Raw genomic sequence first — 70,985 nt, 5'->3', positions numbered from 1 at the left:
CGAAAAGCTTCACATTACTGTTATTTGGCACAGTCAGTGATGATGAGTTGCCCAAAACGCTGGTTTCAGCAGTTTCAGTGCCAGAAACATGGCTTGAAGGACCCAATTGTATGATGTTGGATCCTACTGTATTGGCCTTTTGTTGATAAGGCACTGGTTTCACATGATTTTGGATGAAATAAATAATGTCATTGTAAAGGGTCTTCATGTGAGTGAGTTCAGATACTAGCATGTAGTTCTTTCTTCGTAGTCTCTGATTATCTTGGGTAAGTGCTGTTAGAATGTGGGTACTGCTGCCTCTCGGAGATGGCGATGGAGACTCCATCCAACCATAGCTGTCTTCTGGTTTCAGAAACAACTGTTGAGGATGTTGTTGGTCGTGGTGGTTTCGATGGGTTTTTCTTCTATGGATCTCTGACAGCAAGTGCTTTGCTCCTTTCCTGAAATTCTCATTTGCAAACTCCCATCTGTCTGCCACTACTTTCTTAAATCCCTGTAAACATATGTTTAAAGATGTTGAGAAAAGATGGATGAGCACTGAAAACACCAGATTATTTAAGCAATCAAAGCTTGAAAAACCATTTCAAAGCAAGTGGAGAGAGAGAGAGAGAGAGAGAGAGAGAGAGAGAGACATAGGTATTAAGCTGCCTGACAAAGCTGGAGAAATTGTTGTGCTTGAAATAGTTAGGGAGAAGATTCTTGGCGAACTCAGTGATTCTCCACACCACGAAGGAGGTTTCATTTTCACCCCAAGACACAATGTGGTCAGTGAGAGGGTCATCAACAAGCTGGTATGTCTTTGTTAGAAATGGTGCCGGAACTGGGTTTTGGGGTTCCACACTCAACACCAACTCTTCACTCCTTTCCATTAGTTCACACTCACACCTAATGGCAGTAAATGATGAGCAAGTTTTAGTTAATTTCTAACCAAGGGGGGGGGGGTTTAAAGCAGTTTCCCCCACTGCTTCTCTCTCTCATTATCACTCTCTAACTTTATGAAACAGAAACATATGACTTTGTCAATAAAATACAAATAACCTTGCTATCCTTTTTGCCTCTCACTGCTATATTACCATTTTAAATTTATTATACATCATCATCTGAGTATTCAAATTCCTGAAATTTATAACTTTAAGGAGCATATGACAATGTCAGCCAAATTTTTTGAGAATTTCAAGATTTACTATAATATGATCCATTAAGACCATTGATCATCCAAATTGTGGTGGTGAATGGAGTGATGCTTCTGGAACATTTTCTTTGATTAGGCCACTCCCAATTTCTTATTTTAGTATTCACTCACCTTTTTTTTTTCAAAATAATTAATTTTTTTAGCTCTTAAAGGTACTTTGTTTGACAAACTTACTACTGATTTTGTTGGAAACTAAAACTGATTATATATATTGGTGAGAGGAATTCCATTTTTTTATAGAAGTTTTCAAAGAGATGATAATTTTTCAATAGATAATTTTTTTTTTAAGAGTCTAAGGCGGTGAGTTTGACAGAACGAAAGCACTTCATCGTATCAAACTAAACAAGATGTATGATCGTTTATTAAGAAGATGAGAGTATCACCGCTCAATAGATTTTGAACCTTAATCTATATATAGCTCAATAATGGAGCGTGATATCACTTGATCCAGTGGTAGATAAAACTCGGACCAAAAGGACCCTCAACTCTCAACAGACTCCTCGAATAAAAAAAGAAGTGGCGTAAATTGGAGAAAGGGGTTTGTAATTTGGGTTTATTCTGCTTTTGGGCACTTGCTTCACCCTCGAATGCTCGTCAAGAGTAAATGTAGTATGATGTGAAAGAGCATGGCTATGGATGGAGTGCCCTTGATAGTTTTTGATGTTTCAAAAGGCAGATGGTCGGCCGGCAAATTTATTATAAAATTATAAATCATTTTCAGAACAGAAAGATCCAACTTAAACTCCAGATTCCAAGATTAATGATGTGATGAAATGGTTTTAATGTTGTTTTGTCCTCCATATCACCAACATTATATTCTTCTCTACAACATTACCTTGGTTGCTAGCTACAGTCTACAGATACACACACCCCATAGAAAAATAAGTTTTTTTAATATTAACACACAACAAATTTAATATACATTTTATATTTATATTTAGTTTTTGAAGAAAGTTGATTAATTTACATAATTAACGTGCAAGAAAAACACATACACAAAAAAATTGTCTTACAAACAGACAAATTTGGATTTATAAAACAGTGTTTCAGAAAGCACTAACTCTTAGATTTATTGGAATTAAAGAGTATTGCAAGTTGGCATCCTTCTACTTAATAAATTCTCTTTCATTTCTGAATACATCAAGTATTAACCATAAATGGCTTAATAGTATCAAACCTAATCCAAGTATTTAAAAGAAACCAATCAAACCCTATCTGGATTTTTTACATTAATTAATTGCACCTTCAACGGATAAAAATCATTAATTAAACCTTTTTGTCATTAGATTTGACAATTGATGTTGGTACGAATGATTGATAAATCATCTAGTTTTGTTTATGTGACAATCCACGAGTATTTCTATACTAATTTGATAAAGGAAGATTATTAAAAATTATTTTAATTATAAAAATTCAAAATTTCTAATAAAAAAAATTGTTATAAAGACTAAGTGAGATTGTAATAAGAAGAAGAGAGACCCAACATAAGAAGATAATACTTCTGTTCTTATAAATCAAGAATTTGTACCTGAAATCTATTTATAAGACTTTAATTATCATAGTTTATAAATGCAATGAATTAATTAAGGGTGCATTTGGACACCACGAAGTAGTTAGATGAAAGTGTAATTATTAGTGTAGTAATTATATCCTCTCGTAATTATAACAAATTCTAATTCTGTAGATGTGTTTGACTGATAGAGTATAATTATATTGTTATTTTTCGTTTCATGCTTGGTCGTATAAATTATAATTACTCTACTACATGATTTTAATTTCTAAAAAAAAATGTAATTATTATAAGATTATCAATAATATTTGAGAAATTTTCTCTAAATATATAATAAAACCTAAAATCAAATCATCTTATATAATTCCTTATCCTAAGAAAGTATTGAACAATGCGACTACTAATAACAAAAAAATAAACATCTTATTCAATTTTATTTGATTACTCTAGTATTTCATATTTGTTGGGTTATTCTCTCTTTCTCTCTGACATTAAACGTATATTCTTTGTTATTATCGATTGGTCTTTGACCAAGTACGAATAATTAATAATAAATTCTATGCAATTTAGTTAACTTTAGTATAAATAATTTATAATATATGCTATGTAATTTAGTTAATTATTTAGCAGGCTAAAATGTATTGAAAATGATCTCTCTTCAATAAATACTCAAATTATTTAAACGAGGTGAGCATAATATCATAAATTATATTTTAAAATAGTACTATTATTATATAAAAATAACTTTGAAAACTTAAATCATGTATGAGCATGTTTGAAAACTCACAGGGTGATCGAATTTGAATATAATTATTGTATTTACTTGCATAATTACTCTTATTATCATCCCCTTAAGAATTAGATCAGTGAGACCCTTTAATTATAGTGTTGCCCAAATATGCCATAAATGCGTAATATGAAATTCAGTTATCAAGTGACTTTCTAAACTCATCCTAAATTTCCCTTAAATTCTATGGGAGTTTTGGGAGTTGGGACGTCATCCACTTTATTATTTGGGGTTGTTGTAGTTGAAAAGAAATTCATTATATGATAGGACTCATGACAATCGCCTTGGATATTGCATTAAAACCATATTAGTAAAACGTTGTGAGATAAATACCTAATTAATGAAAGAAAAAGAGTATACAATCTTCCATTATGATTTGCCTTGTCAAAAACTTTTAATAAGAAAACTTGATGGAACAAAACCTTGATAAGAAAAAAGAGTTGGACTCCCTATATAAGACCCCTTACCTAGCCCAAACTAAGACCCGAGCAAAGAATGCTACATTGAAAGGCCAAACTCATCATTCATCGTCCACTCATCTTTTAGACATATTTGAGGTCATTTAAGGCTTTTCAGACTATTTCTAAACTCCGTTTACAAAACGGATGCAAACGAAGGTAATTTGAGACTCATGTCGAAACAAAACAACTTAATTTAAGTGTACAGAGTAGATTTATTGGTATCTATACTCAATGTATCGACACTTCTACCCTGATATTGATAATTTTTGCATTTTGTTTGAGATGTACTGATACTAATCCTTCATGTCTCAATACCTCGATGCAAGGGAATCAAAATCAAACTTAAAAACACTTCAAAACATATCAATTTATATTCTAATCATTCTCAATATCCTCAATCATTCTTAGACCTTAAAACATATCTAAATATCATTCTAATTAAGCATCATGTATATCATCCATAATCAATCTCCAACCAATGTATTGTAAAAACTGAAAACATTTCCTCTTATACACTATTCTTCTTAGTGCCATTGCACTACTATTTCATTATGTGAACCATATATATGTCTTACAATTATAATAATTAATTAATAATATATATTTTAATTTTTTCCCCATAAGTGACTCATACATATCAATCCCTTAAATATAATTTAAAAGCAAAATAATAAATTTAAAAATAATAAATAGGAAACACCAATTTTTATTTTTCTAAGTATGTTTGATAGATATGTTAAACCAATTTGTGAATCTCTTCAAATTGATCATATAAATCAATCTTTTAAAAGTCATCATTAAATTGTAAAAGGACAAAAAAAAAAGTTAAAATAAGAAAAGCAATAAACATTAGAAAAGATATTAAATGGCAGGCAAAGAAAAAAAAATTTGACAGCTAAAATCAATAAATGCAGCCGTTTCATCTTCTTAAACAAAAAGTAAATTGCCACGTGTCAAAGTTGTAACATTCATGGCATTCTATTTATAGAAAAAGTGGGCCCTTGTTCATGTATTGGTCAAAGCAACCACAGGAAGCATCAAAACGACGGAAATTTCGATGTTTCAAATTCATGCTTACGGGATTCTCCAACACCCAATTAAGGCAATGAAACGTTACCACTATTTTCATCCATCCACTCACCTCCACCACGCCTATGTGTATCTCTTTTTTTCGCTTAATAGCCCCTTTTACTATACCTAATTTCTCATTTTAGTACTTGTACTATTTTTTCTATCAATTTAACCTTTGTATTTTCATTCTGTATACCCGGATACCCGCCTATATATTTTCCGCTAAAAAAAGTTAGATCAGCCAATGACACGCTGCCACGTATAAATTAAAGTGAAAAAATAGTAAAATTTTAACAAAAATCATTAAAAATCCAAAAAAGAGAGAAAAAACCCAAAAAAATCTTCGAAATTAAAAAAAATTATTAAACACATTAGAAAAATCATAATCTAATTTTTGAAAATTATAAAAATATATTTTAAAATGATAAGTATGTGAAAATTTAAAAATTTTGATAAAATTTTACTAATTTTATGATTTTTTTATATTTTAATGAATTTTTATATTTTAAAGGAATTTTGAGTCTTTCTAGTAATTTTTTTTTAAAAAATTGGCCCAATGAGATAGATGTAGTTATATAATACCCTAAAAAAATAGTTTTTCTTTTTTTTTTAAAAAAAAATGAAGAAGAAAAAAGTATTCCTACTCTCGCAGCTCAAGTCAGAAAACTCTCAAAATGCTCAAACAAATTCTATAAACAGGCTTTTATTGAGTGGTCTCTAATCTTTTTTTATTTATTTAAATTTTATGATATTTTTATTTAAGAAACTCATAATTACTTTAAAATATTATAAAATTATTTAAAAGCCCCTAATATTTTTCAAAACATCATAAAATTCTATAAAGATTTCATAAATTTTTAAACTTTATAAAAAAAATCTAGAAAATCCAAATAAACGAAATTTTAAAGTTTCGCATACTTGTAATTTTAAAAATATTTTTTATAATTTTCAAAAATAGATTATATTTTTTTAATTTTTAATGTTTTTCCAATATTTTGGGTTTTTTCATATTTAATATATATTTATGATTTTCTGATTTTTAAAACTTTTATTGACACGTAGTAGCATGTCATTGGCTGATTTAATTTTTTAATGGAAATATATAGATGGGTAACAGGTATACACAATGAAAGTATAAAGACGAAACTGAAAACTAAAATAGAATACAAGGGCTAAACTGAGTACTAAATGATAATTTAACTAGAGTACAGGGGGCAAAAAGGGCATTAAGCCTTTTTTTTTCAACCGAACCCATACGTTTTCTAACACTAAAAACTTTAACCTATAAATTGGGTTGGAATGAATGGAGCACCAATGTGAACAAAGAAAAATCATTTCTTGAAGAGGTTAGATTTTCAATATTCACTTTTTATTCCTTTTAACTTCATTCTTTTGTAATATGATTTCTTATTAACTTTGTTTTATTTTTATTCTGTTTTGATTATTTATGTTTTGGTAATTAAAATAATATAATTAGATAGTAGTACTGTTGATCAAGAGACTAGTTAGTTTATTGCAACATTTTGCTTCCAATTATTTAGGGTATTTTTAGATGGATGGTATAATTACTTCTGGTAAAATTAAAAATAATAGTGATGGTGAAATTAATTCCTGTGAGGTAACAAATTTCATTGCACCAAAGTCATCTCCATTCAAAGGCATACTAAAACTAAAAACAGAGGTTGGTCCACATAATTAAAACTAAAAACAGAAGTTGGTCCACATAATTAAAATCTCTATATCACATGTTTAATTATTAATAATAGAAATTTATTTATTTTTCTTGCTTTTTTCAATACTGATATAGTTTTAAATGGCATTAAAATTTTCAGAGAAAAATGATGTGTTACTGCCGCTTGTTTGTTTTGCTTGCACTCTCAAGTTTTGTGGTCGAAAGTCGACATCTCAAAGGAAATTCATACGAATTATCCAACTTCCATCCTTCCGGCACCAATGCCACCATTGAACCCAAAATATGGGCAGTTTTAGTTGCTGGCTCCAATGGTTTTGTAAATTATAGGCACCAGGTAATACCATTTTAAGTTTTGTATATTCTTTACTAACACAATAATTTGTATACAATAATACATGGAAATATATGGTGCAGGCAGATATATGCCATGCATATCAAATCTTGAAAAATGGTGGACTAGAAGACGAAAATATTATCGTTTTTATGTATGATGATATTGCATTCGACGTAGAAAATTTGAGACCTGGTGTCATTATCAATAAACCAGATGGAGACAATGTTTATAAAGGAGTTCCCAAGGTTTTTCTTTTTCTTCCTTTCTTTTTGTTTCCTTGAAAATTCATTTGTTAATTTCTATGGAATTTATATGATAGGATTACACAGGGGAAGATGTAAATGTGGACAATTTACTTGCTGCAATACTTGGAAACAAAACTGGTGTTAGGGGTGGAAGTGGAAAAGTTGTGGAGAGCGGTCCAAATGATCATATTTTCATATATTATGCTGATCATGGCGGCGCTGGAATACTTGGTTAGTAGCTCTCAAAATAACATTACCCCCCAATCAATTAAGTGTAGTCTAGTTGTTACCATGTCAATACATTATTTGTCTAAACTCTAAAATTAGATTTGATTTAGGTTTAGATTTTCTTAATATCAAAGAATTTTGACCAAAATATTAGGAAAAATATTAAATTTATTTAAAAATTGGATTGAACTTGAGTAATGTATAAAACTTCACCTCTCCAATATGGTAAAATTCTCTCTTTAATCCCTTTAAAATTTAGGAAATTATAAATTTATTTAATGATAAAATTGTATCTTCCTTCCCCTCCAAAAATATATTATTCAATTTTGCCCCCCCCCCTCCCCCCAATATTCTAGCTTAACCCCTTACCAGCTATATATATTGGCCACTATGGATTAGTTTTAACATAAAATTAGTATGGTTCTTGACTCACACTTGGCATTGAGTTAATTATTCTTTTACTAAATTATTGAGTAAAAATTTGAAAGTCGAAATATATTTTAAGTTTCTATACTATCTGTGCATTTAGAATTTAGTATTTATACTTTTATTTTTAAAAATTTAGTTCCTTTACTTTTTGGATCTAAAAGTTTAGGTCCAATTAACACTATTAAAATGCTTTTGTTAAATTCACTAGTGTGACATATTGAATTAAAAATAAATCAGTTGGTAGCCATGTAACAAAAAATAACATTGTAATGGGCTTGAATTTAACAAAGAATTTTAATAGTATTAAAAATTCTTAAAAATTCATGCCAATATTTTAACCAGCATAAAATATTTAGATTAACTAATGACATAGTAAAAATTAAGGTATCAAATTATATGAAAAATTAATGTATAAAAATTAAATTTAAAATTTGAGGATAATATAAGAATCAAAACTGAAATTTGACTAATATTATATTATCTTAAAAAAGAAAAGAATGTCTACAAATACACTTTTTTTGGGGGTTTAAATTTCACTAAAATATTAATCCTAAAAAAAGTATAAAAATATGTCAAACTAGATGGCATAAAAATTTTCAGGGAAACGTGTCTGGTCAATTAAACTTCAGACTTTAACTTAATTTGAATCTTGAAATAGGAAAGAGAAAGCTAATGCTTTCAACTTCAATTTTTTTAATAAACCTTTAAATAAGAGAATAATGCGTTTTAGTGTATTCAAACGTACATCTTCTTACCGTGAACATGTTTATAAATATTTGAGTAATGTTATCAAATCCCAACCAAATTTGTTAATTTTCATAGTCTAAATTTCTCTTTATGATTATAGGAATGCCTTCTGGAGTAGACCTTACTGCCAAAGATTTAATGAATACGTTGAAGAAAAAACATGCAGCGAAAAGCTACAAAAGCATGGTAAATTTGATTAATTTTGACAAATATTATACCCTAATTTACTCATTTATTTAATATGGAAAGGATATGTTTCAGGTTATCTATGTTGAGGCATGTGAATCAGGCAGTATTTTTGAAGGACTATTGCCAAAAAATATGAATATATATGCAATTACAGCAGCAAATGCAAATGAAAGTAGTTGGGGCACTTATTGTCCCGGAGAATTTCCAAGTCCCCCTTCTGATTTGGACACTTGTTTGGGTGATTTATTCAGTATTTCTTGGATGGAAGACAGTGACATTCATGATTTGCGGAAGGAAACTCTGGACCAGCAATATCAGTTGGTAAACCAACTCACCAGATTTATGTATTTACACTCACCAAATACACAACATTAATTTTTGTGATTGCAGGTTAGGAGGAGGACAGCAGTTGATGATATGGTTGGTGCTTCTCATGTGATGCAATATGGGAATAAGACGATTGCAAAGCAATTTGTGTTCAATTATATGGGTGCAAATCCAAAGAATGATTATTATTCACCTTCTTCTTCTGATGACTCCAGTTTAACAACTACTCCCAGTATTGTTAGCCAGCATGATGCTACCCTCCTCCATTTCTGGAATAAGGTTTGCTTTCTTAACCTCACCTCTATTTTATATCATGTAACTTATATTCAGATTCATTTTTCGTAGTTCCGTAACGCTCCGGAAGGCTCTCCCAAAAAGACTGAAGCTCACAAGCAATTGATGGATGAACTTTCCCTAAGGAAACACATTGATGAAAGTGTAAATCAGATAATATCAGTCGTTTTTGGGCAAGAAAAAGTTCCAGAGATGCTCAACACTGTTCAATCTGCAGGGAATCCTCTTGTTCATGATTGGGATTGCTTCAAAATGCTGGTAAGTATAGCAATTTCATAATGAACAAGTGCAGCTGAGAACCATACTGATGCTTGTTTGATAATGTTGCAGGTTAATAGTTTTAAAAGACTGTGTGGAAGCACATCAAGGTATGAAATGAAATACAGTAGAGCTTTTGCAAATATGTGCAATGCTGGGGTTCATATCAACAATGCTACTCAAGCAATAACTCAAGCCTGCTCCACCAGTTCTCCTCCATGAATACCTATATATATATATACATCTTCAAAAATAATTTTTAATTAATTATAATAAATTGAATTTACATTCAGCTCATGATGGATGTTTGATGTACTTCAAATGGTTTTTAGTCCTTAAATGATCAATGCTTGACATAAATATTTGTCTTATTCAGCATTTCTTCTTTCTGTTTCTATATTTAGTTTTGATTAAGTTGCATGAATTATTGTTGCTAGATAAACTGATAATTTTTACAATTTGCACATATTTATTATTAATAACCATCTCTCTTAAATAAATAGTTTTGACAGATTTGAAAATTTATGAAAGATTTAATTTTAAACAACACTTTTAAAAAAAAACATGGGATTTTTATCAAGAAAATGGGGAGTTGTCATTAATTTTTTTTTTAAAAAAACAATATTTTGTTAAAAGAAATTTAATTTGTACGGTTACATTTAGATTTTCCTTATTTAACAGTTAAAAAGGTTTAAATGCACATTTGACCTTTACATTTGGCGCTTACCTTGGTGCTTAATTGCTTATGATTTTCTTTATCCTAATTTAGTATCTACCCTTTTCCTTTTTCACTATTTTGATATTTTCTTGTAATAACGTTAAGTTTGGAATGTGACAATTTGAACAATATTGTTTGAATTGGATCGTATTAGTTAGTTAGGTTGGTTGGATTAGAAACTAATTGAGGGATTGGTTCAAAGAGTGGCTTTGAATCAATTAGATCAGAAAATCAGTATGTACAGATTAAACCGACGGTTAGATCAATTTTGTTAAAAATAATATGCTTTGAATTTTAATAAATATTAATTGACCGATGAATTGGTGACTTCACCAATTCAACCATCGGTTTGACTTAAAAAACATTTACTTTAAAATTGTGATCATGACAACGGTAGCACTGTTATCCGAAAATTTTACAAAATATATAAAAATCTAAAAAAATCTTGATATATATATAATAATAATTATAAAAAATTCAAAATTCAAAAAATATACTAAAGTAAAAATCCTTAAAAATTTGTAAAAAAATTTTAAAAACATCAAAAAAATTTAAAAAAAAATCCATTTCCTTATCAACTTTACCAAAATTTTCTTTCCAACCAATCGCAATTGACGAGAACAGAAAGTGAAAGAAAATTTTATAAAATTGGTGTGTGGTGAGCTAGAAACGGTGGAAATGTAGTTGAAGAAAATTTTCAGCAAGCTTTCTCACTTGGAAAGAGAACTCCAAAGAAAAGAACTTACATGCTATCTGCTAGTGGATTTTGTTAGGCGAGATAATGATTCATTGGTATTCCCTGTGAACAACTTGTGGTCATTATAAAAGGAATGTTCTTCCAGGAGTTTCAAAGGAAAAAAAATTCCTGCAATTTCTTCATTCTTTCTAAATTATTTATTTAATTTTTATAAAATTTTAGGAGAAATTTCTTCTTTTTTTTTTTAAGAATCTCATTTTAAGTTCTGATTATATCTATCTATTCATAACCTCTCATAATTCATAAATTAAAGAATAATACGTTTCAGCGCACTCGCACCTGTAATATCTATATCAATCGAGTTAAGACTCAATCAACCTGTATGCAAATTTTTTAATTATATTTGTATTGGATTGCTGTTGCATATTCAGCTCCTGTTGCAGTTGCTACCGTTGTTTTCTTGATCTATCCAATTGGTCAAGGAAGTTTTTCTAATGGCATGCTCATATGAATCTTTGGCACTTTCAACTTCATTATTGTAATCCAGACTGAACACAATATCCTTTTGCATCCGTTTCACATGTTAGGCGTAGCTAGTGTATTTGGCGGCTCCCTATTCAGTGCTATACATGGTTCCTTGGTAACCTCTAGTTTGATCAAGAAACCATAGAAAATGAACCTGCTAATGAAGATTCCAGATTCAGTCAAGAGGAACTGCTCATGATTATTTTGGCCGATTGATCATCCAATATGCTAGTTTCAATAATTCTCGTTCTTTACATTTCTTCTTAACTGCTTAGCCTATACTAGGTATCTGGTTCACCGCTTTAGGTATTAGCACTATGACTTTCAACCTAAACGATTTCAATTTTAATCAATCCGTAATTAATAATCAAGATGATGTAATTAACACCTGGGCTGATATTATTAACCGTGTTAACCTGATGATATGTTTGTAGTATGAAATCTTAATGCTAATATTATATGCTTATTTGTCAGTAATAAATTGAAAATCCAAGTCGTGGAATATGACAGAAAGGGAAATGTTTTTTCATAGTTATTAGCAAAGAAGAAAGGCAACACTAAGAGGAGCTAGCGATCGTTGATGGAAGTTCCCCAACAGATACAAAAAACATAAAACGGTTTTGGTAGAGGCCGACAAATCCTCTGGACTCTTTGTCTTACAAGCATGTTCATTCCCAACAGTTTCAAAACACACCCCCAATGACTGGTTTCCACACATTTTTGACATCTTTAATCCTAAAATCTCTCATTATCAATCCTCTCTAATTTCTACACCAAATTCCAAGCTGCTGTACATTTCTTTCAACAGTTTTTTTTTTCCTTTCTTTTTTTCCTCACTCTATACATCCTTTCTATAATTTCTTTGTAATAAGGCTTTTGTTGAGCCCCAATCAGAACGAAAATATTGTCCTTCTGGTTAAGGCTACCATCCCCTCTCCCACTTTCATTTGACCCCAATCATGGGGAATTGTTGCTCTTGTGGCAGCTCCGTCGAAGATGCCAATGAAAAGGGAGACACCATCACGGTGGAACAAGCCAAGAGTCCTAGCGGTTCCAAGCAGGACTCATCACCAAGGAATAATACAGCCTCCCCAGCAGACTCCTCCAAGCCATCCAAGTCTTCCCCAATCGGACCCGTCTTAGGCCGCCGAATGGAAGACATTACAGCCACCTACAACATTGGGAAGGAATTGGGTAGGGGACAGTTTGGGGTCACACATTTATGTACTTGCAAGCAAACCAGGGAACAATTCGCTTGCAAGACCATTGCCAAGAGGAAACTTGCTAACAAAGAGGACATCGAGGATGTTAGAAGGGAAGTACAAATCATGCATCATTTGACAGGCCAGGCTAACATTGTGGAACTCAAGGGAGCTTATGAGGATAATCATTCGGTTTATTTGGTTATGGAGTTATGCGCCGGAGGCGAGCTATTCGATCGGATCATTGCTAAGGGCCATTACACCGAGCGTGCTGCTGCTTCTTTGCTTCGAACAATCGTTCAAGTTGTGCACACATGCCATTCCATGGGTGTCATCCACAGGGATCTGAAGCCTGAGAATTTCCTATTGTCGAACAAAGACGAAAATTCCCCCTTGAAGGCAACAGATTTTGGTCTATCAGTCTTTTACAAGCCAGGTTGAGATAATTCCCTCAAACTCGATGCTTTTATATGGCTCAACGATATCTTCATTGCTAGGAATTGATCTTAATTCCTTGGATCTCTTACAGGTGAAGAATTTAGAGATATTGTTGGTAGTGCATATTATATAGCACCTGAAGTCCTAAAGAGGAAATATGGACCTGAAGCTGATATATGGAGTATTGGTGTTATGTTGTATATTCTTCTATCTGGTGTTCCCCCTTTCTGGGCAGGTACATTTGGTTTCTCAGTCCTGGTAAATGCAATCTTGGAGCTCGAAACTAAGATGAGTTTTTTTCCCCTTGATAGAATCCGAAAATGGAATATTCAATGCAGTTCTACGTGGCCATGTTGATTTCTCGACTGCTCCATGGCCTTCAATTTCAGCTCAAGCCAAGGATCTTGTTAAGAAGATGTTAACTGTGGATCCCAAGCAGAGGTTAACAGCAGTCCAGGTTCTAAGTAAGTATATACCTAAGCTTTCAGCTATGGCGGCCAAGTTATTTGCATGATTCTGATTGATTGTATGGCCATGAACAGAACATCCATGGATCAAAGTGGATGGTGAAGCACCTGATACACCTCTTGACAACGCAGTGCTAAGCAGGCTCAAACAATTTAAAGCAATGAATCAGTTCAAGAAAGTTGCTTTAAGGGTATTTAACCCAACATCAAACATCCATCTCATTGAATTAACCCTCTCAAAAACATTAGTTTGTGATGTAATTTTTGGTAAAACGATTAGGTCATTGCGGGCTGTTTATCAGAGGAAGAAATCATGGGATTGAAGGAGATGTTCAAGGGCATGGATACTGACAATAGTGGAACAATTACACTAGAAGAATTGAGGCAAGGTCTCGCTAAGCAAGGAACAAAACTCTCTGAATATGAAGTTAAACAACTAATGGAAGCGGTAAGTCATTTCCAAACATAAATCCCATTTCCTTTATTTATTTTTTATTTTTTATTTTTTTTTGTCAATAAGACAAAATATTTGTTGTTTTTCTTTTTGAAAATAGGCTGATGCAGATGGAAATGGAACTATAGACTACGACGAGTTCATTACGGCCACAATGCATATGAATCGAATGGATCGAGAAGAGCATCTCTACCATGCCTTCCAACACTTTGATAAAGACAATAGCGGGTAATCATAGTTTTATTGCAGCTAATTTCGTTATTTCTGCAATTGCTTTTTTCCAATTCTGGTAACTGTATGTATATGCCTACTTGTTTTATCAGATTCATCACCATTGAAGAACTAGAGCAAGCTCTACGTGAATATGGCATGCATGATGGCAGAGACCTAAAGGAAATCATTTCCGAAGTTGATATTGATAACGTAAGGAAATTTTCTATATATATTATATTCAATTTTCAGTAAAAAAATTAAAATCTTTGAGAAAATTATTTAATACATTAACATCAAAATTTTTAGACTCTACATATAAGATTAAAATATTTCACTCACAATATATCAAATACTAACCAGAAACTCTAATATTAAAAGATTTCAATTTCATGCTCTTTACTTTCACTTGTTTAAACAAGTTTTGTATAAATTAAAAAGAAGAAATAATTTTTACAGGATGGAAAGATCAATTATGACGAATTTGTTGCTATGATGAGAAAAGGAAACCCAAAGAGGCGGCGTGATGATATTTTCCTTTGATTACTTTTTATGATCGAATAACTTGCATCATATGAAGAAGACGCAAATTTTGTACATATATAATCTAGAAAAGATGCAGAGAGGAATTGAGGAGATGGCTAAAATTATTTTAGGAAAAGAAAAGATATGGTTTAGTTGCTTTTCTCTCTTTCTTTTTTTTTCAACATTGTAACTTGCTTACTAGTATGTTTAGGAAAATGGAGGACAAATTTCTGGGAATTTTTTAAATTATGTTTGGCAATATAAGAGATTATAAAATGGGGTGTATATATATCATCGATCGGCTTTTTGAAATCAAAAGTTAACAACTTGATTTTATAATATTTTTTTTTATTTTTTTAATTTCGAAAAATAATTGGACATCGATAAATAATTGTTTTATCAAATGGAGACATTCTGCTAACATCAAATCCACAATTTCTTCTGTTCTATTTGTAATCACCATTAAAGGCTCCACTGTAGTAGTAGTAGTAGAAATATTTATGGCATCCATCGATTTTCCTTTCATTTCTACTTGAAAAACAGATCAATAAGAAAAGATGATAAATCCCTATTTTAAAGGAGAAAAAAGTGGCTTAATTTTGTTAAGCTGCTCAAATTTTGTTGAGAAAAAAACGTTATTTTGGTACTAAAAATTATTAAACAAATTTGGGTAAAAATTAATTTGGCGCCACCCACCACTAATTTCATTTGGCTTAAGTTTTTTTTTTTAAGTTTCCCACTATACACCCCTAATTTTGTAGTTTCATTCATTTTATGTGATTTAATTAATAAAAGTTTTGACTTATATATAAAGTAGTCGATTGAGTTTTAACTCGATTAGTATCGACATTGTTGTTAATACAAAAGAACATGGGTCTGAGTACGTTGAAGCGCATTATTTTCCTATTTATGGGTGTAAGACCCAATTTAGACCCGGGCCTATGCACATACAAAAACCAAAGAATACAATAAAATATTAAATGTCCATTTACAAATAATAAATCCAAAAAGAAAACCCAGCTCAATTACATTAAAATAGCATAGTGACAGAAGGCCCAAATTCAAAAACCCTAAGTTCCCTTCTTCCCCTTGCGTCGCAGCCCCCCACGTTCAGCGCCCCACGTACGTCGGCACGCCCACACACAACCCCTAGCTCGCGCGTCCATGACCCACGATCGTGCACTCTCCCACGGTACCTACAATTTGAGCAAAGAAATAGGCAGAAACGATTTTTGTATTCAGCTATAAAGTTTTTGAATTTCGATTGTAAAGGGGTTGGTTTTTTTTACCTTTTTTTGGAGAGAATATAGGTTCAAAATGTTTCACGCCCTAATTTGCCCTCTGTTTCCTGGGTTTGTCTCTCCTTTATCTCTTTCATTGCTTGCTTCGCCTTCGGCCAGTAGCCCCAATTTCTTGCTTCGCCTTTCGTGCTTAGTTTTGCTGCAAAAATGGAATACTTTTGACTTTAAATCCGTTCCTAAATAGTAGAAGGAAAATACCAGTTCAAACACTCTACTAAACTGCATCAAATTTCGGATCCTCCATTTCTTTAAAAGAATTTTCTCAGTTTCTTTTCTATTCCATTTTGATCTTATTTATTTCCCACCAATTTTTCTCACAAACTTCCGCGTTGCTGTTGCAAGCAGTACCGGAAATTCCCCTCTCTTTTTATCTTTAATCGGTTTCCACAGTTATTTTTCTTCGATTATTTGAATGAAGCTGAGGTAGCTGTTTTAGGAACAAAGGCGATTTGAAACATTTTTGAAAGAAAGGATTGATGGATAGTTATTTGAACCAGAACTTCGATTTGAAATCGAAGCATTCGTCGGATGAAGCATTGGAAAAATGGAGGACAGTTGTTGGTTTCGTGAAGAATCCGAAACGGCGGTTTCGATTCACTGCCAACCTCTCCAAACGTTATGAGGCTGCTGCTATGCGTCGCACTAATCAGGTCCCTTCACTTTTCAATCCACTCTCTCATTTAGAGATTGCTCAAATATCATTTTCAATTTTTCATCATTTTCTAAATGTAGTAAAGATATACTGATTAGTGATTATCATGAGAGAAATGAGCAGAATTTTTTAGTTTTGTTAATTGGCTTTGCGTTTCTAATATGGTAGTAGGATTATGGCAATGTAGAGATTGTTATTATTATGGAAAATTGCAGGAAAAATTGAGAATTGCTGTACTGGTTTCGAAAGCTGCCTTTCAGTTTATATCAGGTGAGACCGTTTGCTGCAAATTCAACTTTGTTCACGTTTTTATTTCGTAAAACGCCTTTGAATATGTATAAATGAATCTTCGTTTTGCAGGTGTACAACCTAGTGACTATGTTGTTCCTGAGCAAGTCATAGCTGCTGGTTTTCAACTTTGTGCTGATGAGTTAGGATCCATTGTGGAAGGCCATGATGTGAAGAAACTAAAGTTTCATGGTGGAGTAAGTGGCATTGCTGAAAAACTCTCCACATCCACCAACACTGGACTAAGTTCTGATGCTGCTTTGTTGAGTAAAAGACAAGAGATTTATGGAATCAATAAGTTTGCTGAGCCTGATGCTAAGGGATTCTGGGTCTTTGTTTGGGAAGCTCTTCAGGATATGACTCTTATGATCCTTGGGGCATGTGCTATTGTGTCGTTGGTCGTTGGGATAGCAATGGAAGGTTGGCCAGCCGGAGCTCATGATGGACTTGGGATTGTTGCAAGTATCTTATTAGTCGTGTTCGTCACGGCAACCAGCGATTATCGCCAATCTTTGCAGTTTAAGGATTTGGACAAGGAGAAAAAGAAAATCACCATTCAGGTAACAAGAAATGATTGTAGGCAGAAATTATCCATATATGATTTGCTTCCTGGTGATATTGTACACCTTAATATTGGTGACCAAGTCCCTGCTGATGGCCTTTTTGTGTCGGGATTTTCCGTGCTAATCGATGAATCAAGTTTAACAGGGGAGAGTGAGCCAGTAGTGGTGAATGATAAAAACCCTTTTATGCTTTCTGGTACTAAGCTTCAAGATGGATCATGCAAGATGTTGGTTACCACTGTTGGGATGAGAACTCAATGGGGCAAATTGATGGCAACCCTCAGTGAAGGGGGAGATGATGAGACCCCACTGCAGGTGAAATTGAATGGAGTAGCAACTATCATTGGGAAGGTAGGCCTGTTTTTTGCTGTAGTGACTTTTGCCGTAATGGTGCAAGGACTGTTAAGGAGTAAACTGCAAGAAGGGACTATCTGGAGTTGGTCTGGCGATGAGGCACTGAAATTGCTGGAGTTCTTTGCTCAAGTTAATTCCTAAGATTCAGGTGTCCTCCCATTGTTATTTTTGCTTCAAATACCAGTTAGGTGCTTCTAACAAAAGGATAAATCCTGTAATTCATACCTCAATTCTCGTTTTGCAGGTGATAGCTCGATCTTCTCCTATGGACAAGCATACTCTGGTAAAGCAATTGCGAACTGATATTCTTTCATGCGCCTGATACTAGTGTTATGATAATGATTCTTTGTTAGATCCTAGTAAAATATTTTGCTCAAGTATATGTACTGTGTGATATTTACCAAAATCAAGATTCAACTAATCTCAATTCTCAATTCCAGGTGGCTAAGGAGAGTGCTGATGTCATCATTCTTGATGACAATTTCTCAACAATTCTGACAGTGGCCAAATGGGGCCGTTCAGTGTACATAAATATTCAGAAATTTGTACAGTTTCAACTGACTGTCAACATTGTTGCCTTAATTGTTAACTTCTCCTCAGCATGTTTGACAGGTAACAACGGAATATGTTTGCCTACTAATATTTTAAACCAATGTTCTAGCTTCTTTGCAAATGATAATCACTTGAACAGGAATATGAAATATGGTTATGTGTTCATGAGTGTAAGTATCAAGGAAACGAAAACTCCGAACAATATAAAATTTCTCATATTTTCTTATGCTGCAGGGAGTGCTCCTCTGACAGCTGTTCAGCTATTGTGGGTGAATATGATCATGGATACTTTAGGAGCACTTGCACTTGCAACCGAGCCGCCAACCGATCGGGTTCTTCAGCATGCCGATCGCTGCTGCTTTGAAGCTGGTCCCAGTATGAAGCCTATATGCCTGGATTTTGTGAAGAACATCAAGGAAGCCTTAATGTCACTCTTCGTGATGTATAGGGAAGAATTCTTACCAGCACCTGGAATTTACATGAGCTTAGCCTCTACACTATTCATAGTGTGAACCATTACCATTGTGCACCCCTAAATATTGTCTAACTTAATTATTATAACAGTTAACATCATCTGAGAAATAAGCAAAAAGTTGTCTCTACCTTCAAGGAGTTATCATCATTAGGAGAAAAAAAGACCAAGATTCCATCCATTATTAACACTAAGGTAGATCTAGACACCAAATAAAAGTGATGCTGTAGAAACCTGTAATCCATCCTTTCTATAATTCCAACGATAGAGCAACAATCATACCCTTCTATTTTCTTCCACCATTTTGATAAATAGTCAAGATGAATGGAAATGCTAAAATACATGAGCGAGAGAAGATTTGCAGGCTACAATCCAACAATATAGGGAGATGCAAGCCTAGAATGAATTACTTTGGGCTCAACTCCGGGAATGCGCCTGATAAGGTTCTTAAGAGATAAAATTTAACCGACGATCAGCGGTATGATGCTTTGAGTAAAATTCCCGATCATCCAACTCAAATGATCGTTTTCTTCAGTTTACCTTCTGTTGCCCGATTGGAATGGGTCAGAAGATTTCTTTCTCACCATTAAATATCAATGTTCAAACTTTTTGATGTTGTAAAACTTTTGAACATATTGATTATGATGTACAATTTCATTTTCATCTAACTTTTTCTTAGTATAAGTTAATTATGTTTATGCAGAATATAATTTTCAAGTTATATATTTAATAATAATTATGTTAATTTATATTTTACAGTATCATATATTATGATTTGAGTAAATTAATATAAGAATATTAATTATTAAGAATTTTATTAAATTATATAGTTTAATTAAAATATATTTAATAATAATTATGTTAATTTATATTTTACAGTATCATATATTATGATTTGAGTAAATTAACATAAGAATATTAATTATTAAGAATTTTATTAAATTATATATTTTAATTAAAATATATTTAATAATAATTATGTTTAAATATGATTAAATTATTTATTATTGATAATAATAATCTTATTATAATTTAAATAACAATAACAATAATCATTTACCAAAACAAATTTATGCTAAGGGTATTCTAGTCATTTTAGTTTTTTCCATTATGCTATTACACCTCTATTCCATTCAACCAAACACAAGATTACTATTACGCCTCTATTCCATTACATTCAACCAAACAGTGAATTAGCTATTACACCTCTAATCCAATACACCTCTAATCCCAATACACCTCTAATCCAATACGCCTCTAATCCAATACAGCGAACCAAACGTGCCCTTAGTTTTTTCCCTTTTTCAGTTTTGCTATTTTTCTTGCTTTATTTTTTTTTCTTTTGTGTGTAAAAAAGGATATAAGAGAAAGAGGAAAACTCACCGGAGTTACATCGCAATTGCTAGGCTGGGTCCGCGCATTTTACCTTAAATGGGTAATTTTCGCGTCCAGTCCTTCCCTTTTGCGCTAGTGTTCGATTGGACCCTTTCCATGCTTTCTTTAATTCTTTTAAATTGTCTCAGGAATTTACGCGGGTGTTCATCTTAGTCCGTGCTGAAAGGGTCCAGTTTGGGGTTTGGTTAATTTGTAGTTTTCGCGTTTTACTTTGGCCCAAAGTTATGTTTAAATGGTTTGCTTTGTTCATAAGTTGTGCCTTTAATTTTGTTTTTCTTCCAGTTAAATTTTTTTATTCATTTTTACTATAAAATAAGAATATATTATTTTAACATATAGTTTTGTTTAACAAAATTGATATATATATATTTGTACATATTATTTTAACAAAATAAGAATATACTGTTTTTTTCATGTGCATATTTATTTGTTTTTTTCTTCCAAAATACTTTCATATATTATTTTGTATTTATATACTTTACTTATATTAAGTTTTCTTTATTTCACGTATATACGTAACTTACACTAAGTTATTTTTACTCTAAGTGTACATTATTGACTTCCTTTTATTTTATGTAAATATTTCCTTTTATTTTATTTTTTTATGTATATATTATTGATTTTATATTATTTTATGCATATTTGATTTCTTCTAAAGACCCTATTTTAAATGGTATATTTTATTTATTTTCATATACTAGTACCTTTGTTTTTTTTTTAATGTATAAATTTTCATTTAAGTATTATTTATTTAGATTGACAAATACCATGCTATGTATTACTTACTCTTTTATATATACATTATGTGTCTTGAAATCTCATTTATATATTATTATTTCATACATTTTTTTTTAATTTTATTATTTTTTGACCTATTCCGAACTGTCATGTATGTTACCTTAAGATTTTTATACATTTGTTTGATTGCATACTAATGATTCCAAATTGCATTTCTTCTATATTATTTATATATTATTTGTTTTAAAACTTGCCACATACTTTTATCACATGTACAAAACTAAGCTTGTATACACGTTATTGCATCATGATCTTTAAATTCCAACTCTTTGCCCAACATCAATCGTTTTTACCCTAAAGTGAACCAAATAAATATATTTTGAGCCGGTATTGCAATTGTTTATTTGAAAACTTCCAAAACAAAGGTGATATTTGATGTTTTTGGGAATTCGATTTTCCGTTTGTCCAAATAAACAAATATCACTTTGAAATTTCATCCGTGTTTTCTAAATTTTATAACAAGGCAATGTTCTATGTTTGGAAATTCGAGAAATCGTGCCCAATCGTGCTGGGTTTTGTTTTTTTCGTTTAGCCAAATAACATGATACCCTTTTAGATTTCATTGCGTGTTTTGAAAATTATGAGGTGATCTCAATTTTTGGAGGCTTAAAATATCGTGTCCTAACGTGTTGGATGTGGTATTTTATTTCTTTAAACGAGTGAATCTTAAAATCCAATTCGAATTGTTTATTTTTTTTTAAGAGGGAATCGTATTTTAATGGTTTTCTTTAAATTTTCAACGATAGGACATTAAACAATCAATTGATACCAATTTTGGGCGTCACGAGGGTGCTAACCCTTCCTCGTATGTAACCGACTCCCGAACCCTTTTTCTCGATTCTTGTAGACCTAAAATTATCGTTTTAATAAATCAAATGTTTTATTAAAATGATCAATCTCTAGGTGACCCGATTACACCTCAAAAAAGATTGGTGACAACTCCAAAATTTGTTTTTAAAGTCGATCCCTTTTTTTTCAAAATTTAAAAATGGTTTCGACATCCCTTTTTATGGGTTGAGAAGAAACTATAAGTAATTCTAGACATTGTGTTAAAAAAAAGATTATAACCTATAATAAGATTATTCAAAAAAAACTACATACAAAATAAATGAGAATTTATTTTTTTAGAAGTTTGTCATTAAACACTTATTTGGTTGGAACAATGTCATTTTATACTCTATTTCTAATATTGTATAAAAAAAATTCAATGTAGAAAGTACTCAGACGAGGAAAGGATGAGCGCTAACCACATCATGTGATGCAAAACCACAAGTAAACAAAACCAAATAAAATTGAAATTGATGAAATAAAGTTGTAAAAAGAAGGTTGAAAACAGCTTAAAAATATATTAAACAGAGGAAGAATGAAATTATTGTGCCAAATTTATTTAATTTTTAAAAATATATATTGATTTTTTTAAAAAAATTAAGCTTTAAAACAAATGAATCTAGATAATCGTATGTTTATGTTCATTTTAGTATATTTTAATTTTTTTTCATTTTTAAAAAAAATTATTTCGTTTATTTTTTGCTGGCATGACACTACCACGTCAGCAACTATAGTTGACACGAAATACCATGTCAATGCCGTTAACGGCCACATCAACGCTGTAATAGTCAACATTAATCAAAGAGCCTATTTGACTAGTTTTATTAGTTCAAGAGCTCAATTAGATGAAATAAGTCGCAAGAACTTAATTGATTTTTTCAAAAAAAAGTTAGGGTCTTTTAAACCATTAAACCATTAAATATACATTTAAATAGTAATAATAATTGTATTGAATAACAATGAATGGAAAAATAATGAAATGAATCCTAACCCTCCAATAAAGATAAGTAATTAATTAAGATTTTGTTTGATTTGATATATTTTATATATTAACAAGGAAAAATTATTTTACGAGTTCTTTCTACTAGATCATTTATAATCCCTACCAATAAAATCAATCCATGCCATTTTTTATTTTCCATATTGGATTAAACCTCCAAATCATCAAAAGAACTTCGAGGCTGGCTTAAACCCCTACATTAAATTGACTAATTTTATTGTTTCGAAAAAAATAACTATAATATCACTATTTTCATATGTCGTTACGTCATCTTAAAATACAATTTCAAATTTTCTTCTTCCAACCCTCATTAATTATATATAATATGAAAAATAAAAATGAAAATGATATGAGGTAAAAACAGTAAACATCATAATAAGAATGACGATAAAATAATTCCAAGTCTATAATTACCATGTTTATTTTATATTGTTGTTGCTAAAATGCTAATCTAATTTAGGCAATATCTTGATTGAAGTTGAGTACATAATTCTTACCACCAGTTTCTAACTGAAAAATGATTTATTTAGTTTTGTTTTCAAATTTAATCCAACTGCTAAGGCAACCTTTGATTCCCATAACATAAATTATTTATTATTTGTGAGATGCTCCCCACCATCTCCAATTCTTTTGCTGGTCACCATGGCTCATCAGACAGAGGTAATTATTTAACTTCCCAACATCTTGTTTACATACCAACAGTTGTGTAATCATCTTCATTTCATCTGCACGCCTAATGTTTTGATATCCATATAAAATATAATCATCTTCATTCAAATTTCTATTCTTTAAGGTTTGATTTCTTTTTCAACATTTTCTAAACTCCTTATCCCTTTCTCTCAATATTTGTACAACTTATAATGCTTGTTTCAATATAACAGTTGTAAATTTCATACATACATATAAACAAATAACTAGATATTTTGAATTTGTCCGAATAGAGTATGAAATATTAAGATGTTTGGGAAGTAGTATTTGAAAATTAAAATGGGGAATGGCAGAACAATGTAGTAGGATGGACGCCAGTCCCTCAATTTGGAGCGTGGGATCAGAAAAATGCAGGAGCCACCGATTATTCAATGATATTCAATCAAGCTCGTGCCAACAGGAAGCAGCACAAGTCTGATGTTAGGCGTAGCCTTGGCAATGACCGTGATCTCGTTGTTTCTTCTTTTCCTAAGCGCCCCCCAGACGACCATTATCCTGTCTCCGTACTATTCTCTCCCTCCATTCCTGCTTTTGCTTCCCCCCCCCTTCCCCCTTCATTTCACATTCCATTCTTTCTCATTTTTCCTTTTCATATTGCAGAAGAAAAAGAAGATTTTGACCTACATTAACTGCTGTATCAAACCTTGATTTGGCTCCGCCCCTCTAATCTCACCTGATATGTACATTTATAGGCATTTTCCGGTGGGGAACAAAGCATATATAGGGCTTCTTTAACCATGATTTTCCATGTACATATATCTTCTTTAGCTTGCAGTGTTGTACAGAGCGCAAGGCTAAAAAAAGATGCCTGCCCAAATGATGTAAAGGTACAACATCTGTATATATATATATGCATGTTTTTGTATGTATGTAATATAATATACACATAGAATGAAGTATATAATTATGATTGTATGCCACTTGATTTCATTCTAAGTTGCGAGGATATTCAAAGCATTCCATTGTTGACTGATAATGTTAAACACAAGAATAAGCATAACCATCAACACAAGGAAAATGGAATGGATCAATAGCATAGCTAAGGCTGGTTGTGATAAAAGCTTCTTTGCAGCCAAAAAGCCAACTCAAGAAGCTACTAGGCGTCTTCTTGAACAAGTTTTCCTCGTAGAAATGCTAATATTAGAGATTGAAAGCATCCCAAGTAACAGTTGGGAAACGCAGATTTCAAGCATCCTATTCAGCATTCCTTGCTGCTCCATTCTTTTATGACTCTAACAATGCAAATTATGTAACAGAAATAATGGAACATTCTTGACTATAAAACAGGGAACGGGAATTAAAGCCGACAGAGCATTTGTTCTTGGATAATCTGGCAAAAATATTACAGTTATAACAACCTCAAAAAGAATTTCATAGCAACACAAATACAAATTCCAACAAAACTTAATAACCGACACGACACTTGCATTATTCCTAGTGTACAATGCAAAATTCCTAGTCTCTGAATTTCAAACAAGCCCTCGATACAGGTGAACCATCATACCATATGCAGGTCTTAATGATTATATGGTTAAACATATAATATTTCATTTTTTGTTGGGAAAACTCAATACCACATCAGTCATCAACCTCTGCTCTAATCTCTCTTTGCAGCTCTTCGTTGTAGTCTTCAAAACTACCAGGGAAAGTGTTCACAGTCCCATTATCTACTACCCAAATTTGACTCTTCTCTTCATCCTCGCAGACACGTGATATGAGCCTTGAGTCATGACTTACCAGGACTACTCCACCAGTAAACTCATCAAGCGCATCAGCTAGTGCATCTATGCTTTGCATGTCCAAATGGTTTGTGGGCTCATCCAACAGCAATATGTGAGGTTTTGACATGGAAATTGAAGTAAAGACAACTCGAGCTTTCTGTCCTCCAGATAATTTTGCAATTGGAGTGAGGTGATTATGGCTGGGAAGTCCAAATTTCCCAAGTTTTGCACGAACAGCCTCCTGCTTGCTAAGTCCTTCTTGATCTGGATGAAGACGAAGCAGATACTGCACTGGCGTCTCCTCCATAATTAGTATCAACAAAATGTTGTGAATACCTCCCAATCCTCAATTTCTGACTCCTCCGTACTTCACCTTCTGTTGGAACTAGATCACCAGCAATCAGGTTCAAGAGAGTAGATTTACCAGCTCCATTAGGCCCAACAATGGCAACCCGAGTCCCCATATCAATACCCACATCAACATCTGAGAGCCTGAAATCCTCCCGGTTAGGGTAACTAAAGCTTACATTTATTATCTGCAAAAGGGGTGGAGTTAGTTCAGTAGGCTCAGGGAAGTGGAATTCCACACTGTAATCTCTCCACTTCTTCGGGGCCTCAGCTGGAGTTTCATCCTCATCAATCTTGCCCTTGCCCTTTCCCTTGCTCTTCGCTGCTTCTTTTGCTGCTGCAAACTTCGCTCGATATTTTACCTTCTCCTGTTGAACTCGATTCCCTGACCTTTTTGCAGCTTTTACCTGCTTTTCATAAATTTCAAACTTCTTATTCATCTCTTTACGGCGCTGTTCATACCCTGATTCAAAATCATCAAAATTTCCACGGTAGAACTGGAGCTTGAAATCATGAAGATGAATAATATCAGTGCAAACAGTATTAAGAAAATCTCGATCATGAGAAACAACCACCAATGTCTTTTTCCAGCGAAATAAATATTCCTCTAACCAAAGAACAGCTCTAAGGTCAAGGTGGTTAGTTGGTTCATCCAGTAACAGAAGTGTTGGTTGCACAAAGAGTGCCCTAGCTAGAGATATTCTCATCCTCCAGCCACCGCTAAAAGACTGAGTAGGACGACCTTGCATTTGTTTGGTGAAACCCAACCCTGCAAGAATCTTTGATGCCTGTGCTTCAGCAGCGTCTGAACCCAAGATCTGCAACTTATCATACAGTTCTGCAAGCCTTTCTCCTGCATCATCCCCATTAAGATCACCATCATCCTCTCCTCCATTACCAGAAGACGAATTTTGTAAGGCAGTAACTTCTTCTCGAAGCCTAAGTAGCTCTTCATTAGCAGAAACAACAGCCTGAAGGGCAGTTCTATCATCACCAACAACCTCCTGTTCAACCAAAAGCACATCAATATTTTTCGGAACTGGAATCTTTCTCCATGCAAGAAGCTTTAACAAGGTAGACTTGCCCATCCCATTTGGTCCAACTAAACCATATCTTTTACCATGTGATATCTTAACTGAGGCATTCTTTAGAAGCTCTTTCCCACGAGCTGATACAGAAAAATTGTCTATAGTTATGTCTTTGACATTAGCATCTGCTTCATCCTCACCATCAAGGACAGAAGCTCGACTACCAATAACCACCGTGAAAGCATCATGATCATCTCTAAGGGCCTCCAGTTTCGCCTGTTCAGCAGCTTGTGCAGCAAGCATTTCCTTCTTTTCACGCTTCTTCTGTTCCTTTTCACTTATAGAGGTTTCAAGAGGCCTCAAGCCCTGCCTTTGGTGTCTATTGGACTGTGTTTGCTCTTCCTCAGAGGCATACTCCTCCTGCTCCTCCTCCTCATCTGAGGGTGGGAGATCAATGCCATCAGTATAAGATGAAACCTTTGGGCCTTTCACCTTGGGTTTTGCAGAAGAGGAAACCCCCTTCTTTGGTTTATCAGGTTTCTGGTCCATGCTAGCAAGCATAGCTCAAACAGAGAGTTTCTCTTTTTTCACATCTTTGCTGCCTCCCTTAACTTTTGCAGTAGCACCACTCTCCTCTTGCTTTTTCTTGCCCATCACAACAATTACTCTGCTCAAATCAACATGAACAGAAAAGATTTATCAAATAAGCTCAATCTTATTGTTGCTTTGCTATTGTTTTTATAACTTCTTTTACTATTTTCTTTTTGGTACCAGAGAAGTTATTAGAAAGAAAAAGCTATTAATCGAAACTGAAATGAAACTTCGTTAAAAAATTAAATAAGTAAATAAACCCAGCACCATTGCCTAATGTATGTTTGTTGGACTGCTTTGCTCTTTCTTTCTACTTCACTGCTAAATGTTACAAGAACAAAAACATGGACATGTCATTCAAATACTACAATCTTAACGTTATTATTTACTATTGTGTTGCTAAAAGAATCACAGGCCCTAACAAAGTAATAGTAACCTTTTTATTTGATTCTAAAGGTCAACTAAACCCCCCCCCCAAACCCTTAAGCCTATATTCTTAAATTCCAATTACCATCAACAATTGCAGAATCTCCTAATTAGCTTCTTTGAAGAATATTTGAACATGATATTCCATAGTCAGAATACATACATCAACAGCTTAAATCAAAGTATTAGAACATATCATGCTTAAAGATAATAATTAGATTTATCTAAAATCAAGCCCGATTTAACAAGTACTAAGTAAACCTATTTCAAGTTTTTTTTTTCTGGGCAGCCAAACAACATATAGATTCAATGATCAGATAACCTAAATTTATCTAATCAACAATTTTTTTTTAAAATAGTTAAAGTTTAAAATCATGGATAAAAATCCGATAGATAAACAGGTATGACAAGAGAAAACAAAGCAGGGACTTTTATAGTAACGCACCTATTAGCTGAATCAAAGAAGCAAAAACAGAAGAGAAAGCCGAAGTGAATCCTCAAAATCTAGAGAGAAAATATCGAATAAAAACAAATAAAGTGAAGTGAAGAGATGAGATGAAATACTCAAAAACAGAGAAAAGGGAAAAAAAAAATTTGGTGGATATTGCTCTCAGTGGGAGAGCTCGTGGGGTGAAACAGAGCGGCGACCACCTTTATGTTTATAGCTCCACAAAAATCTCCCAACTTGTATCGAGATTCGAGATTCTAAAACTTCGACTTCACTTACCATCTTTTTCTTTTTTTAGTTTTCAGTTTATTTACTTACGAAAAATAGCTACTCTTTCCATATTTTATTATTTATGTACCAACCTCGAGTTTATATTGGAATTTTTAATCATAAATTAAAAATAAAAAATCGTAATTATTTTAAGTAATAAGATATTTAACTTCAAGTCACTCGAAAATTTGATTTTTTTTTAAATTAAGCTCTTTTTATTTTAAGGTTAAAGTTTTTACAAAAAAATACTTTCAATATTTTTTTATATTTATTTCATGTAAAATAAGATGGTCAACATAAAAAATTTTTCGGCCATCGTAAAATTACCCTCTTATTCCCATAACACCTCATACCTGACCCGAATATCAGGTCAAAGCACCAAAATGTTACCTTTTCTACTACATTCTTCATTTATTAAATATTTTCTTATAAACTTTCATAACTCTTCAATTTAGTCTCTTTTTGTCATAAAAGTTCAATATTCACTAATTAATCATATCAAATCAATTTTCTTTATTGTTACACTTTAATCACATAATTTATTTCAATTTATTATTTCACGTATCAAATTTCTATGTATTTCACTTCTATTTCATCCACATATTTTCTCAAGTTTAACAATTTAGTTCTCATCATCATAAAAATTCTACATTTTTCTACATTTTCACATTTACAATACTTTATGCATATTTTATCATCTCATAACCCATTCATTAAATTTTTATCATAATTTCCTTATTCATATATTAAATTGTTTCACACTTAAATTTTTTTACATCTTTCAATTTAATTTCTATTGTCATGTAATTTATTTTCCACCATAATAGGCACTTTAATAAAATAATTCATTATAATATCTTATTTTACATAACAAATTTTCATGCATATCACTTCTCTTGTTTCAATTATAAATTTTACAAACTTTACAAATTAATCCTTAACATCATGAAGATTCATTATTTATTATAATTTCACCTTAACATCACCTTGTAATCAATCCACTACTTATCATAAATCTCAAATGTATATTTGTTTCATTAAATAAAATTTATGAAATATTTTTGAGAAATATATCAAACAGCAGAAAATATTTTATACAAATCTATCTAAATATTAGAGAATATTAGTATTTCTAAGAAAGTAGCTTATTTTTCAGAAGTCATTTTCCAAAAACCATTTTGAGTGAAATAAATGGAACCTTAAACTCAAGTAATTTGAAAATAAAAATATTTTGTATGCACTCTTAAATCAAACAATAAAACAATAGTTGAGCTCAAACTAGATTAAGACTAGAATGATGTTTTGTAATTTGTATTGGTTGTTTGATTTTGATTTTAAAATATATAAATATTATTTTAGATATTAAAAATATTATTTAATTGCATTCAAGCGTAACCAAATTCAATAAATTGTATATTCATATGGTGCTTTTATATTTTTAGGTAACATGTAAATTGAAATAGCATTATATTTATTTGATAGTAAAACAGACAATTAACTGTTCAATTATTTTCAAATTAAAAAGTTTAAATAGAAAACGGTATAATTAAAAATTATTACTTTTTTTTTTAGATACACAAAATTCTAACATGTCCAAACTCCAAAATTACGGAGACCAGATTTTCCTATTCAGTGACGTCCCTTAATTGCTTGTTCATTTATTTCCTTTGTTTTTTTTTAATATAAATATTCAAAAATGTCGTTAACGTTAAGAAAAATGAAAAAAAAAAAAAAGAATTCTAAAGATCAACGACAAGAATCCTAAAACCAAACCATTCAAAAAGTAAATAAATAAAAATTTCTATGTTTAAAAGATTTTTTACGAAGACAGTCCTAATGGGATCACATTAATCATTCCAGAATTTTGTTGTAAATTTCTTTTTCTTTTTCCTTTTTTTTTTAAAAAATTTTCAACTCAACTTGTATACAAGTATGCACACACACCAAACATTTTACAACAAGGAGCCTACAAATACAAATGCAACATTCCTGTTCCCGTAATTCATACATTTGGAGGGTCAGGCTTTGCTCTGGTTTTACTTGATATGATAATGTTATTGATTTTATTTTGCTCTTCAAGAAATGCCAATTGGTGATAACTATGGATTTCACATTCTAGTTGGAGGGTGAGGGCAGGGCCGCGGTTGAACCAGATGGTGTCCAAGCATAAATAAGCAACCCTGTAACAAGGATGATTGCTCCTGCTACAAAACCAGTTGGAAGTGACGATGCAACACCGAGATACGGCAGCGGCAACGTGAACACATAGACTGAAATAGGCACTGCATTTATATAAACCGATAGCGTATTATTAATCATGTTTTCCTGGAAAAGAAAAGCTCCTACTTGGAGTGGCATGCTGGGACTTGTGTACTGTTAGGCAAATCAGATTTTATGAAACTATCTTCTAGCACTTCAACACTATCGAATCGATTGGGGCAGTATGTATGCGTGCATGCATGCATGCATGTTATGTTGAGAAGATAAAGAAGAAAAGACGAAGACATACCCGAAAAAGTGGATGCAAGCGAAGAAACCACAGCAGAAGAAATCTTGAGAAGATGTAGCAATGATATGTTAAAACCCATGTTCACAATAACAAACAGCAAGGGCAGTAGTGGTGCACCATCACATCCTGTGGTCACAGAAATTTCAAACTAACTAAATCAATCACTTGCTCCATTCAAGACAGAATCTAGTCACACCATAGGACTTCATGTAAAAACTGAATGGTTAATCTCAATAGCAAGCCAACTATATAAGCAACAAATAGAACTTCCATCAATTCTTTTTTTCTTATGTATGAGCAACAATATCCCCCTTTCGAAATTTGAGCTCATAAGAGCAACCCAAGCCCTCCACTAGTGCAAGAATCTAGTAAAATTTTCGAAAAATGTCTAAATTTCTTGCATGACGTATTAGATACGCAGTTTCTTTGCAGATTCATGGAAATTATTCCTTCTAACATTAGAAACGCAAATCATTGCTGACACTACCCAGAACAGAATCAGTCAACCGATACAACAGATAGTAGATAATGAAACAATTAATGCTTACTGCTAGATAAAGTGCCACCAATGTTCAAGAAGCAAGCTGCACCATCTTTAAGATAGTTTGGAAGCTGGCTAAATGGGATGCCCCAAAGTTTTGATAAAAAGGGTAGAAGCAGGCAAATGAACAATGCCTGCACTAAACATGTTACAATCACATCAAAATCCAGCCAAGATCCATAATAAAAAAAGAACATTAAAGAGCAGACTGCAAACAAAAATTGCCGCAGAACCTAACACTATACGATACACAGTACTTACTTGAAATGCAGATCCATAGGAATTTACAACAAATAGATCTATTGAACCACCCTGCAACAAATACAAGAAAATGATCTTTAATACAATGCAGAAACTCACAGAAATACCTCTCGACTTTATAAGTTCATTTTGACCAACAAGAGATGGGAAACTTTCCAACAGTAAACATCGTACTTTTAATCGCTGTGCAGCATCCAAAAAGATCACTTCCTACAAATGATTAACATATCACCTCTTAGAAGAAAGCATTATAGTAGAACCTGGAAATGGTTAGATATTTCGGTTTCAGTAAGAAAGCCAACAACCTTCAGAACAGTATCAGCCGCTTGAAATAAAAAGGAAACTATCATCAATAAACTCCAAAACATGCCAGCTTCCTTCAGTGAATGACCACTGCTGGATCCGCTGCAGAAGTAAACACAGGCAACAAGTCAAATTCTCAATGTCCAGTAGAGGAACAACCATTATGAGAAAATTGTTGGGTTACACATTATAAAAAAGGAAGCTACTATGTCTCAAATCACCATGACTGAAACTAATAAAACTTATATTTGTAATATTTGAACTTAATATAAATTATGCTGCAACTAAAATGCATTTTGCCTTCAAAATTAGTAGATTCATACGAAAGATGACACTAAACTAATATAAATTAGTTGAGATGCTAAAAGAAAGACCAATTACCAAGTTTAGATGGCCTTATGAATGGGGGAAGAGGCAATCAATAGTGACACTACCAGGAAAATTATTAATGCATATTTCCATTGTACTACGTGTTTCTGATCCTTTTCTGTTTTTGCTGTTATTATTTTTTAAATATCCTACTGATTTCCTATTTCTGTTGATTCCATTTTTTAAATCTCCTACAAAGTTTAGGAGATTAAATTAGAGTTGTTATATATATGTTTTTAAAAGGATGCTTATGATTCAATAAATGCAGACAGTTTCTGATTTTCTCCTACTGCATTATTCATTCATTTCTACTTATCTACATGGTATCAAAGTATTGCTAGAACTCTAGTGAGTCTGACCCTGTTTTCCTTTTCACTCTTTTCTCTGTCATCACCAATTCCTCTACCTACTACATGGCTGCCACTAACCTGACCACTGTTGTTAACTTTAATGGCACAGCCGTTGCCTCTTCCACCATCCAAGTGATTCAATTTAACCCAACTACCCATTAAATTGCAAGGTAGTATTATCCTCACTACCTGGAAAGCTCAGCTTGTTGTGCTACTCGGTCATCTTGACAGCAAAAGGCCAGCTTCATCAATATTGAAACTCACAACCCCAACAAACATGTTAAGTTTCTTCAAGACCAGTTGATTTAACAAGCCACCCAACCGTTGCAGATTGTCAAAGCCAGTTTTAACCTCTCCAGAGTCAAGTCAACTGCAAAATATCTACAAAAGGTTCAATCATTTGCTGATGCTTTCAAAGTTGTTGGTTCTCCTGTAGCTGAAGAAGCATATTGGCCCTGAATATCATGAGATTTCCATTGCACAAGCTCACTAATCACGAGCTTTTCCTCAGACATCAAGATCTTCACAAACCATCTTCTCTCATTATTGCTGCCACCGCACAAAAAAAAAAAACACCCCTCTTCTAGCCAATCAATCAGAACAACCGACAACTCACACTTAACCAAAACCGATGCTCCTCAATGCCTTGATCCACCAGCTCCAACAACCAACAAAACTGGCAGTCTTATTGTCCCAACACCTCATTCACTGCCAACTTTGCAACCAGAGAAGTCATATTGCAAGCTAAGTCTCTCAGGATCCATAACCATTTAGCAATAAAAGCCAATGTTGCCTCCGATCTTCAATTGGATGCCAACACATGGAACTTGGGCTCAGGCACCAACACCTCACAACCTTCAGGAGCGTACTAGCCATGACAAAATATCAAGGGGAGATGGTAAAACAATTCCCATTACTTACACAGATTCTACTAAGTTAAATGCATCAAGTAATGTTTTCAGGCTATTTAACAGTCTTGTTGTGCCTGCTGGAAAGCAAAATCTTATTTTGTTTCTAGATTTTGCCAAGATAACTCAACTTCTATTGAATTCTTTCTTTTACATTTTCATGTGAAGGACCTGCAAACATGGATTCCACTAGGGTGCAACCAGAATAAAAAAATACTCCACATCATCGCATACTGCCAATTTCACCACTACCAAAGTACCTGTTTATGTTTGGCATCATCATCTAGGACATCCTCATTTCCAAGCTCTCAATTTTATTTTGAAGAAGATTTCTCTCCTTTTTGTTCGCGAACACAAATTTACTTACTACATTCAAGTTGTTCCAATAAAATTCATCGATTTCTTTCTTATAAACTAACTCAGTCCAGTGATGCTCCCCTAAAAACATTGTTTAGTGACTTAGGAGGACCTTCATTTTTCATTTTTATTGATAAAAAAGCTATATTATTGGAACTTTATAGACCAATGTACCAAATATATTTGGTTGTTTACACTTCAAAACCAAAGTGAAATCAAATCCATCTTTCAGAAATTCACTCCACCAATGGAAAAGGTTTTCAACACATAATTTCTATCTACATTGATGGAAGGGGTGAATATAAAAGCTTTGAGTCAGATCTTCAACCAAACAGCACCAAGCATCTGATATCTCCCCCATATACCCCTTAACAAGTTTCTCTAACAAAAAGACATCATAAGCACATTATAGAAACAGCTAAAACTCTTTTACATGAAGCATCATCCTTTTGGTCATTTGCATGTCACCGTATTGTATATCTCATTAATTGTCTTACAACTACTTTAAAAAATCATCTTTCCAAAAACATTTTGGTGAAATGTCCAATTACCACTCACTTCGAACATTTGGTCATCTATGTTATCCTTGGCTCAAGCCTTACACAAATCATAAACGTAAGTCCAAACCCACTAAATGTGTCTATTTAGGCTTCTCTACAACCCACTACTCTCATCTAAGTTCTGACCTGGTCCAATCCAAATTATATATTTCAAAAGATGTTAAATTTTGAGCATATTTTCCCATTCAAAAATCTTCTTTTTTTTCCTAATTTAAAAAAAGTTAACAAATATCATAGGGGAAATTCGCCACTAATCTTCTATCAAGTTTTCATCTACTCCGCCAACCATCTCAAGTCTCCCTCCCCTATACCAGTGCATCCAGAACCTCAACAATCAGCAATGCCATTTGGCAATTCCCACAATACAAACACAAGATAAGCCATCAAGTATTCTTCAATTCACTACAACTTCCACCTTTTCACCAACAAAATCCCTCACCTCTAGTACATCAAACTCACGCCCACTTCACAACCCACCAATGTCAACCAATACTCTTTCTACCTTTAGGTGTGAACCACCCCACGTCCAAACATCATCATCGGACCCACACCTTCATCCTATTACCCCACCACTTGACCCTCTCCCTCCTCCAACCAGCCCTTCTCAACCTTTTGCTCTTCCTCACACATATGACAAGTCCTAAAACCAAATTTTCAAACCTTGTATGTCTTTTGACTATCTAACTCAAGTTTCTTCAAACAACCACCTCCAAGCAAGCAAATAAATACCCAAAGTGGAGAGATGCAATGAAATCAAACTTTGATGCTTCAATTCAGAACCAAACTTGGGAATTAGTACCCCGAGACATAATTGATTCCAAATGGCTCTGCAGGATTAAGAAGAAAGCTGATGGAAATACTAATCATTAAAAGGCTCAACTGGTTGCCAAAAGCTTTACCCAAAGCCCTGGCATAGATTTTCATGATACCTTTAGCTCATTCATTAAACCAACCATTGTACAAATTGTCTCACCATTATTGTTCATGTTATAATAAACATCGACAATGGCGATAGAAGGATCGCAAAGCAATAAGAAAAGAAAAATAATAACACATAGATTTTACTTAGAAACCCTTCTGGGGAAAAAACACGGGCAGAGAGGAGAAATTTACCAAGGTTGAAAAACGAATGATTATAAGAGGACCCCTTATTTTAGAAGATTCACCAACCATATGTTAACAACACTTGCTTCAAGTATGCCTAGACAAAAAGTATTTATGGCTCAACCACAAGGTTGATCATTTTGAAGATAAACAAACTCAACTTCCTAGGCCCTCTTTCACTTGCCATCTCTAAAAATTAGGTGTTGTCGCACATCACCTAACATCAAGGGATTGTACCAACTGTGCTTACGTGGCACCTCTTTTACTATTTTTGCTGTTATTTTTTTTAAATGTTCTACTGGTTTTTTTTTTTTTGCGCTGATGCTTTAAAAACCTCCTACTCTTTAGGAAACTCGATTAGAGTTGTTATATTCATGTATTTAAAAGGATGCTTATGATTCAATAAATGCACGTAAAGCTTCTGATTTTCTCCTTTCGCATTATTCATTCCTTTTTACTTCTCTACAAAAATGTCATATTAAATGTTTCTTTTTCTGACATTTTAATCATAATCAGTTTAGTTTTCTTGTAAAATGATATAAGAAGACTATTCACTCTGATTGATTAAAACCTTCAGGAAAAAGTCACTAATCAGTAATGAATGATTCAATTTACGATTGGAAACAGTGTCATTTTTCATAGCTATTATGGTTGTACTGCAAGCTAAAACAGAGACCCGCAACTTCCAAAGTGACCATAAAAGAAGACAACTAAGAATGATCATATGTCTAAATTTTCACTCCTACTCCTAAAACATTTTCATTGTTTTATTTTAATCATCTTACAAGAGTTTTGAAGACCAAGTCTTCAAAAACCAATCTCTCTCCATGAAGCTAGGCCAGGACCATGCTACTTTTTATGAGATTAACTGTAATTAAATCCAATAGAAACAGCATTATTGGTCAGGTTTAAATAACTCAATCAAATCCTCTTTCCAAGAGATTTTAGCTCTAATTCAGTTTTAGGGCCTCTATAAACCAGGTAGCTTAGGAGGCAACTAGAAGTTGCACCAAGAGAATTTGTAATGTATCATACAATAGAAATCACAACCATTGTAAGTTACCTTGCTACGGATATGATTACACCAACAGCCACAAGAAAGCATCCAAGTAGTTGGTTTATTCTATATCTCCTTCCAAGAAAGATAATGGAGAGGAGAATTTGCCACACGAGAAATGTCTGTAGAAGTCATAGACCAAAGTAATTAATTCAGTGCTTATACATTAAAATGGTTGGTGTCACAAGCTCTAATGAGCTAGATAAGAATCACTAAATAAAAATCTTTAACATGAAATAATCAAATTATTAGTTTATTACACCAAAATCAACTATTTCTTTAGTTGAACATAAAATGAAAACATGCTATATTCATTCAAAGCATTTCTGGCCAATAACTTTGAGCAGATTTTGAATTGTGTGATAGTTGAACTCATCCAGTTGCATTCTGTATAAAATCCTCAAAGTAAAATTTGGAGCCTAAAACTCATTACAACTCAACCCTAATAGAAAAGGCAATCAGCAGATTATTCAGTTTTTTTACATGTGTAAATCTATTTGGTTGTTTTCAAATACTATTTCTCTGAAAAAGCTTTCCATTTACTATCTTGCCTTGTTTTGTCATGAAGGCATAGAGGTAGAATCAGCCTTTAAATCAAGAACTTTGGCTATGGCAATTTATACGAGAAAGAAGAAGAAAAAAAATGGCCAAATACAGACACTATGGCAGTTATATTTAATGTTGAGCAGTAGCAATAAATGTTTCTCACCTGAGATAAAATTGGAATAGAAGCCCCAGATAGAATTGCTGTACAAAGTTGGAGAAAAATGTCAAAAGAAAAAAAATAGTATACAAAAGTTCAATATAATACTCCTATCATTTACTCCAACAAATTCATGCATACTGACTAGAAGCAAGAAACAGAAACATTTATACAATATTAAGAAACTAGCATCAAGTAATTAAAAGTTTTTGAAACTCTAATAGCTTCTAACAGCTACATTAGTACAGAGCCATCTCCGCCAAGAGGTAAAAAGATCCCAACGGAAAAGAGGCCTAATAATGAATATTAACAAAAAGATCCCACGGTTGGAGGCTCATTTTTCTGAATGGAAAGAGAATTCATTTTACACGAACAAACATACTTCAAAATCACCATGCAAAGATGCCCTAGAAATATCAGTGTGTTAGGAGACAACATTAAAAGGCATCTGAGTATGATGAGCTAACCTCCAGCTGCCATTCCAGTTGCAGCACCAAGAGCCTCCAAAAGGCCGACAGCAAGAAATGGAGCTTTTGGCATGGAAAGCATCTCATCTGTAACTATGCCAGCATGATACCGGAGATACAATACAGAAAAGTATACAAGCACATACCTGGACAAACCAAGAGTGAGAGAGGTATTAGGCTGGAACAAAATTCCCAACTAACAAGTATCTGTGCACTCTTGAGTTAATGGAATCAACCAGTAACAAAATTCAGCAGCTTTAATTCATCTAGCATATGAAGAACAAGAAACTTTTGAGAAATGTACATTTATAGCCCCAAAGAGACTGTTAAAATTTCATGGGAATAAAACCCTTCAAACTTAAAAAGGAGAGGTTTTTGAGAAAATAGAAGTTTTAGACAGGGATTCAAAACTACTCAAGGTCCATACATTCAGAGAAATTGAGTTCTCGATACATTCAAAGTCAGACTGCCTTTTTTCTAGTAAGGTATCAGATTCTTTGACAGTTAATACAAGAACAAGTGCTTCATATTAGTACCAGTATATTTTTAAACATTAGAACTCTTTTCAGAATAAGCATTTATTTAATTCATTATTCAAAAGTTATTTACCAAATTAATTAAATTCTAAACTGTGCAAGATCTTCAATTTAATATTTAATTTAGGATTACATAAATAATAAGATATATTGACAGATAATTTGAAATTTTAAAAACTTTGCCGTAGTATCTTCTGTTTAGTAGCTATATTTCTTTATATAGATTATTTTTCTTCCTTTAATGCCTAAAATATTTATTTACATTAAAACTAATTTTTTTTCTCTTTTCTTTTCTATTTAAAGAAAAAGTAATATTTTAAATATAAAATACTTCTAAACGTTAACATTTTTATGTGTTACCATATAAATTATTTAATAAATGCCTTTAAAGTTAAAAAAAAATCTTTTATCAGAATCAGAATTATTATTTATAAGTATGATAAATATTTTTATTAATAATTAAATTTAGTTAACCAAAAATTTTAATAAGATCAAAATTCTTATATATAAATGCAAGAAATCTTTATAAATAATTAAAATGTACCATAATTAAATTTTGATATTTAAAACTAAATAATTTATCTATTTTCTGTTTTTCTTTTTTATTAAATGAACAAGTGATATTTTTAATATAAAATAATTCTATATAAATTTAACCTTTTATGTGTAATTATATAAATTATTTAATAAAGGTCCTTTATAAATATGATAAATATTTTTATTAAATAAATTCAGCTAACCAAAAAATTTAATAAGATCAAAATTCCTATATATAAATGTGACAAATCTTTATAAATAATAAAAATATATTTAAAAATACAAATTTAGTAATATAATAAGCAATAAAAGATATATTGGTTAGTTCAAAAGCTTATCCAAACTAATGCTTTTATGTATGTTATAGATTATATAAATTCTAATGTAGTTGCATTTGCAAATCTGCAAATTTAAAATCTATAAATTATATAATATAATAGTGATATAAAATTATGTGCAGTTTTAATATCTTAGAAGTTTTTTCTTTTAAATTTTAATATCTAAATGAGTATGAACAATGATACCATCCTTCTAAAAGGTGATAATGGGACCCATGAAATACAAGATCAACTTGAATAAATTTAATATCAGTGATATAAGATCTACATCCAATTGTTTTTTTCCCACACATACATAAAAGTTATTTTATGAGTAATTAGAAACAAAATCTTTTAACATTAATATATGTTTTCATTGAAAAAAGAAGAATTACTTAGAATTTTTTACAGAAGTTAAGAAAAGGGTAATTGTTCTACCTGAACAAAGAGTGACGGCTACATTTATTAAAAAGTAACAAAATAGAATATGCTATGAGAAATCCAAAAGCAAAATAAAAAAGCTACTCAAGACGAGGCCGAGTGTCTAAACATAAAGCTAAAGCCACCACCTTGACCCACCACAACTTCAATAAATCCCGCTGATGATATCATTTCAACCCTTTTTCTATAATGGAAATCAAAGAGTGATCGATTATCTCCACAATATTTTTTTTTGACTAATTATGATACCTTCTATGATCTATGGGTTCTGTTTCATTCGAGCCCACCACTTGATTTTCTTGCCAATTCCATTTTGTTGTTGTTCTCATTTTTATTAATTATTTTTATCCCTTAACTTCAATATTTATAAACAAGAAGATTAAGAATAAGAAACTTTGAATAATGCACAAAAGATGCTACAAAGAGCATATATAATAAAATAGGATTCTTACAAATTCACTGGTTGTCTTCTGAAATTCACATATTTAAATATAGATGGTATTAATTTCACATGACCGAAGCCTTTCGAGCTTAGAAAACCAGCCAAAGATAGTAAGAGTTACCACATTTTCCTTGCGAACAAACCAAAGCCGTGCACAAGTGGGTCAATCATGCAACTTGTATAGTCTTGCATATAATTTAGATTCTAAGCTAAATCCATCATTGTTCTCAAAAAGAATATTCCTTAATCAATTTAAGTGGGTATAAAAGGCCACATCTAAATGATTTACCAAGAGTCTGTAAGTCAATAATGATGGTCGCTGAAAAAAAACCCTAGATTATAATTTGACAGTATGCCTCAAGTCTTCTCAAAAATATATATATGCGCGTAGAATTTATTATCTTTTATCAAAGTGCGGGTTAGGGGTTGAGACCTGATCTATTATTTTTTTTATCCCTAATTTTCAGCTAGTTACTACTATTCAAATGTGTAGGATTTATAGTTGAATGTGCCTGGCAAGTCCCTCAATTATAGAGAACAGATCAAACTAGTCCCTATACTATTAAAAATAATCAAATAAAGCTAAACTTTAACAGAGTTGAAATTTAATATCATTTACTATTTTTTCTTAGGTGGATTATCATTTACTATTTAATAAAGTTATATTTTGTTGAGAGTTAAAATGCAAATAAATAATAATAATTTTCAGAAAATGTTAATTCTATTATGATTTGATCTTATTTAATTCCTTTTATTAGTACAAAAAATAAATTAATAAATTTAATAATAGAGAAATTAATTCATTCAATCCTAATAAAAAGAGATTGCAACTACTTTCACCTATATAAATTTATACCCAACATGAGTAGTATCTTGCTCTTTTTATTCTTTGTCATATATCTTTTGATGGGATGGCAACATTTTTTGCTTGGGGTGAAAACTAAACATTGGGACCAAAGAGAAAACAGTGGACGTTGAAAAGTAGATGAATCGGGAACAATGACTTGGGCACGGCACGCTTTACTAGACGACATTTCCATTATGGCTTTCGGCCGCTTCCCATCGAGCAGAAACCCAAAGCAACCTAGTTTTGCCTATAAAATATTCGTTATGATATTTTATTTTCAGGTCTCTATTAGGTTCCTTCCTGACGCCTATATGAATCAAAATAAATAAACAAATTGATCCTATCTTAAATAAAAAAAAATGAAGGAAAGATACAAAAATATTTATATTAAATTCAATTCTAAAAAGAATGGCTGAAAAAATATAAATAGATGCTTAAAAATTACTATATTTTCGAAAAGTAATTTTCAGTGTGCTGTTGTCAAGCGGGCACTAAAAAAAGGAAAAACAGAACACAGAAAAGGAAAAAAAACGTTTTTTACAGGATAATATTGAGCATTAGAAAACCATAACAAGGCTTGGCCCCTAGGCTGCGAGGAAAGGGAAAATTAAATATGTACTAAAAAAATGAGGTTAAAAATTTTATCACGGTGGAATCTGGAAATAGCGAAAAAAAGCTCTGATAGTAGTAAAATTTTAAAAATAAATTATTAACAAGGAAGAATAATTATAAAAATAAAACAAAATGCGAATCAATAATGAGATGTTTCTGGGTACCCGAATGTGGCGAGTTGAGCCAGAAAGAAAGGGTAATGCTTGAGAGGAACCAAAGCCAGCTTATACAGCACCCGATTCCCTACTCCCAATACCACCGTCACCCCCGCTGCAACCACCACCTCCACCGTCCGATTTCTCTCTCTCCTCTCTACCTCGGTCGTCCGGTCCCCCAACGAATACGAGCATGGGCCTGGGCCTGGTCCCCCTCCTGCCTTCTTCGTGCTATCTCCGCCCTCCGCTCTTCCAACCGGCCCCACTGCCTCCACCCTCCAATACTTTCTCGATCTCAGAGCGATTCCTAACGGCCGTTGGATATTGTGAGGCAACAGAGGGAAGGCAGGAATCTCAATCGTTGGTTTAAACTTCTGGTGATGAACCGGAACGTGGGGTATAGTTGAACCGACCGTTAAACGGCGAACAAAGGAAGTCATTCGACTAATTTTTTTGTAAAGCAAAAAAATTAATGTTGAAAATACTACTATACAATAAAGATTTTAGTGAGTTTTTGGAAATACTAGTTTGGTGAGATTTTGAGAGCTCTTTTTTTTGGTTCGAGGAGCTCTATACTTTAGTGTTGACACGGAGAGAGAGAGAGGGCGAAATGGGATGTAAAGTATTTATAGCAGGTATGACAATGACCTTTCGTTGTCCAAATTAAAATTTTCTTCTTCTTACTTTTTTTTATTAATTTTCTATTATAAAATTATGATCTGGTTAAAACTTTAATTGAATTGGTATTAGAAGATAAGAATAAATATGAAAATATTTTTTCGATCCTACTTTTAGCCTCTCTTTTTTTAAATAAAAATATAAAAACCACGCTAATTAAATTGCTGAACTAAAATTTTATTTTAATATTTTTTATACATTTTTATTTTAATATACATTATTTATTATTTTCTATAATAACTTATTTTTAGTTAAATCGAAATAATAATTTTAGAACTATAAATTCAAAGTTAAAATAATTATTTTATTATTATTGTTAATATCTACAGCATGAAAATATGTTTGTGTGAAAATTTTATTAAGAAATTTTATCTTTTGAATGGTCAATTTGATAAAAATATCTAAATCGCGTAAAGTGAAAAATTGGAGTTCTATAAAATAAAAGAATCTGATGGCTATGAAATTAAATAGAGGAAGTCCTTATATTGTAATTAGACCATTATTAAGGTGAGTGGACGTACATAGTTTATATGAATTTTAAATGTTTAAGTAAAGGTTAGTAAAATTATAAAATAAATTAAGTTAAAATAATAAAAACATGGTGTCATCTTCACCATTTAGTTTTCGCCACCGAAACTAGGGCTAAGAAAAACACCATTGTTGTGTTCTTCATTCGGCCAAGCTTGTATAGCTAATTATGGTACGGTTTTTGTCCTGTTTTTAATGATTTTTATGTTTTTGAGATCGTTGCAGTTAGGTTTAGCTAGCTCAGGGACTATTTTGCAAAACTGTTAAAGATTTTGAATGTTGCCATTAATAAATAAGCATGTGTTTTGAAGTTTCTTGATAGATTATGAATGCTTGTTGATAAATATACAAGTTTTATTAAGTTATTTTTAGTGAAAATGCAAATTAGGGGTTAAATTGTAAAATGTGTAAATGTAGTGGTTAAAATGTGAAATAAGTGAGAAATATGGGCTGCTGGAACTTATATGTAATTCAGCTAGTATGGGTTAGTATTGAATTACATTAACTTGTGTTTTAATGAAATAAGGACTAAATTGTAAAAGATGTGAAATACTAGGGACAATTATGTAAAAATGCCTTAAAGTGAGTTTTAGACTAAATTGAATAGAGAGATGATTAAACAAGTTGATTTTGATTAAATTTAGAATAGTTGACTCGTTTCGCCGTTTTAGCATCCGAGGTAAGTTCATATGTTAAAAGCATTGTTATAATTATGTTTTAAATGCTTTGATATTGCATAAATTGTGAATACGAGACTACAGACACATTCGACAATGATTCGACGATGATTCGGCATTTGAAATCCCGGTTGAACCTTGAGAATAGATATGGATACTAGTGACATGTCATTAGGGAATTATTGTGATTATGTGATTCGGGTACTAGTCTTATATGTCCTACCGGTGGCTGAGTATACCGACATGTGTTGTGAATACTGACAGCTTGTGTAAGTAGCACCGTGTAGCACGTCTTGACCCATAGCTTGTGTGAGCAGGCTCGTTGATAGCTCTAGTGTGAGCAGTATATGTGATACGATATTTAGTTGGCTTCGGGCCATGATATTGGCACGTTGGTGCGAGTTTCCTGAGTATCTGATAACAAAAGACGTGGTTGTGTATGAGATTGATACGAGATGATATAGGTATGTACATGAACCGTATAAGCTTAAATCGAAGAAGTTGCGATGTTCATATATAAGTTATGATTGAAAATGTGAAAGATTTGTTAGTTAAATGAACTATATGTTGATATGTTCAATTTGATGATTTGTATATCTATGTTAAGATTAAGTATAATTCATATGAGCTTACTAAGCTATATAGCTTACTTTGTTTAATATTAAGTATAATTTATACTAGCTTACTAAGCTATATAGCTTACTTTGTTTAATTTTCTATGTTTTATAGTGACTTTAAAGCTAGCTCGTATTCGGGGATCATTGGAGACTTTGTCACACTATCCTACTATCACTTTGGTACTTTTAAGCTTATGTTTTGGTCATATGGCATGTATAAGATTATGGTCAATTTGGTTACGAGTTGATAATGATTTAGGCCATTTGAATTGGCTTGTGAATGATCTAAGTTTAGTTTGTATATATAGCCATGAGTAATAGCTTTTTTGGGGTCATTTTAGGTGATTGAATCATGTATATATATATATTTATATGGCTTGTATGATGTTTTGAATGTGGGATATGTGATGCTTGTGGATAATTAGTATTATGGATAGCAAATGGTTGAAATATGAATATCGGTATGCTAATGAGTCTAGGCATTAATGCACATTTGAGTTTGGTATGATTTTAGATGGCATATTGTGTATTGATATGTTTTGTATTGGTTGGTTTTGGAAATGGTATAAATGATGTTTGATTAAGAGTAGTTGAATGCTTATATGTTCCATGTTTTATGCCAATTTGATTTGTTATAGGTTTATGCAAGTTGGGTGGCAAAATAGTTTGGTAAATAGCCTATTTTTGTCCATACGGGCAGAGATATGGGCATGTGTCTCAGCCATGTGTGACACAGGGTTATGTTACACGGCCGTGTGTGACACACGGTTACCCCTAGTGTTGAAATTAAAATCAAGTCAATATGCTCCACACGACCTCACACACGGGCGTGTAACTTGGCCGTGTCGTATAAGTCAGTATACCCTACAGGTTTGGCACACAGGTGTGTATGGCCATTTTTAAGGCACACGAGCTAGCCACATGAGCGTGTGTGTTGGCCGTGTGACCCAAGTCAGAGAGTTACACGGGGTTGGATAAGGGCTGAGAGACGGCCATGTGCTCCAATTTCAAATGTCCACACGGCCTGTGACACGGACTGTCTGTTGGCCGTGTGAGACACACGGACTGTCTGTTGGCCGTGTGAGACACACGGCCATGACACACGGGTGTGTGTCCCCTGTTTTGAGATAAATTTTATAAGTGTTTTAAGAATTTCCAAAGTTATCTACTTTGCCCCGAACCACTCTCAATGCATGTTTACCTGAACCACTCTCAATGCATGTTTAAGGCCTCGTAGGCTTGTATTAGGGACAATTTGATTGAGATTGAACGATGTTTGCATGAAATGTGAAAATGTATGCAAAGTGAATGTTTAATTGTTTTATAAGTCGGGTAATGCTTTGTAACCCTATTCCGGCTTTGAATATGGGTGAAGGGTGTTACAATTTCCATTAGTTATATATTTATATTATATCTAAAGTAGTTGAACGAGTTGATTTCACAAGTCAACATGACACCAACATAATTAAGTGTAGCAACGACATATCATAATTGGCGTAATATATTATGTGCCAACACATCATACGATATTAGTAATATCACAAATTTACTTTACATAAAAGATATATTTATCTCATGTACTCTCATTGGGTAAGCAAATATAAACCCAAACGAATGATAATTCATAGCGATAGTAAATGTAATATCCTGAATTAGGGCCTAATCGGAATAGTAGTTTTGAGACCACAAATCCAAAATAGAAATAATTATTTTATTATCATTTTAAGGTCTATGGCATGGTTTCATGATTGTGTGAAAATTTCGTTTAGAAATTTTATCGATAGAGGGTCCAATTTGATATTTAGGACTAAATTGCAAAAGTTGTAAAATGTGTGTTCTAGTTCACAAAGGTACTAAGTACTTGTGAGTAATGGGTTTTTAAAGTGGAGGTCCTTGGATAGTAATTAGACCATTATACTAGTTTGGACAAAAATACCTAAAGGAAGATAAAACACCATAGTTTTTAATTAATGGCATTTTGGTCATTTAGTTATTAAAATGAATTAAAAACAAAATTAAAGGCCAATTTTTGTCCATCTTCAACCTCTTGGCCGAATTTCACATGAGGAAGACATAGCTAGGGTTTTTCAAGCTTCCAAGCTCGATTATCAAGAGAAATAAGATTCGAGTCATGATCGAGGGAAAAATAAAGTTTATGAGGAATAGGCTCGATTTCTAACATTTTGTACCGAGGTAAGTTCAGGTGTAAATGTAGTAACATAATTTTCATTTTAAGTAATTTAATGTTATTTATATGATATGATGATTATTATCATGAAATATTATGCTTTGTGGATTATTATTTAGTAATATGCAAATTATGTGAGCTACTTGATAAATATGAAATGCTATCAAGTATCGGTTTCCGACATTCCGTGGAAGACAGCACAGATGTGTGATTGAGAAAAACCCGTTTGAACCTTGGGAATAGATTAGGATACAAGTGACACGTCACTAGGATATTTGAGTTCTGAGCTCGTTGAGTTGAGTTCGAGTTCGTGAGATGTATCTAAGCATCCGAACTCATTAAGTTGAGTCTGAGTTCACTTATGAATACGAGCGTCCGAGCTCGTTGAGTTGAGTCCGAGTTCGCTTATGGGTGGGTTACATGGTAGCTTGGCTACATAATTTTCGCAGGCTATTGAGTTTGTCTAGCTGCGGGTATGGCACTTATGTGCATGCAATCCGTGTATCCAAATTATATTCCGATGTGTCCAACGGGTGAATCTTAAGTGAATAAGGAGAATACTTAAGACGAAGGTGACATGTTGGTAAGTGTGGTGAATGAGAAAATTTGGATAGGTATGCGCTTAAACCCTCGGGTCGAGAACTTGGTATGATGAAATCGTGGTAAGATAGTAAATGCAAATGTAACATGAATGTCTTGGTGATATTTATACAAATGATGTTTTATGTTGGATTGCATGATTATGTTACTTGCTATTTACATGTGAACTTACTAAGAATTTATGCTTACTCCCTCCTTTCGATTCTTTGTAGTTTTGACAAGCCAGCTCGGAAATTGAGAACGGTCAGAGGCTCGCTCACACTATCCTTGGACCATTTTGGTATAGTGGCTTGTATATTTTGAGAATGGCATGTATAGTATTATAATTATTTTGTATATATAATCTTATGATATGACTATTGGGTGGTAAGGAAATGCTTGGTAATGATTAGCCATTGGAATGGCTAATCAATATCATATTTGGTGTTATGTATACTTAATGTGCTATCTAATCCATGGAAATTCATAAAAAATGTGAAATTTGCTATAAAACAATATCATACAACAGCAATGACGTGAGTTTAAAAAATCACTAAAAATAGTAAAGACAGAACTAGATGATGAATAAAATATGAAATTGAAGCTTATTGAGTCTATTTTTCATTTAAAAAATCACTAAAAATAGTAGAGACAGAACTAGATGATGAATAAAATATGAAATTGAAGCTTATTGAGTCTATTTTTCATATGAAAGAAACAAAATAGGTAAATGAGTTGTATTTTATGAGAAATTTGAGTTTTGGTGGAACAGGGTCAGAGCGATTTCTGAATCCCCTATTCTGACTTTATAAATTCACTAAAAATTGTACAAAAATAATTAGGAGTCATTCTTTATATATATAGATTCCTTATTGAGCCTAATTTTAAGAGAAACAAACAATATAGTCATTTGAATTCTGTACAGAGAGAAAAGTGATTCGTAGTGAATAGAGGTTAGAGCAGTTGAACACTGAAATAGGGGAAATTTTAACTAATAAACTGTACTAATTGGCCTGACCAAAAATTCTGGAAAAAAAATTAGTAAATAGATATATGAGTCTAGTTTCAGGAAAAATTTACGGATTTTAATTTTGAGTTTCTTAACTCGAGATATGATTTTTTTAGCAACTGTGACGCAGATGGGCAGTTTATTACGAAAGGTGAAATAAATTGTTTAAAATTGTTTAAGTGATAATTTAAGTCTGTTAATGCCTCGTGCTCGACTCCGGCGACGGTCTCGGGTAAGGAGGTGTTACAGTAAAACTTATCAGGTTTTTCAATTTTCTTTTTTTTTCCTTCTTTCTTAAGGCACGAGTAATCTCCTTACATTCTAAATCATATGCTTGAAGCAATCTGCACATTCAGATCTAGTCATAAAGAAGACACAAAATTAGGTATTCTCAAAATTTGATAGGTGTCAAATCCACAAAAAATAAAATTCTACACTTAAACTGAATATAAATGAGCTATATAGGAAGTAGGATCGATCCCATAGAAGTTGATCTATCTGAATATTTATTTTGTTTTTAACCAAAACATGTCATAGGCAATTTTCGTGTCACGACTCGTGTCAACCTATACAAAACAGAAGGAGAAATTAAATCTAGATATAAATAAACAATAGAATTTAAATAAAAACATAATCGAAACAAACAAATCTAAGTTAAATATTAACAAAATGAAAACCTCTAGCCTCAGGTGCGATTTTGACTTTGGTTTCAAATTGTTCTAAGAAAATAAAAAATTTCCCTCAATTGATAAATCAGTTATAGTGATCGATGAACAACCTTAAACCAGTAGTCCTTTCGTATGTAAATTAACCATAGGAATAGCATGACAACAAACCATTACCAAGTGAACAACCTTAAAATCAACTTCCATGATTTAATTTTTCGATACCTTTGTGAACTAGAAGGACCCAATTCAAATCAACAACCTCAATTGTGCCAAAATAATCTTAGATTCTAAATATCGTATACACCAACTTGAGTTCCTGTATCAAAATTTTCATGCAATTCATATATCAACTCGTTTTCGACACATTAGACAATTGTATAAAATATTAAAATATGTCAATTAAGCACACAATAAATAGGAAAATGAATAAACTGAATAAAAAATATACAAAAATAATAAAAAAGTATAATTATTTATTTTATTTAAAATTTACATAGTAAATATAATTCAACAATATTTATGAGATTTTCTTCGAATATGAGGGGATAAATGGATAACTCTTAAAATCATAAAGGTAAACATATTTTACATAAATTAAGAGGGTAAATGTTAAAAACAATAAATTTATTATCTATTTTAAGTTTACACTAATGGTATAGTTAAAGTACAAACACAAATTCGTTTGTAGTGTAATTAATCAAAATATAAATCTTTTAGTCATTTGTCAAAAGTTATATCATTTGATTTTTGAAAAAAGTTAATATTATTCGCATAGTTATACAATTAGATGAATAATTATTATTTTATTTATTTATTCAAAAATACTATTATTGAAAGATGTCTCTATAAAAAGACATGAAAATTCCTATAAATAGGAATAAGATTTCATTTATAAATCACACCAATAAATTCTAAAATTATTTCTTTCCTTCCACCATTTTCTAATATTATTAGATTATTTTATAAAGTACTACTATAGAAATTTTTTGTAGAAATTGAGTTTCTTGTTATATATTACTTGGTGGTTAGTGGATTATTCTCGTCAATGCAAAACACAAATAGTCATTGACTTCATTGTATCCTCGAAATTAATTTACTTGAAACTCTTTTGCACAAAAAAAATAATTGAAAGGGAATATAAAAGTACATAAAACGTTACTAAAATAAAAGAAACCCAACAACTTTTTATAAAAGAAAATGGCTATTACAAAAGTTGATAACATATTGGTCTGATAATCCGAATTTTGAAGTTTTAGCTTAAAGTTTTTTTTAATATTTATTCTAGTTGAAGATTAATTTTGTTTTAATTATTAGTAAAATAATGTTACATCTAAAATTGTAAGATGAGGTGAATATGCACACATGTTAATTTTGGATTTGTTTGAGTTTTCTCTCTACTTGATTTTATTTTATTAATTTAATTTTTTATTTTAATAATAAAATAGACGAATTAGATCTAGCTTAAGATTTTTATATCAAATAAATTCATATTGTGAGGAAGAGCTCCGAATTCAAAATTCATTTATTTTGTACTACGTATGTTCGTTTATTTTTTTAATCAATTTCACTTGAATTTAATGAAATTTTATCACTTCTATTGGGAATTATCCATATTTATGGAAAATCAAATATATGGGTATCAAATAATAGAAAGTCAAAGATATGGGTATCAAATATTGGAAAGTCAAAGATATGAGTATCAAATATTGGAAAGTCAAAGATATGGGTATCGAGATATTGGCATAATAAAATCTGAGATATTTGCAATATATGGTCCTTAATTGTAAAGTGACTTTGCAAGTTGATCCCTGAACCTCAACTATAAATAGGCATAACCATCTCTCATTTTGTATCTCAAACTTGCCATTCTCTACTTAAGGCATTGTTTTCTCTCTCTCTCTTTGTAAATTCTCACTTGTATTTTGGAGTGAAATATATTTGGTAGTGCCCGAGGACGTAGGCAAAATTTGCTGAACCTCGTTAAATTCTTGTGTTCTTTATTGTATTATTCTGCATGAATTGTGTGTGTGATTGTAGTGATTTATTGTGATATTAAATTACGATTGAGGGATATTCTGCCTAGGAAAGACCTGGTACTTAAGCGATACTTGCGATCCACCTCTCTTTCCTGGGAATTGAACTTAGTGTGATTTTTTAGTACAATAATTTTACTCTTTTACACGCTTCCGCACAACAATTGGTATCAGAGCTAGATTCGTACTTGGGGAATACGATCGTTCACGGCACTGTTCACGTACTGTAGTTGGGATTGAGGAGAAAAAAATGGAAAAGTCATCGTCAAAGACTACTGTGACCAATGCGAAATTTGAAGTAGAGAAATTTGATGGTACCAATAATTTTGGTATGTGGCAATGTGAGATCCTAGATGTCTTATGTCAGCAAGAGCTGGATATAGCCCTTGAAGAAAAACCTGACAAGATGGATGATAAGGAGTGGGCCAAGATCAATAGACAGGCATGTGGAACAATTCGCCTATGTTTGGCCAAAGAGCAGAAGTACTCTGTCATGAGGGAGACATCAGCGAAGAAGTTGTGGGATACACTGGAAGAAAAGTTTCTAACAAAAAGTCTTGAAAATAGGCTTTATATGAAAAAGAAACTTTATCGATTCACGTATGCACCCGGTATGTCGATGAATGACCATGTGAACTCATTCAATAAAATTTTAGCAGACTTGCTAAATTTGGATGAGAAATTTGAAGATGAAGACAAGGCATTACTGTTGTTGAATTCCCTTCCTGATGAATATGATCATCTTACCACCACATTGCTTCATGGGAAGGACACGATCACATTTGATGCAGTCTGTAGTGCGTTGTATAGATCTGAGACTCGAAAGAAAGATAAAAGAGATCACAGAGATACAACCGCAAAAGTCTTAACAGTAAGAGGTCGTTCACACAGCAGCAAATCTGGTAGAAGGGGAAAGTCCAAAGGGAGACCCGCCAAAGATGAATGTGCCTTTTGCCGTGAAAAAGGGCATTGGAAAAAGAATTGTCCTAAGCTACAAAAGGGCAAGGCTATTTCTAATGTATGTGTAGCGGAGCATGATGAGGAGTCAGACTTTAGCTTGGTTGGCATGACAATGGCATGTCAAACGGATGAGTGGATTTTGGATTCAGGATGTACTTACCATATGTGTCCTAATAAGGACTAGTTTTCTAGTCTTAAAGAGCTAGAAGGTGGAATTGTTCTTATGGGAAATGATAGTGCTTGTAAGACAATGGGAGTGGGTACAGTCCAATTGAAGAATCACGACGGCTCAATCCAAGTCTTGACAGATGTTCGCTACGTACCTAGCCTGAAGAAAAATCTCATCTCATTAGGTGCCCTAGAATCTAAAGGGCTCACAATCACTTTGAGAGATGGATTACTAAAAGTAGTAGCTGGGCAACTGACGGTGATGAAAGGCACAAGAAGAAATAACTTGTATTTTTTAAATGGAAGTACAGTTATTGGATCAACATCAACAGTTTCTACAAAAGATGTAGATTCAGAGGCTACCAGATTATGGCATATGCGATTGGGACATGCTGGTGAAAAAGCTTTGCAGACATTGGTGAAGCAAGGCTTATTGAAAGGTGCAAATTCTTGCAAAATGGAATTCTGTGAACATTGTGTTCTGGGCAAGCAGAAGAGGGTAAAATTTGGTCCAGCAATTCACAATACGAAAGGAATTTTGGACTACGTTCACAGTGATGTGTGGGGACCTACCAAAGTAGCTTCTTTGGGAGGTATGCACTATTTTGTTACTTTTGTTGATGATTATTCAAGAAAAGTATGGGTGTATCTAATGAAAAGAAAAAGTGAAGTTTTTGATGCATTTCTGAAATGGAAGAAGATGGTGGAGACTTAGACTGGTCGAAAGGTCAAACGACTTCGATCAGATAATGGTACTGAGTACAAAAACGATCCATTTCTACAAGTATGCCAAGATGAGGGCATTGTGCGACACTTCACTGTTCGGGATACACCACAGCAAAATGGGGTGGCAGAACGAATGAATCGAACTATACTGGAGAAAGTTCGATGTATGTTGTCCAATGCTAGATTGGGCAAAGAATTTTGGGCTGAGGCAGTTACATATGCGTGCCATCTAATTAACCGTTTGCCATCAGCTGCAATAAATGGAAAAACTACTATGGAGATGTGGACTGGTAAATCTGCTACTGATTATGATTCTTTGCATGTATTTGGTTCCACTGCATATTATCATGTAAAAGAATCTAAGTTAGACCCAAGAGCAAAGAAAGCATTATTCTTGGGTATAACTGATGGAGTAAAAGGATATCGTCTCTGGTGTCCTGATACAAGGAAGATTGTTTTCAGTAGAGATGTGACTTTTGATGAATCAACCATGTTGAAGTACAAGGATTCACAAAAGGATGAAAAACCAGTAGTACTTTGCAGCAGGTGGAGCTTGAAAATGTTAACGATAATCCAGCTAATATTGAAGGGACAAATGATGAAGAGGTTCCTACCTAAGAATCTCTACAGCAACAAGATTCAATTGCATATAGAAGGCCAAGAAGAGAGATTCGTAAGCCTGCTCGCTTTGATGATATAGTGGCTTATGCACTTCCAATTACAGATGATGATGTTCCTTCTACTTACACAGAAGTAATAAGTAACCCTGATGGTGTAAAGTGGAAGCAAGAAATGAATGAAGAAATGCAGTCTCTTCATAAAAATAAGACCTGGGAGTTGGTGACACTACCCAAGGGAAAGAAGGCAATTGGATGCAAATGGGTATATGCAAAGAAGGAAGGATTTCCTGATAAAAATAAAATTCGATACAAGGCTAGATTAGTAGCAAAGGGTTACGCTCAGAAAGAAGGAATAGACTACAATGAAGTGTTTTCTCCAGTTGTGAAGCATTTGTCTATTCGGATTTTGCTAGCCTTGGTTGCGCAATATGATCTTGAACTAGTTTAGCTTGATGTGAAGACCGCGTTTTTACACGGTGATTTGGAAGAGGAAATCTATATGACTCAGCCAGATGGATTCAAGGTTGCTGGAAAAGAAAATTGGGTTTGCAAATTGACAAAGTCGCTTTATGGATTGAAGCAATCTCCGAGGCAGTGGTACAAGCGATTTGATCAGTTCATGAAAGGGCAAAGGTACACAAGAAGTAAATTTGATCATTGCGTGTATTTTCAGAAGCTACAAGAAGGAACTTTCATATACTTGCTCTTATATGTTGATGGTATGCTAATAGCATCTAAGAGCAAAGTTGAGATTGAAAGATTGAAGACTCAACTCAATCTCGAGTTTGAGATGAAAGATCTAGGAGAAGCTAAAAAGATTCTCGGCATGGAAATATGGAGAGATAGAGCTCATGATAGAGTTAGCTTGTCTCAGAAGCAGTATTTGAAAAAGGTACTACAGCAGTTTGGCATGAACGAGCAGACAAAACCTGTAAGCACCCCGTTGGCTTCTCATTTCAAGCTTTTTGCACAACTATCTCCTTCGACAAATATGGAACGAGAATACATGTTGCAAGTTCCGTATTCTAATGCAGTGGGTAGCTTGATGTATGCAATGGTGTGTACAAGACCCGACATTTCACAAGCAGTTAGTATAGTGAGCAGGTATATGCATAATCCTGGAAAAGGACATTGGTAAGCTGTGAAATGGATTCTACGGTATATTCATAAGACCATGGATATTTGATTACTGTTCAAGCAGGATACTACACTTGGTAAAGGTGTTGTTGGGTACGTTGATTCTGATTATGCCGGTGATTTGGACAAACGAAGATCAACCACTGGTTATGTGTTTACTCTTGCTGGAGGACCAATAAGTTGGAAGTCTACACTGCAGTCTACAGTTGCGTTGTCAACCACAGAAGCTGAATACATGGCTGTAACAGAGGCTGTAAAGGAAGCTATTTGGTTACAAGGTATGGTTAAAACCTTGGGATTGGTTCAGGAGCATATTAATGTGTATTGTGATAGTCAAAGTGCTATTCATTTAGCAAAGAGTCAAGTCTATCATGCACGTACAAAGCATATCGATGTACGTTTCCACTTTGTGCGGGAAATTATTGATGGGGGAAAATTCACCTTCAGAAGATTAAGACTGCAGATAATCCCGCAGATATGATGACCAAGGTGGTAACAACAATCAAGTTCGAACATTGTTTGAACTTGATCAATATTCTGCATGTTTAACAATTGAAGAAGGCACTATCAAGTGTTGTTGACAAAGGCAGAGAGAATTGTGTGAAGATAAGATTACTCGAATCAAATCTTCAAGGTGGAGATTATTAGGAATTATCCATATTTATGGAAAATCAAAGATATGGGTATCAAATAATAGAAAGTCAAAGATATGGGTATCAAATATTGGAAAGTCAAAGATATGGGTATCAAATATTGGAAAGTCAAAGATATGGGTATCGAGATATTGGCATAATAAAATCTGAGATATTTGCAATATATGGTCCCTAATTGTAAAGTGACTTTGTAAGTTGATCCCTGAACCTCAACTATAAATAGGCATAACCATCTCTCATTCTGTATCTCAAACTTGCCATTCTCTACTTAAGGCATTGTTTTCTCTCTCTCTCTTTGTAAATTCTCACTTGTATTTTGGAGTGAAATATATTTGGTAGTGCCCGAGGACGTAGGCAAAATTTGCTGAACCTCGTTAAATTCTTGTGTTCTTTATTGTATTATTCTGCATGAATTGTGTGTGTGATTGTAGTGATTTATTGTGCTATTAAATTACGATTGAGGGATATTCTGGCTAGGAAAGACCTGGTACTTAAGCGATCCTTACGATCCACCTCTCTTTCCTGGGAATTGAACTTAGTGTGATTTTTTAGTACAATAATTTTACTCTTTTACACGCTTCCGCACAATAACTTCCAAACACAATGCTCACAAGTTCCACCTATTTTTAAGTGTAAAATCATAAGCCGATCTTCTCACCAATAGCCTAAGAGATTCCATGTGAGCACACTCCCCGATCCAACGATCACTTTATCAGGTTTCAACCTCTCATTTGCTACCATTTCTCGAAAACAAAAGGACCCACAACCCCATTCCAATTGTTCATTAAAGTTGCAACATCACAGACCAAGAAACAACATCCCTCAAAGGCATTGTCTTAAGAAAAGCACTGTGAATAACCAATTAATTTCAGGTAACAATGTTTCACTCAGGAATTTCATCGAATAATTTACTTGCATCATCAAAATAATAGACAACACATTGTTAAAAGTTTTGACAACACATAAAAAGCAGAAAAATGGAAGGAAAAAACAAAATTTGATTCATTGATTTCATTCTCTTGCCATTCATACAGAAAAAAGAATAAGTTGTAGTTAACAACTACTTCCTGTAAATTCAGCAACATGTTCATTGATCTTTTGGTGTTCTTTTTTTGTCGACCTCCATCTTTTAGCTTAAAATAAGCTTATCCAAGAATCCAATATGATTAACGTTATTTTAGTAAAAAACCAATATGGTTAACGTTATTTTAGTAAAAAACCTATCATGCTGGTATTTAAAATTGAAATTCCTAAGTTGGTATTTTTTATTGATTCTTAATAACACCATTAATTTTAAAAATTTCAACCTATCATACTGCACCACGAGTCTTCAATAATCATTATTTTATTTTAAATAATACAAAAATTATTTTTCTTTAATTAATAAAAAATTTACTTTTTCATATCATCTTCTCCTCTGAAACAAAACGCTTTGTTTGATATCCTAATCCTAGTGTTGCTGTCGTAAGCCGCCGCACTCCGGCATGACTTCTCCATCCAGACAGTAACACGAGTCCCCTCTGCTCGTTTTGTTTTCTTATCTGATGGCTTGAAATGCGAGTTGATTGATTTCTTCCTCTTTTTTTATCTCTTAACCACGAAACCTTTGGTGTTCCAGTTCTAATTTGTTTTTACGAATAATTTTTTTAATTTAAATAAAAATGTTTTTTATTTTTAGACACGTGGCGTAATATAATAGGTTGAAAATTTAGAATTTAATGTGTTAACTGGGTAAGAAAACACTAACTTGAATTTTAGATATCAATTAGATAAAAAAAATTTTTAGAACAGCAGCAGCACTAGAAATCCAACGGTGTCGTTTGGTTTGCCGCCTGAGTCTTAAGATTTGGTCAATAAATAATAATAAAAAAGAAAATAAAAGAAAAGACATTGAAATATTGAAATTGTAACCTATTCATCCTCAGTTAGACCAAAAACCAGACTAGCCTACCTTCCCCTCTCTCTTTCTGCGACCAATTCTTCTTTTATCTCTCTTTAATTCGTTTCCCCATGCTGTAATTCTTGGCTTCTACTCGGATTTTATCCTCTTCAGCTGAGGTTAGTTCTTTTTTTCTTCTTTTTTTTTTTAAATTTCGTTTTGATTTTGATTTATTTTTCTGGTGACAGTGAGGGATTGATTGGTGTAATTATTGTTATCATCTTTTGCTACCTTCGGATCTGGTGCTGTTTCTTTTTGTTCTCTTATTTTTGTTGGTTATGATTTATGAACTCCAATCTTTTTATGTGTATTTATTGTTTTCTATTAAATAAGTGAAAGAAAAATTGAAAGTGTAAATGTAAATCGATATAGGGAACTTTTTCTTTTCGTTTCTTTGCTTTCTTATCTCTGATTTTCTTTACAAAATTTTAGAGAGAAAAAAGGTAAATAATAAATATACGTTCGGAATTGATTTGAGTTCGTAAGAGAGAGGGATTGAATTTTATTCTGTTTTCTCTATGAGCAATTGGGAATTTTATTATTTGGAAGACTATGCTTTTTTAGGGTTTTTTTTAAATGAAAAAAAATTCCTTCCTTTATTTAATTGTTCTTTATTGATTATAAAGTGTTTGGGGCTGTTAACTTTTTGCAAGAAAAAGGTATTCTGGATTTGGCATTTTTATTGGCTAAGAGAAATACTAGTTTTAGGATTTTATGGCTGGAGTGATTGCCAGTTCTTTCTTATCTTTCCATAGAATTTGAAAGGGTTTTCAAGTATTGTTTGATTTATCTTAAGAGGATGAGCAGCATATGGTTTTGGATTAACTGTGCTTTTTAGAGCATTGTTATGTTCTGCGAGAGTCCACTACATAGTATTTGATGATTTTGGCAATCTTGATCGTGGGTATTCAATTAGTTTATTCTTTTAGCAAGTTTTATTTTTTATTTTTTTGAGATGCGCACTGGTGCACTGTAAATGCCTTCTTGATTAGTAATTTGAACTATGTCCATCTGGTAATCTGGCTATAAAGTTTCTCCAAATTTGTAGAAGTTTGTTGTTATTAACATAGAAAGTGATTTACTGTTTGGATTTTTAGATTCTTTTCGTCCAATCCCTTAATCCAACTTAGTGTAGTTTATTGAATCTGTATTAGCCAATGGTTTGTAGCTAATGATGTGTGCATTCTGCAGATTTCATTTTGACAGGGTATTTTAAATGAATGATGATAGTGCAGATGGATAAAATGTCGACAGCTCCTTCATCCAGGGAGGGTGCACAGTGTCTTTATAAGAAGGTATCTTCTTTTGTTTAGAAAATGAGGTTCCGTTTGAGTTTCTTACCGATGGAAGTTAATATTTGGTAGTCCATGCAGAATATAGAGCTGGAAAATAATCGTAGGAAATCTGCTCAGGCACGAGTACCCTCAGATCCAAATACCTGGCAGCAGATGCGTGAGAACTATGAGGCAATAATTCTCGAGGACCATGCATTTTCTGAGCAGAACAATATTGAATATGCTTTGTGGCAATTACATTACAAACGGATTGAGGAACTAAGAGCACATTATAGTGCTGCCCTAACTTCTGCCAGGTCAACCACATCTCAGGGCGTGAAAGTTCCCCCACAGTCTGACAGGCTTACAAAAATAAGATTGCAGTTTAAGACTTTCCTTTCAGAGGCAACAGGATTTTATCATGAATTGATTTTGAAAATCAGAGCAAAGTATGGACTTCCATTTGGGTATTTCTCTGATGATTCAGAAAGCCTAATTGTTATGGACAAAGATGGGAAGAAATCTGCTGAGATAAAAATGGGTTTGGTGTCTTGTCACCGTTGTTTGATATACTTGGGAGACCTAGCACGGTACAAAGGATTATATGGAGATGGAGACTCTAAAACACGTGAGTATGCAGCTGCTTCAAGTTACTACTTGCAAGCTGTGTCAGTTTGGCCCTTAAGTGGGAATCCACATCATCAGGTTTTTCTTTATTTTCCTTTCCCTGTTGATTGAGTATCCTTAACTTTTATGCCTTAGTAATCTTTTTTACTGACTTGTATTTCTCCTGTTCAACAATATCCTGATTCTTTATGTGGGAAACTATCTCCTTATTTCAGCTAGCCATATTGGCATCCTACTCGGGAGACGAGGTGGTGGCTGTTTATCGATATTTTCGGAGTCTGGCATTGGATAACCCCTTTTCAACTGCTAGGGATAACTTGATTGTGGCTTTTGAGAAGGTATAAGTGCAAATCTTAATTTTTATTTTGGCATTTAAGTTCGTTCATTCTGTGCGATGGAGTGGTGTGTGTTGTACTAGCTAACGAAGAATGCTTGGTTGAACATTTTTATGTGTGCACTGTCTTAAGAAGCAGTGATTGATGGGTTTTTGATATGTAGATAATTACAAACTATTAACTTTGTCTTTTTTATATTTGCAAAGTTCCCGGTTGTTACCATAAAAGGTGGTACCTTCCAGCCTAATGGGAAGAGAATATATATTGATCCATCCCTTCTAGATCACAAATGGGGTACTGTGGGTTGCACATGCTTAATATTGTCAAATTTTTTGACAGAAGATATTGTGTTTTTTCTTGCTAAACTTATTTAATAAGTATAGCAAAAGCTAATATGACACAATGTCAAACTCCTACCCGGTTTTTTCATTATGGAGTTGTGGGAGTTGGGGTGGCTTTTTACAGTTTTGAAAGGCATTTTCCTTTTTTTTTTGAGCATGCATCCAGTTTTTGACATGTTAGATGGTTTAAACTTTTATATGCAAGTATTGGAAATGGTATTGAATGTATTCATTTTTGTTTTATCAGAACCGTCATAGTTACTCACAGCTTACTGGAGATGCTAAAACTTCCTTGGTCAAGGAGCCTGCAGTGTCGTTATCGGGAAAAGGTAGAAGGAAAGCGGAAGCAAAACCTACATCGAAAGAATCCAACATGGAATCAAGGCCTCCTAAGGAGAAAGAATCTGGTGCCCAGGATAATTTGAAGTCCTTCTGCATTCGATTTGTGCGTCTAAATGGTATTCTTTTTACACACACAAGGTATATTTTCTCTGAAATGTTTCAATTTTGTTATTGACCAAGTATTTTTTTTTTGGGTTTTTGTCCTTATTGAAGCTTCCTTTGTGCAGTCTGGAGACTTTTGCAGATGTTCTTAAATTGGTTAGCCATGATTTATGCGAACTTCTGTCTTCGGGACCAGAAGAGAAATTGAGTTTTGGCACAGGTGCTACTGAGAATGCACTTTTCCTTGTTAGGTTGGTTTCAGTTCTCATATTTACTGTTCACAATCTGAAGAGGGAGAGTGAAGCTCAAACATATGCTGAAATTGTACAGCGTGCTGCGTTGCTTCAGAATGCATTGACAGCCATTTTTGAGTTGATGGGATATCTGGTAGAGAGATGTTTGCAGCTCAAGGATGTTTCTTCTAGCTACACCTTACCAGCTATTCTGGTTTTGGTAGAGTGGCTGGCTTGCTGCCCGGATGTTGCAACAGCTGACGGTGATGTTGATGAGAAACAGTCAATTACTAGATCACTCTTCTGGAAACATTGCATATCATTTCTAAATAAGATCCTGACAATTGGGCCAATGTGCATCGACGATGATGAAGATGAGACCTTTTTCAATATGAGCAGGTATGAAGAAGGAGAAACTGAAAACCTTCTTGCATTGTGGGAGGACTTTGAGTTGCGAGGGTTCTTGCCTCTTGTTACAGCACATAACATTTTGGACTTCTCAAGGAAACGTTCCTTTATAAGCGATGGTGATAAGGAAAAGAAAGCCCGTGTCAAGAGAATTTTAGCTGCTGGGAGGGCTCTTGCTAGTGTCATTAGGATTGATCAGAAAACTGTTTGTTTTGATTCAAAAGCCAAGAAATTTCTTGTTGGTGTTGAGCCTTGTGAAGGTGTCACATTTGGGTCTTCTACCCTGCTGGCAGCAAATGGCGTGGAACATGAAACCCCCTCTGAGAAGATTAATATTGGAAATATGCTGCCAATCGCACCTGGAATTGTTGCGGAAGATTATGATGATGAAGTGATTGTTTTCCAGCCTTCTGTGAGTGAAAAGAGAATTGAGGTGATCAATTCTAACAGGCCTCCTCCTGAGACTTTGAAGCTTGATCTAAGTAGTTGTGGAGGTGATCGCAATTTCTATGGCAGTACCGTGTCTGCTTCTCTTGATAGTCTTCACCAGCATAATAAATCTGATGCTAGTCCTCCACTGCCTGCATCTGTTGGTAGCATTCACTCTCAGCAGTTACAGCCTGTTCAGATGCATGCATCTAGGTGGTCAGTGAAGGAAGCTACTTCACTGTCTAATAGTTTGAGGGCTTTGACAATGTTGGAAAATGGGCATTTAAGAAAACATGAGATGCAAGATAATCTAGGCCTTCGTCATCCTGCTGCTTACTCTTTTGCTATCCAACAACCTATCAATGCTAGTGCTGGCGGTATGTACTACAGTCAGACAAAAGTGCCAGAAACTGTGATCCCATCTGGAATTGATACAATTGTGTCGTCTAGAGTTGCTGCTGATGCTTTGGCTTCTAAAACTACCTCAGCTTCACAAGTTGGGATGCATAATAATCCAGTTAATGGTGCTGTTAGGCATCTTGGCCCCCCACCAGGTTTTGGCCCTGTTCCTCCAAAGCCACCAAGTGAAGAAACCCCTGTGATGGATGATTATAGTTGGTTGGATGGATATCGGTTGGCATCATCATTGAAAGGCTCTGGGCTTGATAGTTCTCTCAATTATGCGTCTCATGCAGATTCCCTGTATGTCAATAATAGCAGCAGTGGCTTGACTGGAACAATAAGCTTTCCTTTCCCTGGAAAACAGGTCTCACCGGTGCAATTTCAAATGGAAAAGCAGAATAGCTGGCAGGATTACAATACCCTTGATCATAAAAAATTTCAACATGAACAGAAGCTGCAGCAACATCAATTCATGAATGGAAACCAGCAGCAGTTTACCTCACTGCCTGAGCAGTTTCAAGGACAATCAATGTGGACAGGACGTTATTTTGTGTGAGATCAATATCCAAGTATACATGGTAGCTTTGCTTTATTGCTGGTTCTGTTTCCTAATTTGGAGTTGATTATAATAGTTGTTAAAGTTCTTTTTACGTAACTTGTTCACCAACTTGCTTTTTCGTCTTGAGGTTTTTGGGAATGATTCCTATGAATTTACTGCATCCATTTGCTGCCGAAGTGAACTCCAACTTTGAAGCATTGTGGGCTTATTTGTTGCTGCGTAGCTGTCCTTGGCTTCTACTTCTAGTGGGCACTTGCTGCTCAACAGGTGAGATTGCCCCAATTAATTTTCTTAGTTCATTTTCCACTTGCTTTCTTTTCTTTTATTTTGTATGCACTTGGTGATTTTATTTGTTAGAAATTTCCAAATACTTGGTGCTTTCTTTAGTTCACTTTTCTCTCTTTTTGTGTTTTGTGCGTATGCACCTAGTGATTTTTTGCTGGATCAATTCTTGGTAACACTAATGCTTAAAATTCATTCTGTACTTCGTACCAGACAAAATGTTTCCACAGGTCTGATTCTGTTGGTTTGAATTTGATGCACATGTTGATGCTTGTTGTGTCACGTGATGCGTATTTTTCTGTTTACTTCGACAGAATTGTCTCTTAAAGTTATTTTTGCAGGTTTTGCATGATGTGTGGAGAAAGAATGAGGAAACCATCTTCAAGATGTGGAACTTTGAAGGAGCTAGTGTCTTAAGTGGTCACTTTGGGATGGAGATAGAACGTGTTAATAAGATCGATCTGTTGGTTTTGGGGCTCTTGCTGGGGGATTTGATAGAATAAACTTGGTTAACTATCCTATTAACTTTCCAATGGTTCAAAGTCAACAGCAAGCAGGCAGTTGTAATATATGTATTCGCTGTGAAGCTTGGCCAATCCTCTCCTAGGTATGTAGGATCTGCATATCGGTGGGTTTGAGCAGTTGGGTTGGGATTATGGTGGTTGCAGAATGTGTGGGTGAGAATCGAGTGATGTGTATGTTGTTTGATATGGGATTCGAATACTTGTTTATGTTTTCAGGGATGGATGATGATAAGTGTCTTTTGTTTAAGTTGGGGTGGGTTCACTCCAAACATTTTCTGTTATGAAATAAAAAGAATGCATGATTTTCTCTTTTGTTTGTGCCTGCCAACCTGCCTTTCTTCGCTTCCCCTTCGTAGTTATTTGTGTCTGTATGTGTATATATGATGAATTTGAGTTTCGATAAAGTTATTTTGAGATGGTAAAAGTTTAACATGATCCGTTCTTTAATCAAGCAAGGCCATGATATATATATGTGTGTGTGTGTGTGTGTGTGTGTGTATAAAATGAAATGAAGTCCCCTGAACAAGAAATAGAGTTAGGATTGAAAGAATCTAAAGAACTAAAGAAATCAAGAACAAACAGATGAGTTCTTAGTATGTAGAATATGAGATTTGGTATAATCCTGACAGACTGCTATTGTCAAACTAAATAACTGGTACACAAGGCAAGCCCACGCACCTAATTCTTTCAACAAATGATTGAACTAGATGATCTCTGTATTCTGCTGTTGTGTGGGGAACAGTTGTAATACATGCTTTCGTTGACTCAGGTGAAGGCACCCATTTTTCCTGGAAACTTCAGCCCCAAAAAATAACTGAAATCTCCAATATCTTTCAGGAAAAATTCCTGATGTAACTGCGGAACAATACGATTAATCAGCTCACTATTATCATCTGTGATTATGGCATCATTGACGTATACTAAGAGCAAAACACAAGCCTGTTGATCCCTTGGAAAGAACAGAGACAGCTTTGACACAGAGCTTTCAAAATTGAGAACATTACCATATAGTTTCAAAGCTTATCAAACCAAGCCCTAAGGGCTTGTCTAAGGCCATAGAGAGCCTTTTTCTAACTCGATACTGAACGTTGACCAGTGGAATCAAATGTCTCAAAACCAGGTTGCTAAAATCATAAACACTTTAGCCAAATCCCAATTTAGAAAAAGCATTTGTGATGAACTGCTAGAGCAAGAACAGTTCGAATAGTGCTAGCTTTGACCACTAGGCTGAAGGTCTATTGAAAGCCATTGATCCGCCAGATCCTTCACTTCGGAAATCCATTTCATCCTACTAACTTCCTATTAGGAGACCAGGTTTGATTTTCATGCACAGCCTTTCTACACTTTGGATCAAGCATAAGCTCGAATTTCAGGCTCAAATGTACCAACTTTGCTCCTTGTGACCATAGGTTGGACATTGCAAACATCAAGTGAAACATGAGTTGAGGGATTAGCCACTTCAGGTACATGTACTTGTGTACAGGACTGCTCAAAGGGCAGTATAGAACACTGCTCAAGGGAATATTAGTAGGTAGCATCTCTGGTGAGAAATGTTTAGAGGACTCCTTGAGAGATGTGACCGGTGGAAGCTGTATAGAAATCACTGGAATTTTGAAGACTGATTTCTGACGACCTTGAGTAAGTTGCTGAAAAGGAAATACACTTTCATCAAATTTCACGTGTCTTGCAATATAGATTCTCCCATGGGAGTCCATGCACCTATAGCCTTGATGCTGATCACTGTAACCACCAATAAAGGTACAATGGGTGGAATGAAATGCAAGTTTATTCCTATTATTACGAGTTAATAGAGGATAACAAAGGCAGCCAAACACTCGGAGAAAACCATAATTAGGGGATTTCTTGTACAACATCTCAAATGGTGAGACATCAGAGAGTACCTTTGTAGGAAGTTCATTGATGAGACGAACAACAGTGTAGAACACATCATTCCAGTGAGAGAAAGGGAGAGATGCTTAAGCAAACAAGTGAGACCAATTTCTGCAATATCTCTATGCAACAATTCCATTTTGTTGAGAGGTATGAGGACAAGTGATACGATGTTGGATCCCACAAACTCTGAGAAGAGAACCAAACGAGCAGAACTCACCATCCCCATCAGTCTGCAGCGCCTTACTACGAGACCCAAGACTTAGCTCAGCTTTGCTTTTGAAAAATAAGAAAAGCAGACAGAGCATCGGACTTCTTCTTCAAGAAATATATCCAGGTATGCCTTAAGTATGCATCAATGAAGGCAATATAATATTGATAACCATACGAATAATAAGTTGCTAGTCCCCAAAGATCGGGCTCAACTAACTCGAGAGGAGCTTCAATCTTGGTTGTAGAAGAAAAAAAAATGGAATCTGACTTTTTCCAAGCTGACAAGCAGCACAGAAATATGTACTTTCATTCATAGTAACAGAAACATTACAATTTTGAAGAACTTTGCTCACAACATTACTACGATGCCATAGTACATAGGCTGAGGATTGGCTAGTAATTATTACAAGGAGTAGTATGTACAACGGTAGAAAAAGCCGCCGTAGAAGAACCGCAAAGAACACCAAGAGAAAAATGACAATGTTGCAACTCATAAAGACCATTTTTCTCAACTCCACTAAGCAAAATTGTTAGAAGTTGGCCAACCATGCAGCAGTTCTCTCTCATGTCGAAGTGGCGAAAGGCTAGAAGTCTCCACAAGTGGTCAAGTGCGAGCTGACCCGCGAAATGGCAAAATGCGAGAAGTCTCCACAAGTGGCTGTTGAAAGGTGGCCAACCATGCTACTGTTGGTATTTTGATGATTGCATGCAGCTTGTGTGCACGCTGTATTAACAAGTTTTTTGTCTTAGTTGCATTGTAATGTTGTTTAGTTGAAAATAAACCAGTTTGTTGACAGCTTGATGTCTTTAGCTAGTAAATGACTTGTTCAGTTAACTTGTTTTAGTGTACAAGTAATATTTTAGTAGTTTTAATGCTGTATAGTGGGAGTAGTTGAGCATTTGGAGAAGCGACTATAGATGTATTGCTTTTGTAGTTGAATATGTGAGCAGACTGTAGAGAGCAGATTGTTTCATGCTTCCTTGCTGCACGTTTGTCAGTAAGCTGATATTTTTCATGCTTCTTTGTTGCACGTTTGTTAGCAAGCTAATATTTTTCATGTTTCCTTGCTACCCGTTTGTGAGCAAGCTAATGTTCAAGAATAGAGAGCGAATCAGTTTTTTGCTATTCTCAATTGTTGGTTTTGAATTGATTGCTAATTTTTTAATCGATTTTTTCTTTTGATTTTCATCTTTCTTTCTTTGCTTAAAACGCCAACAAAAATTTACAGCGTTGGAATGTAAGACAATGAGTTCGGTAAAATTCAAAACACACATTATTGTCCTTTGTAAACTAAGATACGAATAATAAGTTTTTGGTAATGTTGGTGCATGGGGATAAAAATAACTTATGAGAAATTAATGAAGGCTTCAAGGTGTGAATCAATACCACTTTCTTTGAGGTTCTATTCGCCCCCACCTATATTATGGTGTGTAATCGAGCTTTTACATTTAACAAAGTTGACACCACCCAGGTAAATCATCTGATTGTTGACTGGTAGTCACAATAGAAACAATGTTCTCATATTCTAGTGGTAAGCCATATAGAATGGTTGACTGTTGTACATCGCCTGAAATTACTTGCTCACAGCTAGACAACGTGTCATAGATATGTCCAAATTCAGCAATACATTTTCGCATAGGCTTACCAAGTTTCTTTGTGTTATACAACAAGAACTCAAACTTCATCCTTTTGGTATGAGACTGACTCCAAAAGATTTGATTGAGAGCACTCCAAATACCAAAGGGAGTACTTTGACCAATCAAATGAATGTGCCAAGAGGGACTTACATAGTACACATACAGGAGTCCCTGACTCGTCTGTAACCATTTGTGAGGGTATGAGAATAGTCCCATCTACAAAAACTTGCAATCTATGCGTTTTGAGAATGAGAAAGACATATTTCCACGCCAAAGTAGCTGTGCGATCTTCTCTGTGGAAAGCAAACACTATGGCTGGCCGCGGATTTACCTCTTGATCATTAGGACTTGTGTCAGAATCCATAGTTGAATAAAAAGTTTTAATACGCTATTCAAGAACCCAGATGTAAAAAAGGATTGATTGGTTAAGAAGTCACTGTGTACAACACCTCCGGTTGCTAACCGTGGTGGCTCTATTACCATGAAAGATCTCCTCCAAGATGAGAGAAAAGAAAAAAAAAAGAACTAACGAAAGCAAATGAAGACTATCAATTTAGACTATTGAAATAGATACTGCAGGTGCAACTTAGATATCCCAACACTCCGAAGTGGCAAAGGCTAAAAAACAGAGAAGCATTGCCATGCTTCATTCATCAACCAAAAAGGTTTTCAACACCAACCCCAATGATTGATTTACAGTCCGAAAAACTTCACAAGAAAAAATTCGATAAATCAACATCATACTTAACATGAAAGAAGGCATTTCATGATTATAAATATAAGTGTAAAAAAATGATATATCCCTCCTTTAACTTGTAAACATACCCTTTTCTCTATGTATACTGCTGTCTCAGCTACCTCTGTATTTCATGTCCATAACTCTAGTTGGAAAGCAGATTGATACCAGCGTCAAAATGGATGCGCAGATTAGTAAGATCAGATCTCAGCCACGATTTAGTGTATCCCAATTGGGAATATTCTCTGTAGCTTCGTTCACCATCTTCACAAGTCTCACCTGCAGATATTGCAAAGATCACATTAGAAACTGTTTGCAACTAGAAAGGTTTATGTTGAGAAACTATTTAATTTTCCGAGTTTATTTAAATAGGCATCAAGACTCGGGGAAACAGTCTGGATAGGATGATTGACTGATTTTTCTATTATGGTTTGAGGCAATAGCAGAATATTAGTGCCAAGCTGCTACTCAGTAGTACTTCCAGCATCGAATATCACCAACTTTATGTCACAAATCAGCAACAACATTGAGTTGATAACTAAATTTAATAATGAAAAAACGGAACTGAAATAAGAAATCATAATTTCCCAAATAATGCTTCAATCTTTTAGCATCTGCAACATAATTTGAATGAAGTACCAAACAACAATGACAGTTTGATTAACTAGAAATGAGTGAGACAATGATTACTGCCATTAGCTAGCTCCGGCTAATGAGCATGGTAAAAAATGAAAAACTTGCTCTAGGGTATGGTTTGAGCTGTTTTAGTCAATGATCAGTCTATCAACTTATATATTTACCACATGACCCACATTTATATTTTCCCAAATGGATGAACTTACCACACTTTCAGGAACACCTGGAGGGGGCAAAGAGAGGTTCCTTGGAGGAGGCCCACTAAGGTACGATCTCTTATCGAAACGCCATTCTCCAATCTTTCCATACGTTAATTCTCCCTGTAATGCCAACTCAGAGTGAAGAACTTGTAGGCAAAACTTCATCTTAAAGTGGCAAACAACTTGAAGATTACATATAGAATTCAGAAACAATAAAGAGAGACAGCTTTTCCTGTATGGTTGTTGTACCTTCAAATTGTAGTCACATCCGTAAGTATAATGGATTATAAACTTCTTCCCTACTTCCGTATCCCATGGTGGCTGAAAACAAAACAGAGATGGAAGTTGAACTTCAAATTGTTGCTAAAGGTCATTGAGAGAGAAAGAAAAGGTTCATAGGGTAGTATTAAAACCTGGAGCATGAAGTCTTTATGAAGTATGTGGTGCACGTCATGCAGTGCAGATGCCACAGCATATGCATACCTAAGTTTCAATTGAATGATCACCCATGTCAAAATGCTATATCAGCCAAAAGAACAAAATTAAAACAAAATGTAACAAAAAAAGAAGAGTTTCTCACATTTCTAGCACCCATCCAAATGCTTTGTCAGTCACTGGGTCATCTTTCATCCTCAAAGAAATATTCATCCATGTAGGTGCAATTTTCTCCAGCACAGACTATTATAAACCAATAAATTATGCTTTAAATTTGTATAAATATTAATGCAAAAAAAAAAGAAAAAAGAGAAAAATCTGAAATGTGATTTATGCTCCAAAAAAATGTGCCACACAAGCTATATGACAATCATAATGATATACCGTTCTAATAATCACTGGAGAATTGCCAATTGGATCGATATTCTTCACAGGACCCTTCTCCTCAGGATAATACTTCCTAATAACATGCTCGTGGTCAGACGGCTTAATGTAAAAGAAAGGAAACCCTGCTGGATGTTTTCCACGAGCCAAGTTAGGCAAAGGATTTACAAATACATGGTCAGGTTCAGCCATTAGAATGTATCTGCATCAGTCATAAAATGCAGTAACTTTTCAGATAATGAAAAGGAAGAACATAAAACAAGAATGGTCTTATCGGTTAAATGAAAACTCACTCTTCGTCAATCATTGCTTTTTCCAGCCATTGCACAAAAGCCCATGGTCTATTTAAGACAATGTAACCCTGAAGACGACATTGAGACAAAACAAGAACAATTTAGTCAAAGCAAGGAGGTGACTTTAGTTCAGTTTGTGTTGCTAGAGCATTCACTGTAAAAGTATCATTCAAGTGAAAAACAATATGAACACCTACAACTCCTAATGAGCCGTTTTCAATAAGCTATATCTATAGATTTGATAATATATATGGCACATCCATCAGTTTAGTTGTTTGTTCACTGAATTAGATGTTCAAATATACAAGGGGGAAATGAAGAACTGAAATACTAAACCCAAGACTGACCCGATCTAAACCCTGTGGAAGAGGATCAACAACAAAAGTTGGAATCTCCTCCATCAAATTGTCGGGCTTCCCTGAATGCAAAATTCGAGTGAATTTTCCCATATCTGATCCAGGCATCTCTTTTACCTTCTTATACCAATAATACATAATTCGACACTGCCATTGGCTATACGGAGCATCCGTTGCCGTGAGAGCAACGTGGTACTTTTTAGAACCCCCACCTTCCATCAAATTCCCAGGCATTTGTATAAAAGGATTGGACAAATCCCATTGCTCTGAAGTAGATGTCTTATAGTGTATTATCATAGTCAACAAATTATATGTTGCAAAGAAGAATCCAAGGACTAAAAGTACCAAAAAGAGCGGCGAAACGCGCTTCATCTTTCACTACACAATACAAAACCCAGCCCTTCTCACAGCCGCAACGCCTAATTCAATTTATGCTATTTCGAACAACATCTGGAGAGAAAATTCACAATAATCTACCAAACCGTGCAAATTGGATGCTGACAGTACAGAATTGCTGCAAGTAAGAATACCCTTCACTGCAAAATCCCAGAAAATTGATCATAAATCCCTCAGAAATCCAAAGAAAGAATCTGCATAAGTCCATCACAAGCAACATGACAGTAAAGTATGAGTCAATGCTGCATCTAAACGGCAGTGTTGAAAGCAGAAGAATGCAAAACCATGATAGTTCAATCTAGAAACAGAAGAAGGCAAATCTGGGTATCACTTAGAATTCACAAGTCGCAAAGATCAGATCTGATATTCTGAGTTTTTCTCTCTTTTTCTTTTTTAAATAAAGCAGCCGTAAAAACCCAAGAAATTAAAAAAAAAATGGAAAGAGAAAATGAGAGATGAATGAAGTAGAAGTACCTGAAGGCATAGGAGAGATTTGGGGTTTAGTTTCTTCTATTCAACGGCAATGGTGGAAAACGCGGAAGTTTTGGCAAGATGGAAAGGGTGGATTGCTTCTAAGCAATAGTATAATTAAAAAATGGGGGCCTACTTGGTGGACAACTGATGTGGTTTATGTTTTAAGATGGTAAGAT

The 70,985-nt window shown here is 33.7% G+C and overlaps 7 protein-coding genes and 1 pseudogene across 13 annotated transcripts in view; 4 read left to right on the top strand and 4 right to left on the bottom strand.

The window, feature by feature from the left end:
- Positions 1–869, bottom strand: part of LOC107890304 (heat stress transcription factor B-4b-like) — a 916-nt gene extending 47 nt beyond the window's left edge. Inside the window, 2 exon segments of the mRNA NM_001326768.1 lie at positions 1–493; positions 633–869. The exon segment at positions 1–493 is cut by the window's left edge and continues 47 nt beyond it. Of these exon segments, the coding sequence (NP_001313697.1) occupies positions 1–493; positions 633–869 (730 nt within the window).
- Positions 870–6,286: 5,417 nt separating this feature from the next.
- On the top strand, positions 6,287–10,125 carry LOC107889295 (vacuolar-processing enzyme). The gene is made up of 9 exons (XM_016813663.2): positions 6,287–6,367; positions 6,854–7,048; positions 7,129–7,293; positions 7,368–7,524; positions 8,798–8,883; positions 8,959–9,207; positions 9,277–9,492; positions 9,559–9,765; positions 9,838–10,125. Exons 2-9 carry the CDS (start codon positions 6,860–6,862, stop codon positions 9,985–9,987), a joined length of 1,419 nt encoding a protein of 472 aa, XP_016669152.1. The 5' UTR covers positions 6,287–6,367; positions 6,854–6,859; the 3' UTR covers positions 9,988–10,125.
- A 2,422-nt stretch (positions 10,126–12,547) lies between these two features.
- LOC107890303 (calcium-dependent protein kinase 17) lies at positions 12,548–15,335 on the top strand. The gene is made up of 8 exons (XM_041076520.1): positions 12,548–13,343; positions 13,437–13,580; positions 13,657–13,809; positions 13,888–14,003; positions 14,093–14,260; positions 14,367–14,494; positions 14,590–14,689; positions 14,936–15,335. The coding sequence occupies exons 1-8, from the start codon at positions 12,665–12,667 to the stop codon at positions 15,017–15,019; spliced, it is 1,572 nt and encodes a 523-aa protein (XP_040932454.1). The 5' UTR covers positions 12,548–12,664; the 3' UTR covers positions 15,020–15,335.
- Positions 15,336–15,975: 640 nt separating this feature from the next.
- LOC107890078 (calcium-transporting ATPase 2, plasma membrane-type) lies at positions 15,976–19,313 on the top strand. The gene is made up of 6 exons (XM_016814592.2): positions 15,976–16,952; positions 17,170–17,224; positions 17,315–18,297; positions 18,404–18,442; positions 18,600–18,771; positions 18,946–19,313. Exons 1-6 carry the CDS (start codon positions 16,779–16,781, stop codon positions 19,221–19,223), a joined length of 1,701 nt encoding a protein of 566 aa, XP_016670081.2. The 5' UTR covers positions 15,976–16,778; the 3' UTR covers positions 19,224–19,313.
- A 5,892-nt stretch (positions 19,314–25,205) lies between these two features.
- On the bottom strand, positions 25,206–28,481 carry LOC107889294 (ABC transporter F family member 4-like; annotated as a pseudogene).
- Positions 28,482–30,591: 2,110 nt separating this feature from the next.
- Positions 30,592–42,724, bottom strand: LOC107889293 (protein CLT1, chloroplastic). Of its 2 annotated transcripts, XM_016813662.2 has the most exons (10): positions 42,130–42,723; positions 38,234–38,379; positions 37,773–37,810; positions 37,070–37,185; positions 32,361–32,460; positions 32,230–32,265; positions 32,056–32,106; positions 31,802–31,928; positions 31,254–31,379; positions 30,592–31,026 (listed from the first exon to the last, which is right to left on the bottom strand). In XM_016813662.2, the coding sequence occupies exons 1-10, from the start codon at positions 42,558–42,560 to the stop codon at positions 30,860–30,862; spliced, it is 1,338 nt and encodes a 445-aa protein (XP_016669151.2). In that variant the 5' UTR covers positions 42,561–42,723; the 3' UTR covers positions 30,592–30,859. The 2 variants fall into 2 exon arrangements, with proteins under 2 accessions (XP_016669151.2, XP_016669150.2); XM_016813661.2 differs by lacking the exon at positions 32,230–32,265 and having other exon boundaries at positions 32,316–32,460; positions 42,130–42,724.
- A 14,519-nt stretch (positions 42,725–57,243) lies between these two features.
- LOC107889292 (protein SMG7) lies at positions 57,244–63,470 on the top strand. 2 transcript variants are annotated; one of them, XM_016813660.2, is made up of 9 exons: positions 57,244–57,419; positions 57,489–57,542; positions 58,492–58,595; positions 58,674–59,279; positions 59,417–59,539; positions 60,125–60,357; positions 60,447–62,371; positions 62,480–62,619; positions 62,976–63,470. In XM_016813660.2, exons 3-7 carry the CDS (start codon positions 58,521–58,523, stop codon positions 62,347–62,349), a joined length of 2,940 nt encoding a protein of 979 aa, XP_016669149.2. In that variant the 5' UTR covers positions 57,244–57,419; positions 57,489–57,542; positions 58,492–58,520; the 3' UTR covers positions 62,350–62,371; positions 62,480–62,619; positions 62,976–63,470. The 2 variants fall into 2 exon arrangements, with proteins under 2 accessions (XP_016669149.2, XP_016669148.2); XM_016813659.2 differs by lacking the exon at positions 57,489–57,542.
- Positions 63,471–66,637: 3,167 nt separating this feature from the next.
- LOC107889291 (hydroxyproline O-arabinosyltransferase RDN1) overlaps positions 66,638–70,985 on the bottom strand; it is a 4,424-nt gene continuing 76 nt past the window's right edge. The window contains exons 1-10 of one of the 5 annotated variants that reach the window (XR_001681705.2): positions 70,810–70,985; positions 69,931–70,529; positions 69,584–69,651; positions 69,291–69,492; positions 69,052–69,149; positions 68,885–68,954; positions 68,721–68,792; positions 68,478–68,591; positions 67,725–67,914; positions 66,638–67,232 (exon numbers count right to left, since the gene is read on the bottom strand). The exon at positions 70,810–70,985 is cut by the window's right edge and continues 76 nt beyond it. Coding sequence is in view for 4 of the 5 variants with exons in the window: in XM_016813656.2 (XP_016669145.1) it covers positions 67,843–67,914; positions 68,478–68,591; positions 68,721–68,792; positions 68,885–68,954; positions 69,052–69,149; positions 69,291–69,492; positions 69,584–69,651; positions 69,931–70,311 (1,077 nt within the window). In the remaining variant the exon portion in view is untranslated. Of the gene's footprint in view, positions 67,233–67,438; positions 67,915–68,477; positions 68,592–68,720; positions 68,793–68,884; positions 68,955–69,051; positions 69,150–69,290; positions 69,493–69,583; positions 69,652–69,930 lie in introns of those variants that run through there. The other 4 variants (XM_016813656.2, XM_041076518.1, XM_016813658.2 and 1 more) reach the window with 4 other exon arrangements.

Source organism: Gossypium hirsutum, chromosome A09 (assembly GCF_007990345.1).
Source record: "Gossypium hirsutum isolate 1008001.06 chromosome A09, Gossypium_hirsutum_v2.1, whole genome shotgun sequence".
In the NCBI taxonomy this organism is placed as follows: domain Eukaryota; kingdom Viridiplantae; phylum Streptophyta; class Magnoliopsida; order Malvales; family Malvaceae; genus Gossypium; species Gossypium hirsutum.
This window is presented reverse-complemented; position numbering and strand designations above follow the sequence as displayed.

Bases quoted from the DNA above. Each gene is read 5' to 3' on its own strand.
- LOC107889293 (XM_016813661.2), bottom strand. From the start codon at position 42,560: ATGACTTCCTTTGTTCGCCGTTTAACGGTCGGTTCAACTATACCCCAC. The intron at 31,380-31,801 runs GTAAGCATTAAT...CTGTGACCACAG, and splicing joins TGGTGGCACTTTATCTAGCA to GATGTGATGGTGCACCACTA. The intron at 31,027-31,253 runs GTATGTCTTCGT...ATATAAATGCAG, and splicing joins GCTTGCATCCACTTTTTCGG to TGCCTATTTCAGTCTATGTG.
- LOC107890078 (XM_016814592.2), top strand. From the start codon at position 16,779: ATGGATAGTTATTTGAACCAGAACTTCGATTTGAAATCGAAGCATTCG. The intron at 18,298-18,403 runs TAAGATTCAGGT...CTCGTTTTGCAG, and splicing joins TCTTTGCTCAAGTTAATTCC to GTGATAGCTCGATCTTCTCC. The intron at 18,772-18,945 runs GTAACAACGGAA...CTTATGCTGCAG, and splicing joins CTCCTCAGCATGTTTGACAG to GGAGTGCTCCTCTGACAGCT.
- LOC107890303 (XM_041076520.1), top strand. From the start codon at position 12,665: ATGGGGAATTGTTGCTCTTGTGGCAGCTCCGTCGAAGATGCCAATGAA. The intron at 13,581-13,656 runs GTACATTTGGTT...TCCCCTTGATAG, and splicing joins TGTTCCCCCTTTCTGGGCAG to AATCCGAAAATGGAATATTC. The intron at 14,690-14,935 runs GTAAGGAAATTT...TAATTTTTACAG, and splicing joins CCGAAGTTGATATTGATAAC to GATGGAAAGATCAATTATGA.
- LOC107889292 (XM_016813659.2), top strand. From the start codon at position 58,521: ATGATGATAGTGCAGATGGATAAAATGTCGACAGCTCCTTCATCCAGG. The intron at 59,280-59,416 runs GTTTTTCTTTAT...TCCTTATTTCAG, and splicing joins GTGGGAATCCACATCATCAG to CTAGCCATATTGGCATCCTA. The intron at 59,540-60,124 runs GTATAAGTGCAA...TTGTTTTATCAG, and splicing joins TGATTGTGGCTTTTGAGAAG to AACCGTCATAGTTACTCACA.
- LOC107889295 (XM_016813663.2), top strand. From the start codon at position 6,860: ATGATGTGTTACTGCCGCTTGTTTGTTTTGCTTGCACTCTCAAGTTTT. The intron at 7,294-7,367 runs GTTTTTCTTTTT...TTTATATGATAG, and splicing joins TTTATAAAGGAGTTCCCAAG to GATTACACAGGGGAAGATGT. The intron at 8,884-8,958 runs GTAAATTTGATT...GATATGTTTCAG, and splicing joins CGAAAAGCTACAAAAGCATG to GTTATCTATGTTGAGGCATG.